Source organism: Hevea brasiliensis, chromosome 10, assembly GCF_030052815.1.
Source record: "Hevea brasiliensis isolate MT/VB/25A 57/8 chromosome 10, ASM3005281v1, whole genome shotgun sequence".
Lineage (NCBI taxonomy): Eukaryota > Viridiplantae > Streptophyta > Magnoliopsida > Malpighiales > Euphorbiaceae > Hevea > Hevea brasiliensis.
Window position 1 is genome coordinate 96,846,866 of NC_079502.1, and position 72,089 is coordinate 96,918,954.

At 32.5% G+C, this 72,089-nt stretch overlaps 5 protein-coding genes and 1 non-coding gene across 14 annotated transcripts in view; 2 read left to right on the forward strand and 4 right to left on the reverse strand.

Moving 5' to 3' along the window:
- Positions 1–2,705: 2,705 nt before the first annotated feature.
- Positions 2,706–3,854, reverse strand: LOC110653758 (E3 ubiquitin-protein ligase ATL41-like). Its single transcript, XM_021809530.2, has one exon. It carries the CDS (start codon positions 3,699–3,701, stop codon positions 2,901–2,903), a length of 801 nt encoding a protein of 266 aa, XP_021665222.2. The 5' UTR covers positions 3,702–3,854; the 3' UTR covers positions 2,706–2,900.
- A 3,623-nt stretch (positions 3,855–7,477) lies between these two features.
- LOC110653775 (transcription factor TCP4) lies at positions 7,478–10,488 on the reverse strand. 9 transcript variants are annotated; one of them, XM_058128364.1, is made up of 4 exons: positions 10,240–10,488; positions 9,862–9,950; positions 8,044–9,523; positions 7,478–7,752 (listed from the first exon to the last, which is right to left on the reverse strand). In XM_058128364.1, the coding sequence occupies exon 3, from the start codon at positions 9,110–9,112 to the stop codon at positions 8,069–8,071; it is 1,044 nt and encodes a 347-aa protein (XP_057984347.1). In that variant the 5' UTR covers positions 9,113–9,523; positions 9,862–9,950; positions 10,240–10,488; the 3' UTR covers positions 7,478–7,752; positions 8,044–8,068. The 9 variants fall into 9 exon arrangements, with proteins under 9 accessions (XP_057984347.1, XP_021665257.1, XP_021665259.1 ...); XM_021809565.2 differs by having other exon boundaries at positions 8,044–9,531; XM_021809567.2 differs by having other exon boundaries at positions 8,044–9,544.
- A 17,087-nt stretch (positions 10,489–27,575) lies between these two features.
- On the reverse strand, positions 27,576–28,671 carry LOC110639719 (uncharacterized). The gene is made up of 3 exons (XM_021790778.2): positions 28,481–28,671; positions 28,271–28,389; positions 27,576–28,145 (listed from the first exon to the last, which is right to left on the reverse strand). The coding sequence occupies exons 1-3, from the start codon at positions 28,653–28,655 to the stop codon at positions 27,696–27,698; spliced, it is 744 nt and encodes a 247-aa protein (XP_021646470.2). The 5' UTR covers positions 28,656–28,671; the 3' UTR covers positions 27,576–27,695.
- Positions 28,672–29,290: 619 nt separating this feature from the next.
- Positions 29,291–31,751, reverse strand: LOC131169264 (uncharacterized). The gene is made up of 2 exons (XM_058128365.1): positions 31,690–31,751; positions 29,291–30,386 (listed from the first exon to the last, which is right to left on the reverse strand). Exon 2 carries the CDS (start codon positions 30,377–30,379, stop codon positions 29,366–29,368), a length of 1,014 nt encoding a protein of 337 aa, XP_057984348.1. The 5' UTR covers positions 30,380–30,386; positions 31,690–31,751; the 3' UTR covers positions 29,291–29,365.
- A 21,575-nt stretch (positions 31,752–53,326) lies between these two features.
- LOC131169891 (small nucleolar RNA R71) lies at positions 53,327–53,433 on the forward strand. The gene has a single exon (XR_009140838.1). It is a non-coding gene; the product is annotated as a small nucleolar RNA R71 (small nucleolar RNA).
- Positions 53,434–66,146: 12,713 nt separating this feature from the next.
- LOC110653776 (pentatricopeptide repeat-containing protein At3g58590) overlaps positions 66,147–72,089 on the forward strand; it is a 14,254-nt gene continuing 8,311 nt past the window's right edge. The window contains exon 1 of the mRNA XM_058128367.1: positions 66,147–68,923. Within this exon, the coding sequence (XP_057984350.1) occupies positions 66,210–68,420 (2,211 nt within the window). The 5' untranslated portion in view covers positions 66,147–66,209 and the 3' untranslated portion in view covers positions 68,421–68,923. The remainder of the gene's footprint in view (positions 68,924–72,089) is intronic.

A 72,089-nucleotide genomic window follows, 5' to 3' on the forward strand; every position in this document is an offset into this window, starting at 1 on the left:
ATATGGTTCCCTATAAATAGGAAGTCTTAGTTGGGTTTTTGGTTTGGACTGTAAGGAATCCTTTCATCACATTGGAGATATAAATAGTAGCACCAATATCAAGCCACTAAGTATTATTAGGAACTTCAAATAAATTTGATTTGAAACATACATAAGCATAAATATTATATTTCTTTTCAAATCAAGCTTTATTTTTTCAGGCAATCTTTCTGATAGTGTTCTACTCTGGTACAGAAGTGACACTTATCTACCATTTGTTCATTTTACTCGGCTTGAGTAACTTTTGAAGATCCTTTATTTTTCTTCTTAAACTTGTTGGCTTTAACTTTAAGTACTTTATTAGCTTCTTGACCCATAATATTGATAGAATGAGTCTCATGATTTTTCAATCTTATTTCCTCTTAAACTAACTTACTGGCCAATTCATTATCATTCCACTTATCCCTAATAGTGTTATACTTAATTTGAAATAGCCCATATTCAAGAGGTAATGAGTTCATAATGAACTACACCAAGAAGGAATCATTAACCATCATCCTTAAAGTTTCTTGTTTTGTTGCAATATCACTCATTTTAATAATGTGCTCTTACATACTCTTTGATCTATCATACTTTATGGTCATGAGTTATGCCATTAGAGTACCAGTGAGTGACTTAGCTTCAGAATAGAACATATCATTCATAAGTTTAAGGTATTCTTTTGCATTTTCAATTTGTAGAATTGTAGTCTTAATGTTATTGGCAATAGTCATCCTTAAAAACATAAGGCTCAATTTGTTTACCAATTCCTATTGCTTTGGTATAACTTCTCTTCCTCACTACTTGTTTCCATAATAGTAGCGAGTTAGCCTTCCAATAATGCGAAGTCAAGGTCTAAGACACCTAAATGAAACTTGACTTGCTCACACCATTCAAAGAAATTTAACCCATTAAAACAATAATAGGCTAAGCTTGCGAATGAAGATAAAAAGCTGTAATATTATATTTATATGCTCAAAATAGATTCAGATAACTTTAACAATTAGATTATACTATAGTTCTCCTTTGGGTAGATGCTATAGTATACTATCTTAAATTAAATGTCTTTAAACTTGATTGAATAATAATTAACTTACATCAAATATACATGTTATCTTTGGATATTCAATATATATTTGATAAATATTATTGCTCTCATAATTCTCACTGCCGTAGAATAATTGATTTACCTTTGGGTAAAACCCTTAAGTTCTGATGACTAGTGGGTATTAATTAATCCATTTTTTATCATAGGCATCTATTAGTATGGATAATTAATCATTTTAATATGTATGTAAACATCATTCATAGTTCGGCCATTTTGGTGACTAATAAACTATTATTTTTATTTTATTTTAATTTGGCCACTTTGATGACTAATAAATTAAAATAAATATCATAAGGCATGCATATAAATTATGTATCTTAATAAACCTAATATTTATTCGTTCATTAGGTTTAAATACAAATCTTAATTAGATTGGGTAGAAAACATAATTTTTTTAATTTATTTCTTTTGAGAAAATATGATCTCAAATTTAAATCTTTTTATAACACGATTTTTCATCGTGTTAATAATCCTCATGCCCAAAACTTAATTGGGTCAAATTTTAATAATATTATTTTAATTATTTTAATCATTAACATTAATAATAAAACTTTCACGATCTATACTTTAATTCTATGCATATCTAATAACAAGTAAGATCTTTAATATTATGTTCATCATCATAAATTTAATGGAGAAATTTAATTGTTCAAAACCTAGGGCTCTGATACCACATATTAAATAAATATAATGTTAATCATAAACGTAAGATTCAACCATCACCCTAATAATGGATCTCGAACAAATAAATTTTCACAGATCTAGAAAGCGTACCTAATGATGAGTTTAATTGAGCCATGGTAATAATTGAGAGAGACCCTTTAATTTAATAAACTCATTTTTCCTTCCTGATTTACACACAAGAATTTAGCCATGGATGACTTTTTTGAGATGATCCTATTATTTCTGACTTTATGAAAGAGAATGTGTGTGATCTTATGGGTAGAAAGAGGACCAGCTTATATATATATATATATACCCTTTAATTTAATAAACTGATTTCTCATTCTTGATTCACACACAAGAATTTAGCCATAGATGACTTTCTTGAGATGACTCTATTATCTCTGACTTTATGAAGGAGAATGTGTGTGATCTTATTGGTAGAAAGAGGACCAGCTTATATATATATATATATATATATATATATATATATATATATATATATATATATTCAAGACTTAATCTAGTACGTCCATCAAGTATCCTTATACAATTAGAATTAGGATTTACTTCTATTAAAGTAATTCTTGTATAATTAAGATTTATATTAATTAAAGTAAATATCAATTAATATTGAATCACATTAAAAAAATTAATTTTGATCCATATGATAATATTAATTATTTGACAAAATCTTACATTCTACAATTCAAGAAAACTCAAAATGATCATGATCTGGTCATCTGCCATATTGGAAGTGGAAGAGGCGAAACCATAGAATGGTGAGCTGGGCCATGTCTACAAATCTAACCTGGACCATGTCTTCATTGGGCCACTATGCAGATTTATAGGCTTTTGGGCTAGGATTTAGCTTTTGTGACTCAAATCCTTTCAATATTTTCAAAATCAAATGTAATAAAATAATAATAATAATAATAATCCTCATAAAAATTAAAATAAAACCATCAAACAGTTTAAGGCACTCATTACAGTGTATAGATATCATCACCTTATGTAAAGCCTAAGCAATTTATGATTGTATTATGTCCTAACTAACTATATCCGATGCTATAATAAAATAACCAGCGTAAACCGATGCTATTAACAAAAACTATTGCGTCTCTAGATCTTGAAAACCATCTTCTTGAACCTGAGATTGAAGTCTTCTTGATGATCTTTCCCGGCTAAGAATCCTTTGTAAAGAGCTCAACCGAGAAATGGAACCGCCAGCCTTATTGCTAGAGCATTGATTTACACCTCCTGAAGTCCCCTCTACGTACACCATTAATGTAGAATCCACCCTCTCCAACGGCGGAGTTGTGGCTGCACCACCCATGGCCGGACCCTCGCGGGGCACCGGTTGAATCCTTGGCTCAGCCTCCGTGCGGCAGATGGGGCAAGTAGGGTGTGAGCTTAACCATTTATCTATACAGTCTGCATGGAAAGTATGGTTGCAATTAGGTAAAAGCCTTGCTATTTCTTGATCCTTAAGAACGCTTAAACAGACAGCACATTCTATTGATGAATCATCATCATCATCATTTTCGCCATTGCCAGTTTGCTTGTAGACAAATATGGGAAGTGAAGCAATGACCGCCGGCTCAATGCCGGTCCTCGTTGGCTCGTCAGAGTGGTTATTGACAGCGTTGATTGTGAGTCCTAGGCTGCGAATCATAGCCCTTTCACGGGCTTGGCGTGCGAAGACACATCTTGCACAAAGATGAAGAAGTACAACTAGTACTACAACAAATACTAATGATGCAATTGCAATGAGCATGCTCTTGCTATTTAAATCATATGTGTTTCCGCGAAGAAACGTTGAGTTATTAACATCCCCATCACTATTGGCGAAACTAGAATTTCTGCTGGGAAGAAAGGAACAGAGGTGGTAGGGGCTAGGAGGGTCTGCCATGGCTGGTCTGGGCAATGGAGGTTGTTTCAGATGGGAATAGAGAGTACAGGGAGAAGGGGATGGCTTTGGGCTTTTATGAGGGGTAGTGTTTGTTGATTTTCTTCTTATTATGACTTCTGAAACTTGGAAAGCATGACAATTGGGTCTCTTTCCTTCTTGTCTTTGATTTCTTTGGAAAAGTAGAAGGTGTAACGCAAATTGCAAAACAATTTCTAGAGTTGACTACTGAATGTTGAATTTTCTATGTCTAACTAGAGGACGGAAGACTGAAGATTAAATCTGAACTATACAAAGAGAGTAATATAACTTTAATCACTGATTTAAATCAGGATGGGCATTGAATTTTCTTTTAATTTCTTGGATCTTACTGGATTAAGCTAACTAGTCACGGTTGATGGTGGAAAATGGGTAGGATTAGGTTGGGTGAAGTCAAGGCATACATGTCATTTGGATTTTTTTAATGAGTTTGATTAAAAATATTAAATTTTTTTTTTAAAGAACTAATTATATTTAAAAAATTTTAAATAAAAATTTAGAGATATTTGACTTAACCCATGAAAATTAATTTATAAGTTTCTAATGCTTTTTAACTAATTTGAACTCACAAGTATTTAAAATTTTAAACAGTTATGTGTTTAGTTAAAATATTTATAAGTAATTGATAAATAGTTAATGTGTTTGCTAAAAAATAACTTATAAGCATATTTATTATTAAAATGACTAAGAAGATATTAAATAAGATTTATAATAAAATTTTAAAAATTAAATGAATATAATATAGTAAAATATTTTATCAAACTAGCTTATAAATACTAAAATAAAAACTAAATCCTCTGGCTTATTTTTCTTAGTTTATAAGATCAACTTATAAGTCTAAAAAATGTTATAAATAAATAATTCAACTTACTTTTAGAGTTTATAAGCTGGATTGACCAGTTTATAAGTAAAAAAAAAATGCCATCTTAGATTGATCAAATTAATTTTGAGTCCATTCATACAAAATGTTTATTAGTCATTTAAATTTGAGTATTTTAAATTTTATGTGAATTAAAATAATATTATTTATCAAATTGAATAGAAATGATCATTTAAATGCAATAAGAATTTATTACCTCTAATTATAGAGAATAAACATTTTATTGAAGTGGTTTGAGAGATAAATTTTCACCTAAATTCGAAAGCAAATAAGCAATATATTTCAAGTGCATATAAAAACCAATTTTTTATTTAATGGTTCATATGAACTGATCTAAATATTAATTCTTCGATTTATGGTAATCATTGATTGTTGGTGGTTGTTGTTATCATCCTTAATTACTCATTTAAATAAGCCAAAAAATAAAAAAGAAAAGAAAGTGGCCTACCAAATAACATGAAGTTTGAGAAACATGACTGATTTATTGTCACTATAGAAAGATCGAGCTCATATAATAATAAGTTTAATAATTATTATATTAAATATTTATATTTAAATTTATATATTTATTTTATATATTTTAATTAATTTTATATAAATCTTAATATAAATATTTAATTTAACGGCTATTAAGTTTATTCTCATATAAAATTAAGCTATTAAATTATTAATTAATAATTATATTTTCTTTCACTTGGTAAACAAACTACTTAATTAGTTGAATCCATGACTCTTAAGGTCAGTAGTCAACAAAGAGAATTGTGCACATGACTTAATAATTCACCCAAAAATCATCCAATCACAAGTCTCATTTAGTCCAAATTGAGGTGATAAAAAGGTCAGATCAGAATTCTAAGTCATTTAAATACAAATTATTTTAAACGATCTTTGAGTTCAGATTAAATCGTTTCGAGTTAATTATGATTTGATTTAAATTAGTTGTTGAATTTCCGTACATAAAGGGTTTGGAATTAAATCTACAGTCATTTTCATAACAAAAAATTAAAATTCTGCAAAAAATAATTTTATTTTTTCAATTTGTGAGTTAAAATTAAGTTTAATTGAATCTGAAACAGTTAGCAACTTCCAGTGTTTGCTCGGGTGGAAAATATTGCACATGCTTGACTTTTACCTTTGTGTTTGGTATGAACGTGTGATTCCTGTTGCCATTTCTTCTTACCAAGAAAGACTTTTATTATATTTCCATTTGGAATTGTATTTTTTTTATTAAATATGGTTTATATATTATATAATAATCATTCATTGACTAAATATACAATACATATATTATTTAACACTTATTTTTCAATTTAGTGTAATATTTTATTTTAAAGATTTTCTTGACATTATTATTTGAACAAGACTTGACTATAGTCTAAATCAGGATCAAATCAATTTAATTCAAAATCAAATAAAAAAAATCAAAATCATATTGATAAAAATTTCAACCTTAACTGAATTAGACCGTTTCTTTTTTCAAAAGAAAAAATAAAAAATTTCAATCGACAGATTTAATTAAAATCAGAATTGAAACTAGAACCAATAAAAACCTTGCTGTCTCATTTCATTTTCTTTGAATGTTGAATTCGTATCGCTAATTCTGGCTTGATATTGCCCAGTAGCTAGACGTATATTACTCACGGTTTGAATCCCTACTCCTCCAATGCCTTGCACCATCTCTCTCACGGATCAAATAAGTACCACTTTCCAAATTTCAAAGGCAGAAGTAGCAGATTCCACTTGGCAAGCTATGAGTAAATCACAGCCTTGTATTCTGATCGGCATTCTTTCTTTTAATGAAATGTGCTGAAGATTACCTAATGAAGCCCGTGATTTGCCATTGCAGGAACATGTTAACCGTACAACACTTCAGAACTGGCAAAGTCTAGTGGTATCACAGGACTTGGTTTTGCTTGTTGGTTGCAACTTACAGAAGATAAAAAAAGACAGTGCCTTCATTTTCCTGACACATTCACTGCAGCGAATTCCTTAGTCCCAGGGCTTAGGTTGCCATAAGTTAGGCCCACTTCAGAATGCTTTGAACTGGAGACTGGTAACTAAGAACATTGTCTTGCTGAGTTTGCTGGCATCCCAAAGTGTTTATTAATGCATGTATCAAGGGGATCAAATTATCGTTGATGCCTTGCTCATATGACACAAGAAGGGTAAGGGTCTCTTTCTTTCATAATTGGCCCCTTTGAAAGCAAGAAACACAGTAAATTATCTCAAGTGGTTTAAAATATGCATCGCCGGATCTCCTAGAACAGGAAATAATGGATTAGGCAGCAGAAGGCTTGCATTTGGAGACTAGGATTTGAAGGAGTGAAAACACATCGAAGTTAAGAATTAAGAAGCAAATTGGAGAGAGTGAGAGATGAAAGAAGTTCCAATTTCAATGATGTCCTGAAGTTCAAAATGCAACCTTTTGGCATTTTAGCAGTTTTCATGTACACAAGTTACTTGCAGAAAAATTGGACGAAGAAGAAGAAGAAGAAGAGAGAGAGAGAGAGAGAGAGAGAGAGAGAGAGAATTCTGTAGGATATCCAGGCAACAAAGATGAGGAAAGTGACTATGAGATGATTCATATTTTGAATCGAAAGAGGTAGTACAATTTCAAATAGAAAATTTATATGAACTGCAAAATGGGGAATGAATCTTCAAGTTAAAACATGGAAGTAGTCTCCAATTTTGACAAATTATGTTGAACATAAGAAATAGGAAGTAATTCATTTAAGTAGTCTAGCATTCTAATTGTACTTGCAACCCAAAAATGGATTAAAAATCCATTCCTCATCTTTGTGCCTCACTGACTGTGGTGTTTTTCTAAACTATAGCAGAAGACTATTATGAGCACTCAACAAAAACAAAGAGAGAGAGTTCTAATATCAGAATCCAATTCTAGCAATACTAGTCAAACACATATCAAAGTAGAGGCAAAAAAGCCCATTCAATAAGCTCTATATAGAACAAGTACAGAATCCGTTAAACATATATAAAGGAACATAGGAAAAAAAATGTTGAATCCAACCAGATAGTTTCTTCCCACAGGTGGTGGTACATAATTGAATTGAGTGGTATCTCTGATACTTCATCTTCAGTTTGATCATCATCCATGGACCATGGCTGGTTGTGATTCTATAACATGCTCAAAAAAGGGTAAGAATTAGTAGGATGGAAATGGTCTTGAAGTCAATCTCCAACAAATAAGAAGAAAAAGAATATTTCTTGCTTTGAAACTATACGTGATCCAGTAGATAGTTTACTATAAAGTTTAAGTGAAAATAATAATTTCCTGCGGAAAAGGTTCATCCATCTCTTTATTCATTAAGTTATTTTTCAAGAGAACTTTTGGACATACATTTGCTAACTGAACAAGCAGAAATGACGCAGAAAGAAAAGCTACTGAAAACAAGTGGACGTAAGTACCTCGTAGATAAGTGGAGTTCTTTAATCAATGCTGAGAATTAGGAGAAGAAGAGGATGGCCTATCTGAAACAACACTTTGCTCTTCCTCCCCTTGAATTCGTGCTGGAATGCTAAAACCTGGCAATCCCTCCGATGCAAACCTGCTACCAAAAATAAAAGACTGATGAATTTCCTGTGTTCTATGGTGGTCTGAGGATGCCATAGTAAGATCATTCCAAGCACGAATAGATTGTGCAAAACTGGACTGAAGGGGTCCCCTCTGAGAGAATGCTGAGTCTTGGCCTAGCAATGCTTGTTGTGGTGGCATTTGTGGTGGATTGAATGCAAAACCGCCACCAGTTCTATTCTCAGTACTTGTGTTGTTGCTCCAAGCCATCATTCTCTGGAAATTAGCTTCATATCCCACTGGTGCTGACCCTGCAAAAAGGTTCTGATCATTTGAAGGTGAATGGCTTGTATCTGCCTGTGATTGCCCATGAATTAGATCTTGGTCTTGGAAAGAGTGAAGGGATAGGCCAAGATCTTCAGTATGGTTTGTGGTTCTTGTGATAATATCAGGTGGATAGCCCTGAAAGTTCATTGATGAGGCTGTGGAGCTTGTGGGGAACAAAGATTTCATGGTATCAGGAATGGCACCAGGGTCTATAGGAGGTGTAATGAAGGAGGAATCATTACTTGGATTATCGGCCAATTGTCTTTGGAGCTGAAAACTATAACCAGAAGACTCTGATTGCTCTGCAATTGCCATTTCACTAGACCCAGCATTCTGGTCTGCCTCCATGGTTCCATTAGTATTATTAGCTATTGGGTGCCATGGTGGAAGCTCAGCAAGCTTGTCAATTGCAGACTTAGCCTTCTTAATGAGCCAATCAACAGCTTTGCTTGGTCGGTCATAGCCTAACCGGTCTTGAACATCATAGAATTGTATTGCAGTATGGGCAGATAGCCGAACCCTGCGGTCCCTAGGACCTTTAGCGGTGTAAACCTTGCTGTGTCGATCTTTACGGCCAGTAGACCTAACAATGTGGCCTCCTTGGACTTGAACAATTTCTCCTTCAGCTCGTTTCATTCCTGTTCCTTGTCTAGATTTTGCATATTCTATAGTCTGGTCTGAAGTTCGTCTGCCGGGAGCTACTTCTGCTGCTCGGCTGGAACGTATCACCTCCACATATTGCTGCTGGTTTTGGAGAAGCTGAGGATGTTGGTAAAGGGTTTGTTGTGTGTCTAGGTTTTGTTCTTGATTTTCTTGTGAACTAGGATGTATAATTTGGTAGGTAGGATTCTGTGGGTGCAGTTGATATTTCTGGAAATCCAGATTTCGCTTTTCTTGAAGTTCTTGATGTTCTTCAAAGCTCACTTCTTTTGCTTTCCTCTTACTCTTTGGTGCTGGTTTTTGCTATTTCTTGATGCTCTTCGATCATCTGCTGCTGTCACAAAACCTTAAAGCTGATACTCCTGCAATTGCTAATCCCAAAAACCCCTGCAACCCTGCCATTGCCGTCTTCAGATTCCACACACCAATCCAAACCGCAAAGTCCAAAATCCACACCATGCAAGAAATATAAACCCACTAAAACAAGTTTCCATTTTTAAGAGAAAAGAAAAGGTAGTGACCAACTCATCTATCTCCTTCTCCACAGATGTCAGAGTGAAAATGGACTAGAATGGTGGGTCTCTCTATGCAGGCTAAAAATTTTGCAAGAAAAATGAAATAGAGCAAATGGGAAATTGTGCTGATATTCACTAAGAAAAGAGGAAAACTGAAGTAAATATGTTAGACACCATAACTGAAACTTAGAAAGAATTAGGAAAACTCACTAAACATGCTTTGCCTTTGACATAACAACTGTGAAAATTCGCTCCTCAACGGTCTTCTTGAATGCTTTCAACATGCTGTCTCGATAAGCCTAGTTTGAGGATACAACAAAATCAAAGGTTGAAAACATTATAAGAAAATAACCCACATCAAACGAGAGCAAGTACTTGAGAGATTATTATCCCACTATCCAGAAGTAGAGGAGAAATATCAGATTTTTTATAGATTCCATAAGTAATCATTGCAATATAAGAGCAGATTTGTAGTATATGAAAAAGAAATCCATTGAACAATACCTAAGCACCCACTACTTCAAACAAGGTGAAAGGTAAAGGGAAAGGTTTTGAAGCTGTAAATATGAGAGGAAGAAATATCCTAACTTTACTCATAGAGAGCCGCTTGATGCCTTTGCAAAGGGTAGCAGAGTTTGATCAGAGGATATTAAAGATATTTTGTTATCTTAGCCCAACAAGAAACAAATGTAACAGTAACCCCAACTTTATCTAGTTACCTCTCCTTAAAACTCAACTCTATTCTTCTCTCTCTCAGTTACTACTCTTTTTTTCTTTTTCTTTCTCAAAAGGAAAATTATGATTCTTAAATCTTAATTAGAACTGTTGGTGATGAGTTATGATTAGAATCACAGTTAATAAAGAGGTTTCTCAAATAGCCATTTCTCCTACTTGTTCCTTTTGAAGCTTTGATAATGATATCTAACAGCTTTTCTGGTTTCTTTTCTATATGTACTTTAAAATTCCATTATTAAGATGAGTGTGGTTTCACTAAAAAGAAAGGACAAACATCCTTTCCACAGACATACTTTCCCAACTTCCTTTTCACAACTTTGTACTCCTATCATGACTCAACTAAGCCTTCCTAGTTACTTTGTACTCTCTCTAACCCCATATATGTAAACTTATTTATTAAGTTGTATCAAAATATCAAAAAAAAAAGAGATTAATTAGATACTAAAATTTATTTAATCCCACCATAAGCTGTAATGCAGTGATATTAGAGTCATATCCAAAACTGTTAAGTCTCAATTTGAATTGCTAATAATCACCATTTATATATTTTGAGGAAATCATTTTATATATTCAAAAATTATTATAATAAAGTAGAGTTAAGCTATATATATTTTTTTAATTTTAGAGAGTCAATGCTATAAAAATTTATTATATATGAGAAATAAATATTTTTAATATTTTAAATTATCTATAACATAATAAAATGTTAATTATATTTTAAAGGGGTCCCATAATTAAAATAAAATTTTTCTTGCTAAATACTTCTCTATACTTGTAAAGGGCTTGGGCTCAAGCTACCCCTTGTCCCCTTTGTCTCCGCCCTGTTTCTTCTCCCTTTCATAAGGACAAGCAAGAGAGTAATTTTAAGTAGGTGACTGCAAAGTCAAGAATTAGTTGCATATAAATAATTCAACAGAATTAGTTCAATTGATAAAAATAAAAATTAGGGTTTGATTCTGTAACACTTTAAAATTATTTAAAACTCATGAATATACTAAACCTAAGTGAAGTAATACATCTTTAAAATCGCCCAATAAAATTTAATTTTAACGTGCATAAATTAATCTGAAAATAATTTAAATTATAAATTAAAAAAATATATCAATACATATCTCTAAAAGTCCCATATCCATCACAAATTAAAATTGCTTAATTATTAAAATCAATTGCGACCCACTAATCAATTACAAGAAATTCATGTATTAAAGAGAGAGAGAGAGAGAGAGAGATCTATATGATAGTAAAGTTTTTGCTTCTAGTGAAGTTTTTGCTTCTACACTAAGAAAAAATAAGCATATGAGGAGCAAAAGCAAAGTTACAATTGCCTCTTAAGAAGTAGCAAGGTGCACCACTTACCAATGGACAATGCACTAGCATAGGTAGGGATAGAAAAAGGCAGAGGAATTGGGATATTGCTAAATAGCTCATATTTCCTTGTCATAAAGAGGGTGGAGAGACACCACACCAAGTAAATAATGGACACTATCATTTTCCTTCTTCCAATTCTTACAACATATTAAACTAAAAAATTGTAAAATATATTCAATAAATATAAAAATAACACATAACATTGAAGTCTTTCTTTAAATAAAAAAAAATTCTATGTGAATGTGAGAAAAAAAAATATATATAATAAAATTAAATACCAATGCCATTATAATAATTAGTTTTATAGAAATGATGAAGATTTATCATTTATCAAAAAGTGTTGAAACTATATTTAAATATGCCCTATTATAATTTATAGATTTTTCGTAACATGTTGTTTTAGGTTACAGTGATTTTTGTGAAAATAAATTATAAATTATAAATTTTTTAATAATAAATAAAAATTAAGGAACAAAAATAAAATATAGGTAAAATTTTGAGACAAACTATAACAATCACATAGATATTTCATCTGCATTTAAATTCTAAATTATATATATATATAATTTAGAATTTAAATGCAGATGAAATATCTGTGTGATTTTTATAGTATATATAACTGAAATATTATTTCTATCTTTAATTCAATTTGACATTTGTTATATTTTTCTACCGTTAATTCAATTAAACTTTGGCCAACCCAACTATAATAGCTAGAAAAAAGATATAGGCCTTAATTAATTTTATATATATGACCACTTGTGTTGAATTTCTTACCAAATAGGGCAGCCATTTATGAGCTAATTTTAATTGGTGAGATAATTAAGGCAATGTTTGGATTTCACTGAATTTCTTTACATATATTTTTTTTCTAATTTCACTATTGAAAGAAACAAGAGTTTGTAGGAGATTCAACTATAAATCTATAATTTTTTCTTTGTTATATCAAATAATAAAATTTTAAATTCCATGATTTTATCATTCACTAAATTTTGAATCCATTGATTTTAACAGATTTCATGAATATTAAATTACCTCAATCCAAATATTACCTAACTAATTGGGTATTTTAATATTTGGATCATATTTTATTCTTTTTTTTAAGTATTATTAATAATTATATTTTTATCTAATTTGATTTAATTTAATAATTAAAGGCATACCACTCACTTAACAGTCTTAAATTCAAATTTTTATCTCTCATAACCCAACTCAAAAAAAAAAAAATCTTAATGAAAGAGCATCCATCATTAAGATATTAGGGAAATATTTCTTAATTATCAATTTTAATTGGCCAAAATGTAAAAGAAAGATAGAATTTGTTGAATTTAAACCCTAGGTCTACCATTTTCAGTCCCATTCAAAAATTCAAAAGCAGGCCTCACTGCACTGACACAATCACCTTAAGATTTTGTATGTGTCATTCATTAATCAAATTGGTACCCAATGTAGGCAATAGCAATTAATTAGAGACTACTGCTGGCTATTTTATATAGATATAAACCACACTGCATTATTGAGATGCAATTAATTTCCTTTTGGCATCTTTTACAATTCAAAAAAGTAAATAATTATTCCATTAAAAATAAAGAAGAGTAATTAATGAGTTTTAACTTAGAGCGATATTTAATATAAGATTAATAAATAATTATTATTATTATTAATTTTTTATTAATAATATTTAAATATTTAAAAAAATTAAATTAATTTTTCACTTTATTAATATTTATATCATTTTTAGAGTATTTATTTTAAAGATTAGGTTAATAATTATCCTTTTATTTTGAAGATTAGGTTAATAATTATCCTTTTTAAAGATTTTATTATAATAAATATATAAATTTAAGACACACATATAAATATACAAACACACAATATAAAAAAGAGAAAAAGAAAAATATAGGATTTACGTGGTTTGACTATAAAACTTACGTTTATAGGTAAGATTAGAAAAAAAGTTTCAATATAATGACAAAGCAAGATACAATATCTTACTGAAAACTCTCAAATCCCAACTTTAGTGTATCTTCCGAATATCTCTCTGCAAAGAGCAGAATATTATAATATTTATACTGGTCCATAGGCCTGTATCCTCTGTTATCATCACAGACCTCAATCTTTATTCTAATTGGATTGCAGTGTAAAACTTTCAGATCACATTTAAATTCATGAAAACATATTTATAATTCAAATCATATATAAAAGAAAAAACAGATTAAAGCTGTCTTAGTATAAATATGATAGAGTGATTTTCTATAATGGAGATAAATATAATTTTTTTAATAGAAACAAAAGAATGAAAACTCGAACTTGAATTTATTAAATACTAAATTAAGTCAAGTTAGGGCATGATTTATACAATGTGAAATAGTTTATATGAATATAATATTTTTTGCCAAAATTGTAAAATAAACTATTTTTGTATGATGTGATATTAAAATAATTTTAAAATTTATAAAATAGTGGATTTAAAATTTAAATTAATTAAAAAAACACTTGTTAGAAAAAAAGGCAGTTTTTTATTCACTATAACTTGAAATTTGAAATTCAAACTGTGTTTCTCTAATGATTTTATTTTTTATTAATTGATCAATGCAATGAATTAATATTTTATAGGCCTAAATTTGAAAATTAATATTTTATAGTCCTGTTTTACTCATAAATATGGGAATGAGAATTGATAGTGTTTTTTATTTTTCCTTTTTTCAATGTTCTAAACAAATTAAAAGAGTAGCGACGACATTTTCTGAATATTTTTCACATTCATGGCATGAATTGTCAATTCAAGATACAGGGATATGGTCATTAGAAATTAGAAGATTAAATTATTTTTTCAATTACATTTAAAATAATAATTTATCAAAAAATATATTAAAAATATAATTTCAAATTTAATCGTGTATTTTTTTTTTTAATAGGAAAGTTAATCTTGTGATTTCTATTGCAGGATTTAAGCCAAGCATCCATGTTAACAACAATATTTAGATGAAGATTTCTATTAAAGAAGGCAAGAGAATGAAAATGACCTGCACTTTTTTACCATTTGCTTTTAACTACTTTAATTCTTTAGGCATATGTAGTAGAAAGATGTGATGTCGCTTTTCATATTCCATTAACACAGTTAACATTTCCTTTACCCTTAAGTAAAATATTGAATTTCATTTATCTAGCCTCACCCGATCTAATAGCTGAAAGCGTATAACTCACTTAACAGACTTGATCCAATCAGACTAAGGTCTACTTTCACCTTCGATAAAAATTATCTTAATTAGCCCACGTATATTATTGGATGTCATCTAGAGATTACTCAATTCCAAATCACATGTTCTCTTTTTATGAATACACGAGTCTTTTTCTATTATAAATGAAAAGAAATTAAAATTTGATATTTAGAGAAGTATTATATGTTATAATTTTCCAAAAATCACCGAAAGGTAAAAGTGGAAAAATAGAAGAAGGAAAGCACGTAAATGTAGTAATATTTGTAAGACATGGACAGCAACATGTGCATATGATGGCTCTCTTTATTGTTTGTCACAGAAAAGGAAAAGTAGCAAGTCCCCAATGATAAATCAAAGTCTGCCATCTTTATTTCTTTGCTTGGAGAAACCGAGAAAGAAACAGAGAGAGAGAAAGAGGAGCAAGCATGCAAGGAGAGGAAAGAAAGAAAAGAAAAGTTGAAAAGTTTAGTTGTAAGTCCTAGAAAAGGACAATGGCAGAGAGACTGAATTGACTGCATATATATATATATAGATATCATCTTCATGGATCATCTTCTCCGTTTATCTGTGAGAAAAGTGAAAGCCACCAATCGTGCGCATGATCCAAGATAATCATTTATTTGTCTCACTCAACCCTACCCAAATATCCTCTCTACATGTACAATTTATTTATTTGAACATTTACTTCTGGAGAGAGAGAGATCTTGAATGAATGTAAAATTTATGGTGATGATGGACCTTTCATTACAGAAACTGCCAAGTTGTTATTGTTGTTGCTTCGTTTGTCTTACTAATACTTGCAATTATATTTGACAGGAGGCCTCCAATAATATTTCTTTATCTTCTTGCCTTCTCATTGGGGGCCATCCAGGCTTGTTGCCCTTCTTTTTACTCCTTCTTTTGTCATCACTTACAGTTTTGTATTGCGTTTTATGTGCTTAAGGGCATGCATAACTTTCTCTAATAATTAGCCCATGAAAACAGACTTCAAGACCATGCCTTTAGAAGGGTTAGGGCAAGGATTCTCATTCTCCTCACTATGAGACTAGTTGGGGTTGCTGTTCTGATTTTTAATTCTCTCTCAACTCTCTAGATATTTTTATTTAGATTAAAGTGCATCCAAAACTTCAAACACTTCTCCAATAGATAGAATACTCGCATTTTTTTAAACATAGTCAAATTGACAAGATCATATATATATATATATTATTTTTAAACAAATTAAAGTTGAATATATTAATTTATCTCGTAATAGAGGATGTTCTGTTGGAGATTTAAACTATGATACCCTCTTCTCTTCAAAAGTTTCCGAAATATGAATAAAAATTTTGTACATCTCACCTAATTTTACATAATACAGATGATCAGGTGGATGAGAAAATTCAAAATTTTTTTAGTACAATTGGCACCGACTGAAACTCAAACTCGAGCCTTTACAGTATTAGAAACGACTCTAATACTATTAACACCATGTTTGGGAGCAAGTTTTTTGAGGGAAGGTAACGTTTTGTAAAGCAATAGGTACATATTGTACTTGTTTGGGATGAAGGTTTGATGGGGAGGGTAAGGTTTTAGAGGTTTTTAACCATCCAAAAAAAAAAAAACTTCAATTTTTCAACCACTAAATTAGAGTTTTGGAAAGATTTTTATAAATTATATAATATATATTTTCACTAATATCTTTATTAAAATTTAACTTAAAGTATTGCATGAGAACGACTCTTTGTTTGAAATAATTTGACCTAAACTAAATTATATAAATTAACACTAGCCTATTTTCAAAGAGTCTCTCTTGTTCTTCTACCCATATTCACATGAGAACAGCTGATTGTTGAACTATTCTCAGCTCTTTCCTCATCACAATTGGATTTTGTGAACTGTAACTGGATTTCTCTTTTCTATAATCTTGAGCCCATGTTTTTGTATTTTCTGTTTCTTGATAATATTTTTTATTTCATGCTTTTGCATTGCATTGGCAGTAATTTTATGAAAAGCTGATTTTTTTTTTCTTTGTTGTTAGCGAAAATCAAATGACACTCATATGACATTCTTAGTGATTAGGTTGTTTCCTTAGATTGGTTGTCAAAAGATATATTTGAATAATATTAAAATATATAGTATATTTTATGCTAGCTACCAAAATTGCAGTTTTTTATTTTTCAGAAACATGAACTATAGCATATTGTTTTGCAAAATAAATTTTTATTAAAAAAAAAATCATACAATCTCTTGGTCAGCCTATTCTTTTTCCTTAAAAAAAATATTAACTTAAATTTTTATATTATAAGATAAATAGAGATTGATATTTGACTCTTGAATTATTAATTCAATAATAAAGTCAAAAATAAAAAATAAAATGTCTTTGTCTTTGAGCTTGTGGTGATGAATCTTTAAATATTTTTATAATAAATAATAATGTTGAACATGAATTCATCTCTTTATATAATAAGGTTATTTTAATAATTTTAATACTTACCTTATCTTCTCATACATTTAATCCAAATAATATAAGTTTACTAAATCATTATTTACTGTACCTTCCTCTCAAATAAGATAATAAAAACTTTACTTTACATTACCTTCTATTACTTTACTTCAAAAAATTTTATGTTATCTCCTTATACTCCTCCCAAACAAAGTATAAAGTTAAAACTCATCGTTAAAATTTAAAATTTTTTAATGTCACTATTGTCTTAACAAATAAAAAATTTAGTATATATTTAAAGTTATTATAATTAAAATATAATAAATTTATTTTTAATTAATATATTTAAAAAAGTATTTTTCTTAACTATTTTAATATTAATAAAAACTAAACAGAGCTTAGTATTTAGTTATGTGGATCCATATGATAATTTGACAACTCATATTCAACATCAATATTTTTTTTCGTTGTACATTGATCATAATTGATTGCGCATGGTTTGAAGCCAATGAAAAGGGTCCCATCTAATTAAATTGACAGTACCCTGCATATTGTACGCTATATATTCCAATATATAACAAGACAGACGATGACAACACAGTCTAGCTATTATTGATGCTATTATATTGCTGAAGAGTCTCATGTTCAGAACATGGACAAGGGCATGATCACAGAATAACATATTTGCATGCTAAGCTGACATGGAAAGTAGTTGCTATCATCTGCTGGAAGTGATGCTTTACTTTAAACAAATGAATTTAAGTCCAAATATGCACCCTTCAAAAGAAATGATAGTTCATTTGGAAGCAAGGTTACCCATATTCATCATTTGCATATGAAATTCACATAAAAACACAAACACTTTGATGGGGAATTAAAAAAAAGAAATATATAAATATGAATATATTCAATTGTTTACATCAATAATAACTCATAATTGTAGAGAAATTAAGAGAATGTGAATATCAATTTCTTTTTATGATATTAATGGTGGATGCAAGTTTATACATGTAATCCTTAAAATTTTGGAGTGAATGTTAAAAGAAAAAGTGAGGGAAGGAGTGGGGTTAGGATTACACCAACTATGATAATGGTAGGTCCTATAGCACTTTCTTTCTGGAGGTGATAATGACTTGGCAAGTGGAGCAAGAGGGGGTGTCAATGTCAAGATCCAACCATGAAATTGGGTTATGAGACTTCTTTAATTTATATGCTTTTTAGATAAAACTTTCCAACATTCCCTTGTTCCTTCCAGGAAACAAAATTCCCTTTTCTATACAAATCCCATATCCCTTCTCTCCAGTTCTGGATTATGAATCATGGGATTGAGTCTCATCATCTACTAGCAGTTCCCTTGGACAAAAAGTCTCAGAAAAAAAGCTAAATCACAAAATCTAAAGCCATCTGTTTAACTAGGAAAAGTACACTCACTTGGGCAAGTCCAAAGATTTGCTAAAAAGGAATTATATAATAACAAAACGCGTTAATTATTATCTTGTATCATCAACACTTTGGACTACTCTCCCAAACTTTTGGAAATAAGCTTTCTTTGCATAACAAGAACTAAACACAGCAACTTTAGACTTGTGCAGAAACTAGCTATACTGAGAGGTGAGGTCACTGCTTAGCCAATTTCTTTGTGATAATGAAAATATTGCTTTTCCTTTTTAAGTTGGAAAGCTATTGCCTATTCCAATTGCTATTCTCTTTCGGTCCCTTTCCATCTGTAGCTGTACTCTGTGACTCTTTGTCAAAACATTGGCTACATACACACCCAATTCATCTCCAACACATAGTGCCTGGAGCTTTCCGCTAACTTGCAAGTTGCTCCACTTGATCCTACCTTTTTCTACATCTTACTTTAATTACTCCTCTCCCCTACTTTTGCTACAACATAATCTTTGCGAATTCATGTTTTCTCATGCATTTTGTTTCATAATATTACTATTAATATAATATATCAATAATCAAATATCTAATTAACTCAATATGTTGAATAACTACGCAACAAAATATAATTATCAATTCACCAACTAAACTAACCTTAGAACAATAGTTTAACTATTGAATACGTAATTGGTAACAAGGAAAACTTAATTAGAAATCAAATTCAAAAGGATCCTTTCTCTTCAAAAGTTCCAGAATTTACCTTCCCACTTTGCGGGCCTTTTGCAGTGATGCACCAAGGAACACTACGTCCACATATGGTGACCTAAGAGCCCACGTCACATATTCTGGTGGGTTGGGTTCTGTTCTGTTGCCTTGCATTTATTTTGATGGGAATTGGGCTCAAGTTCAGCCATACTCAAACTGGGTTTTCCCAGAATTGGTACAAGAAAAAGTTTTAGAATTGGGCTCATTCTAGAGAACCCATGTCCAGCTTATTCTGAATCTAAATTTTTTTTCTACCTTTGATCTGATTTTTGGGTTTTAGGGTTTTACTGTGATTCACAGCGCCTGTGTTTGTAGTTCTATGCTCTCCCTCCAAAAGTAGTTTCTATAAAAAAATGTCGGATTTCCTCCCTTCAGAAATAGCGCGGGAAATCTTTCACAGGCTCCCAGTGGAGTTCCTCGTCCGATGCACGTGCGTCTGCAAGCAATGGCACATTGGCACTCTCTCATCACTACCACTTCTCCTTCTCCCTGTCCCAGTTTCCGCTCAGCCGCCGTCACTCCTCCTCTGCCGCTTGAACTTCTCCCCTAAAACCCAAACCTTCTCTTTCCACCCTGGCTCTCCCCACCGCCGTCACTCCCTCATTAATTACAAAAATGCCCTCCCTTGAAAGAGGGTGTCTGGAGGGAGATTAAAGCCGCCGGAGTCGAGTATTCCATCTGCGAGCTCGAGTGCTCACTGTGCTTTATGAATGTCTGCATCCATTGGGTCGCATACTGGACGAAATCCCATGCCATTTTCAATTTGATCCTGTTGTTTGATATAAGTGGAAAGAAGTTCAAGAAACGGATATCAATTACAAAACCAAAAAAAAAAAAAACAAGTGGATATATTGAGGATTTTGGCAGTTACGATTATAATGTTTAAGAAAGAGACTGAGTAGAAGAAGAAAAAGCACCGGCTGTAAGATCAGTCAAGAATTTAGCAAGTTTCCATCATTTCTTCTGGAGGTCCAACTCAAAATCTCACAATTCTCAAATCATTCCATGCAGTTTGCTAAAACTACTCTTAAATTTGGCAACTTTGTCATGCTGACTTGGCTTTTTTCCATAATCTATTTAGTCCACATATGGAGCTGGCAAACCTATAGTTCCTTTACATTTGTCCTTGGATTCAATGACTAGGCGCCTATTTTTTGTGTTTGCCAGAGCCTGACATGAAATTTTTCTATTTCCCTCTCTTTCTCTTGCCCCTTCCACAGAACAATTTTTATTCAAAATTTTCAACTGAAAAAGAAATGAAATTTTAACCCACCCGCCTGCACACTCAATCTCAAATCCAACGATCCAAAACCCAAAACTCAAATCAATTTACAGTCATCCCTCCAAATCCATTATGAACCCATCCATCTCTACCACACTACATATACCCTCTCTCTACCTCTTGGTCCCTCCATCAGCTCTCTCTGAAAAATTTACCCAATGGAGTCCACCAATCTCTGTAACCACACCAACAAAGAGAACATCCCACCTTTCTCTGCAAAACCAGCCAACCCAGTTCTTGCAAGTGTGCCTTGTTCCAAGAAAAACTTTAGAAGAAAGGTTAGACAGCCTCTTGAGGATATTACATACTTCTACAAAAGTTCTGTTCAGTTAGCTTTAGCTCAAGATGATGATTCTTTACATGCTCTACCTGTTTCAGGTAGTGCATCAAATCCTAAGAAGAGAAAAGCATCTGAGGAGAATGAAGATACAGTTGTTGTTGCAGTGCCCAGCTCTAAGTCACCAAGATTTGGCTTCAGATAGCTACAAGTGATTTGTACCCTTTATAGCTACCATAGTTGTGCAAAATTTCTAATTAGGGGAGATGGAAAAAATTCATCATCCAGATTTTAGATTTTGAAAACTCATCAAACATTATAGTCTACATACATGGATTTAGAATTTCTCATCTAATTTAAATATACTTGTAATGAGATAGAATTTTTATTATTGAACTTAATTTGTCCATGATTTCTTTCGATTATTACACATATTATAAGAAAAATATAAAATTTCATTATTTAATATCACATAATTTAAAATGCATAATTTAATTAAATTTTATATAATTTTTGTTTCGTATAATTTCAAAAATTCATTTCTCTTTATTTTTTAAATTACCCTTTGTGATAAAAAAGAACATAATTTTTTTCTTTATAAAAAAGTCTATATCTAATAAATTTTTAATAATTAATAAATATATAAATTAATTAATAATATGTATGGGAGGTTTACATAACAATATAAATAGTACATCATCTAAGTGCATGATGTTAAAAAAATGTAGGAGAGAGAGCCAGAGAAAGACAAGACATGTCACGTATACAGATAGCAATGGGTAGGTTATCCATGAAAGTCACTTTATTCGAATTCGAACCCGATCAATATTATCAAAATTTGAATCCATCCTAAATCTGATTAAAATTTATTCTCAATTATCCGTACCCATATCAAATTTGATTATTATTACTTAAAAAAAACCTGAACCCATTTAATTTTATATATTTTAATTAATATTTTGCATAAAAAATTATTTTGATTAATAATTTATATTTTAAAAATTTAATAATTTTATAAAATATTTAAATTCCATTTAATATAAAATATATAAAAATTTATAAATATTATTATAAAAAAATATATTTTATATTTAATTAAGTATTTATATAAACATATTTAGGTAACGGATACTCAATATGCAAAATCCGAATTAGACTCGAACCAGTCACGGGTATTATTTTTCAAATTCGAACCTGTCCTAAACTCGATTATATAATATCGAAACCCGTCCTACTAGAGTTGGATCGAATCGGGTACCCACAAAAATTCGACCCGTTGTCATCCCTAGTCATGTGTGCTTGTGAAAATATATGAGTATTTTAATCTAAAAAAAATTATTGTTTAAAGTTTTTAGGAATTATTTGAAATTAGATAAATTATCTGAAATTTATTTTAATTATAATTAATTTTATAAAATTTAATTTTAAAATTTTCATAAACTAAATACATTATAATTAATTAAATTGAATTTCACAAAAATTTATAAAATTTATTTAAACTAAACAGTGGCCATTTCACATTCCATTAACAAGTGAAGTAACAACAGCTACAAGTGAAATTGCATTAAAGCCTTAAATCAGGCAAGCTTACAAAGACAAGGTCAATTTATAAAGTGATTCACACCCTCCATTGCAATCTAAATCGTTATCGCGTTCCCCTTGTTTTGCACTTGCCTCTGCTCCCAACAACAAATATATATGCACCATTAAATCAATTAATCTTTATTATTATTAATTTATTTAATAATTACACTAATCAAATAAATGTACGTAAATAATAATAATTTATAGTTAGCGATGTCAAATTTAAAAAATTTTCAAAGAAAGAGGCCCACAAAATATCGTTAAAAAAACAATAAATAGAAAAATAAATCTATTTAAAACCTTTTCCATTTATGGGTATTTATTTTTTCCCTCTTAAGCTTTTGCCATGTACCATCTACTTAAAGGTGAGAGGCATATAAATTCGTTTTAATTTTTTAATTTTAAAAAAATTATTTTAAAATCATGTTGATATTATTTGTCCAAAACCTAGTCAAATAGTTAACGCTTGAATAAAGAAACTAATGTGATAGTCAAGGTATCAGCGCTCGATCAAATAGTTAGACCAAGTAAAAGAATATTTAGGCAATCTAAATTGAGTAGAAGGGCGCTTAGACAACTCAAATTGAACAAAAGACGGATAAGATATAAGAACATAGTGACAATACTCGCCTTGTAAACCGAGCATCAACTTTATCGAGTGTTAGCAATGCTAATCAAATGACAAGACTAGGTTTTGATGAGGAAATCTCCGATATTAATGTAATATCCAATATTCATGTAATCTATCAAATAACTACAATGGCTATTTAATTTTTTTTATCTATAAATATGAGAAATAATCATAAATTAAGTATGTTTAATCAAATTTTCTATAAAATTCTTTATTATCGTTTTCTCTCAAATTCAATAAGCAAATTCTAACTTGAGCGTTAAAGTGGTTGGTCAGAAAGTCACCGACATCATCACTTTCTTATTTTACAAGCTTATTTGACACGTTGACTGATTTTTAGAAGCTCATAGCAGCATCACATACTACAAATAATATGATTATGTAAAAATTTAATTAAATTGAATTCTTTTATTATAAATATTTTTTTTTTCTAAATAAAGCTTATATATTTACTTTTAAAAAAGATTAAATATTCAATTTGAGCTTGTAATTCTAGGAAAAAATAATTTTACCTTAATTTTTAATATTTATCAATTAAATCTTCTTATCACTAGAAATTAAGCAATTGAGTCCAATCACTAATAATGATAGTAAATTTAATTAACAAGAAATTAACCAATTATAATTTTAAATAAAATTCACTATATTTTTAGATATGATTTATTACAATATGAATGGAACCACAACTTCTTGATGGGTATCTTTTTCTCCTAAAATAGGCAAGTTTGTCATGTTGACTTGGCCTTTTCCTTAATCTATTCCTTAGTCCACGTATAGAGCTCGCAAACCTATAATTGCTTTACATTTGTCATTGGATCCTAAGACTCGGCGCCTAAATTTTTCTGCAAGAACCTCACATGAAAAATTCTCCCTCCTTCACTTTCACAGAACAATTTTGACCAACTTGGATTCAAAATTTTCAACTAAAAAAGAAATGAAATTTTAACCCACCCGCCAACCTCAAATCCAACCATCCGAAACCCAAAACTCAAATCAATTTACCATCATCCCTCCAAAATTTTCAACTACACATATTCTCTTTCTACCTATTGGTCCCTTCACCATCTCCTTTTGAAAAATTTACCCAATGGAGTCCACCAATCTCTGCAACCACACCAACAAAGAGAACATCCCACCTTTCTCTGCAAAACCAGCCAACCCAGTTCTTGCAAGTGTGCCTTGTTCTAAGAAAAAGTTTAGAAGAAGGGTTAGAGAGCCTCTTGAGGATATTACTTACTTCCACAAAAGTTCTATTCAGTTAGCTTTAGCTCAAGAGGATGATTCTTTGTTGGCTCTATCTGTTTCAGGTAGTGCATCAAATCCTAAGAAGAGAAAAGCATATGAGGAGAATGAAGATATAGGTGGTGTTGCAGTGCCCAGCTCTAAGTCACTAAGATTTGGCTTCAGGTAGCTACCCATGATTTGTATCCTTTATAGCTACCATAGTTGTGTTAAATTGCTAGATTTCATTTCAAAGGTTGAAAACTCATCAACCATTATAGTCTAGATACAGTCATCCACATAGATATTTTCACAACTAAATATGCTTGTAATGAGATAGTATAGTTGAAGAAACATGGAAATTTTATTATTATTATTATTGAACTTAAGTGTCTCTTTGCTTCGTAAGAGTTATTGCTCCAATTCTAACTCATTTGATTGAATGTATCGCATAATCTTTGCTCTTATGGCAAATCTTTTAATCAAGAAGGTTATCAACCAAGGTCCAAGGTCTCTACTTCTACAAGAAACTTTCTAATGGTGGGTGCATGGAATTTTCCCATTTTCATAGTTTGTAATCTACTTTTCTTCATCTTATATATATATATCATAGTTTATATCTTTATAAGTCATAACATGATCCCGTAATATACTTAATAAATTATCGAACATATAATCTATTAAATACACTATAAGAGATTTTAAAGTGGTGGGTAATTTTGAACAGGTATTAAAAACATTTAATTGAAGTTAAGTCATAATCAAAATTTTTAATTAATTCAAAATCACTGCAATTTTTATAAAAAATTCAGCAGAGCGCCATTTATAATTTGAAAAAATAGTTTTTCAAAAACTTGTAAAAACACTTTCAATATATATATATCAATTCCAAACTCTAATATTATGAACACAACTTAATTTTCAATAATCTCAATCTCAACAATTTATTATTTGACAAATATAAGAAGAAACTTAAATATTTCATTAAATAAAAATAACAGTTTTACCTTTCAAAGATTTACACATATCGAAGATAAATTTTAAAATTTACTATACAACTGTTCAAGGCAAATTTACATACATACATAGTTACATGTATATTACAATAAAAATTTATAGGGGTATAATCTATATACTCGGTAAAAATATAAAATGCCAGTCACTTCAGTCTCAAGTAGCCTACTCTGCTGTCTTATCTATCTCTTTACCTGCGACAGTAATAACAAGCTATCACTGAGCCAAAAACAAAGTGGTGCACAATTTAAAGAAAATAATAATTTATATAACAATTAATCACCATTTTCCAAGGTAAATTAATTTGAATATTAACACATATAGAATCAAGCTTTATTTCTAAAGTCAGAAAATTTCTTAAATAAATCAAATTTCATTCCAAAATCACAAAATAAACTTTGAAAAATCACACAACTTAATCATGACTCTAATATCCAATTCATCCCACTAGCCAAAGGCTAATGAGAAATACCAAGGCTAGTTAGCACAAATATATGAGTACTCATTTAATTCATCCTCAACTGGCACACATATCAAAACTTCAACCAGAAAGGGAATACAAAATTTCATCTCACTAGGCAAGCTAGTGAGGAATTCAAACATATAGTCATGAAAACTGTGATTTCAAATTATTTCAATAATTATTCAAACCTCAAAATATCCATCAATTCACATACAATTTAATTTACCAAAATTTGGGCTAACAGCATAAAATTCTTTGTTAATCAAATTATTCGATATTCATAAAGTCATAAATAAATTTCATAAATCATTCAATTAAAAATTAAAATCAAAAATCAAATAGAAGTTAATTGTTGTGCACAAACCTCTTATCTAGGCTTGTCTTGGTTCAATTCCTCCTCTTTCCTTGAAGGTCTCCTTTCCCACTGAAATACATAATTAGAGTGTTTCAATATCTATTCAATTTATTTCTAACTAATAAATTCAACAATTAAATTTTATACCTTTAATTTATCCACTAAGATTTATAACTTTTAGGTTTTTTATAATTGTTGCATTTGTGGGTACTATTCACTTCACTATTCAAGTCAAAATGTTGACTTTTTCATTCTTAATAGGTATGTTAGTTTTAATTACACTTATATACCACATTATAGAGTACAATTTTGTTGGCATTGATTATCAATTGAAATTCCAAACTCCCTAAGTAAATTTCCAAAATTTTAGTTTTGTGTCACTTGATTCTACTATTCCATTAGACCTTCTACAGTGAAAATTTGGCCAACTTTCCTTCACCAAAGTTTTTCCTTACTGTCTTAGCTTTAATTTCCTCTTTGAATCACTCTATTTGGAGTTTTGTAACTCAAGTTATGGCCATTTAACCATAACTGGCCGGATTGGCCAATTCCAGAATTCTGGGCAAATTTTAGGTTCTGGCAGATTTGGTGACCAAATTTGTGCTACCAATTTGATTTAGTTAGAGGCCAAACTGGGTTTTGAGGTCTTTATAAAAGTTGTTCTACTATGTTATATCTTTCTAATGGTATAAAAATCAGGTCATTTGGATCTTCCTACACCAGTGTTATCAAGGCGAAAGGCGACACTAAGGCGATAGAGCATTCTATTGCCTTAGGCGAGAGGCGAGGCGAGGGCCTTTTTGAAGCGAGGCGCCATAACCTTAATTGTTTAAATTATATATATATATATATATATATATATATATATATATATATATATATATATATATATATATACTTTTAAATAGTTGATAAGTAAAAAAACATATTAAAAAGAAAAAAAATATGATTTACACTATGTTTATATCTAAAATAAGAGAAATTGAAAATAGTGCATACCTGTATTTCCAGCTTAAGTATAAGATACAAGTGAAAGTATGAGACTATAAAATTAAAATATATAGCATAAGTAAAAACACACATAATAATAAGAGATGTTAAAAAAAGAAATAGTTCATACCTGAATTTTCAGCAGATGTATATGATAAAAGTGACGCTATAAAATTATACATAATAAATAAAAAATTAGAAATAAGTCATAAGTCACATAATAGAAAATATAAATTATAGAAGTTCAGACATTAATACATAAAAATAAGTTGTAAGTCATAATAAACAGAATGCAATAAGTACATAAAAGACTTATAACTAAAACTACTCATCATCAAGATTTCCAAAATCATCTTCATTTTCAACAACGGCCATCACAAATTCTTCCTCCTCTTCTTCATCATCATTAACTTGCGAAGAGGATGCACCTGTCATTGCACGAGGCCTTCGAAATGATGGAGTTTCAACTGGTGGTGTTGATCTTGCAGCCGTTCTCGATTCATAACGAGATTCAGAAACTCCAGCTGCTCTACCAACATCACCCCAGGTCAATACGTCATTCATGAAAACAAGAGAATCATCATCATCATCATCCCCATCACCTTTTTCTAATTCACCAAGCAACCATTCATTACTCTCATCAATATTTGCCAAATCAATAGGTGTTGTGATATCCCCAAAAGTGTGTCGGCGTAGCAACGCTCTATTGTACTTCACATATACCAAATTGTCCAAGCGTTCTTGAAATAGCCGATTTCTTTTCTTACTATGAAGCTGTCATTTATTTTACAGTAACAAATAAGTTAAACTTCAAACTCAAAAGGCTCAAGATAAAATAACAAATTAAGAAATCTATATATATATATATATATATATATATATATATATATATTACTTACATGCTCAAATACACTCCAATTTCTTTCGCAACCACTTGCACTACATGTGAGACTCAGAACCTTTACAGCAAACTTTTGTAGGTTTGGAGTTGAAGAACCATATGTTTTCCACCAAGCAGCTATTAAAATATAGAACCAATGATTGTTAAATTCATGATATAAATTAATAAATGAGAAAAATGAAAAATTAATAAGAATTAAATTAATAACCTGGAGATTTGGTTGTTCTTCCTCTAATAGCTGAAGGAAAACCAAAGGTGCCTGTAGCTGCCTTGTATTTCTCAATTTCATCAAGAATCATATCAACTTTTGCTGAATTTTTTTCCATTTTATGAATGCATGAAAGCAATCCTGTATTGACCTCTTCATCAGATTCAATTCTCATCTTATTTGGATAAATTCAGGATTCAAAAAGTATCCAGCAGCATGCAAAGGACGATGCAATTGAAGTGACCATCTCGCATCAATAATCTCAAAAATGCTCTTGTATTTCTCTTCATTGCCATTGAGTGAGTTGGCAATGGCTTCTTTAGCCCTATCCATGGCTTCATAAATATATCCCATAGCTGGTTTTTTTTCATTATCAACAAGTCGAAGCACACGAACAAGAGGACCGGAAACCTTAAGAGCATAAACAACATGATTCCAGAAGGCAGGACTCAAAACCGTCCTTTCACACTTTTTGCCTTTCACCTCTTTAGCCCATTTACTAGTTGTCCAACTTTCCGAAGTAAACATTTTTCTAATGTTGGCTTTCTGAAGATGAATCCTTCCCAGTGTAATAAAAGCAGTAGCAAATCTAGTTTGCCCTGGCCTTAGCAATTCTACTCCATTAGTAAACTTCCGCAACATATTTAGAACTCCTGAAGAGCCATATGTGAAACCAGTAAGCTCAACAGCTTTGCGGAATGTTTCTTTGAAAACACGGATCTTAAAGATATCCTCCAACATCAAATCTATACAATGAGCTGCACATGGAGTCCAGTATAGATGAGAAAAATTTGCTTACAATATTCTCCCTGTCATAAACAAGTAGAAAAATTCATTCCATTAATAATAAAAATAAAATGATATTTTTTTTAGTAATATAAAAAATTAAATAAAAATTTTACCTGCTGCAACATTATTTGATGCATTATCTGTAACAACTTGAACTACTTTTTCAGGACCAATTTCTATCAATTCTTTCTCAATCAAACTAGCCAACAATGCTGCTGTCTTTGATTCATCACTTGCATCAACTGATTTAATAAATACACTTCCCTTTGGACTATTAGCCAAGAAATTAATCAAGGTTCTCCTTTTTCTATTCGTCCATCCATCACACATCAATGTACATCCATAATTTTCCCATTCTTCTTTATGAGACTCGAGAAGATCATTTATGATTTGCACTTCTTTGTTAAGTAACCGAACTCTAACCTCATGAAAACTTGGGGGTTTCATTTCTTTCCCATAATTTCCAATTGCTCGAATCATTTCCCCAAAGCTATCATAATTCACAGCATTAAAAGCTATTCCCACATCATACATCCATCGTGCTATGGCAACACAAGCACGCTCCCTTAACTCCTTTTTAGCTGGACTATTTTCATCAATGGTAGTTTGCCTCATATTTTTTCCCAAAACAGCAGGTCTAGGGGAAAAATAACAGTCAATAGGCCCTCTACTACTTTGTGGTGGTAAAACTTTTGGTTTTTTAAAAGCACTAGTACCTGTAACTTCCAGTACTTGCCTTCTTCTTTCACTGCCAATTTCTTGCATCAACTCTTCCTCTTCCTCATTTTCATCTAATCCCAGTGCTTCAACATCATCAAATTCAGGTGGTCTTTCCATATTCATAATTGATTTTTGCTCTCTTTTTTTAGCAATGAATTCCTGCATTTGATTCCTTACATCTTCTGGACATTTTGGACACCGAATTACATTTTTGCAACCCCCAGCAAGATGTTGCTTGATTCTATTAATTCCTCCTTTGTAAACTTTCATACAGTACATGCATTGAAGATCATTGGTATTGTTTTCACTAACTTGAATTACATGTGCCCATCCTGGGTCCGTTCTTCTACTACTAGCAGAAGATCCAGATGTATTATTCTTATCACCCATTTATAATCTAACAAAAAAATTAACAAGAATAAAAAATAAATTAATTAACAACAAATTAACAATATCCAATATAAATTAAATAAGTAATTAACAAGAATAATAAGTAAAAAGTAAAACAGTAAACTAATTAACAACAAATTAACAATGCCCATATAAATTAAACAATTAATTAATAAGAACAAAAAGTAAAATCATAAATTAACAATGCCTATATAAATTAAACAATTAATTAATAAGAACAAAAAGTAAAATCATCAAATTAATAATAAATTAATAATACTATATAAAATAAACAACTAATGTCTAATTAACAAGACAAAAGTAAAACTAATTAATCTAACAACTAATTAACAATAATAAGAAGTAAAAAGTAAACTAATTAACAACAAAGTAATAATGTCCATATAAATTACACAATTACTTACTAAGAACAAAAAGAAAAATAATCAAATTAACAATAAATTAATAATACCCATATAAAATAAACATCTAATATCTAATTAAAAAGAAAAAAGTAAAATTAATCAAATTAAACTAATTAACAATAATAACAAGTAAAAGGTAAACTAATTAATAATAAATTAACAATACCCATATAAATTAAACAATTAATTAACAATAATAAGAAGATAAAAAATTAAATTAACAATAAATTAATAATACCTATATAAAATAAATAAATAATTAATAAATAATGTCTAATTAACAAGGTAAAAAGTAAAACTAATCAAATTAACAAGAATAAAAAATAAAAATTAAACTAAATACCAACAAATCAACAATACCCATATTAATTAATCAACTAATTAAATAAGAATACAAATTAAAATAATCAATTTACCAATACCCATAAAATTTAAATAATTAATTAATAAAAATAAAATAATTAAATTAACAAATAAATAAATAATTAATAACTAATTAATTAAAAGGAGGAGAAGGAAAAAAAAAAGGGACTGCTGAAAGAAGAAGGAGAGGAGAGAAAAAAAAAAGAAAAAATAAAAAACAGAGCAGAAGGGACGTGAGATCAACAGAGGAGAGCAGCGTGAGATCAACAGTGGAGAGGGAGAGAGAAAAAAAAAAAAAAAGAAAAAAGGGACGTGAGAGAGATCGAAGCAGCGCAACAGGAAAGAAAAAAAAAGGATCTGAGAGAGAGATCGAACAGAGGTGGAGACTGGAGAGGGAGAAAAAAAAAAAAAAAGAAAGGGACGTAACAGAGAGAGAGATCGAAGCGGAAGAAGAAGAAGAAGAAGAAGAAGAGAGAGAGAGAGAGAGAGAGAGAGAGAGAGAGAGAGAGAGAGAGAGCGTACCTGTTGTCGTCGTGAAGTCGAGGTTGAGCCGTTGAGGAGAAAAGCGTCTTCGTGAGGTTGAGAACAAAAGGGTCTCTGCTGGTGGAATGGCTGACGGTACGCAGATAAATTTATTGATTTTTTAATTAAAAAAAAAAAAAAACTTTACCGTTGCTGTGAAGAGGCGTCGCCTCTCGCCTGCGTCGCCTCTCGCCTCTCCGGCCGCAGGCGTCGCCTCCTCCATGCCGAGCTAGGCGTTCCAGTCGAGGCGACAGAGGGGGGCCTCGCCTCGCCTGGTGCCTCGCTTGGGCTCCTCGCTCGCCTTTGATAACACTGTCCTACACCAAGTTATGACAATTTGAACATGTACCGTTCATATAGTCAGTTTTGCCCAATGACAGGGCACCTAATCCGAATTTAACCAAATTTTACATTAACTTATGGTCAGTTTTAGGGCAAGATTTCTGCATGAAAATTGTTACTTTGGGTCTTAATTTTCATCTCCAATTAGCCTCACACCAATTAGAGCAACAGAATTTCAGTTATACTCATTTGAATGGGCATAGGTCAAGCTGCCAGAATTGACCCTTACACATTCATAATTCAATTCCAATTTTAATCATTCACTCACATTTCTAACCACACCAATTGACCAATTTAAGCATTAATTAGGTCAATTGGGCATCAATGCACCAAAATCCCCAACTTTGTATCAAACCTTAATGTCAATAATCCTAATTTTCAATTGTCACAATTCATGTAAATTTCACTTTATTAAACACATTTTTTTCCTTAATCTAAGTTCAAATTCATCAGCCCTATCTCCCATTAAGTTGGCCGAAATTCTTGTTTCTCTTTACATGCATAATCTTTTCAACTTATCATGCAATTTCTCCTTTACAAGCTTCAATCAATTGAATTAAAAAGGAATTTAAGTTAGAGAGAGACTTACCTTACTTGTTCTTCTTCCAATTGCCTAACTCCTTCAAGATTTCTTAATTCTCGTTCTATCTATCTTCAATTCAAGATCAATTATAAGGTTTCCAAGTAGTGGGCTATGAATTTAGTGGAAGAATTTTCAAAGAAGAGAGCTTGAGAAGTTGATAAAAAAAATGGAGGTGAGAGAGAGAGGCAGTCGGCCAAGGTAGAAGAAATGGCAATAGTGTTATTTTTAATTCAATTTTTCTCCTTTTATGTGTTAATTATCCTCCCACAATTTCATAATTCAAAATTAGATATTAATTAGGTCATGCTTACCTCATTTGATGATGTCATAATTTATTTATTTCAATTTCTTTTCTTTTTTTTTTCCACTAACCTCTTCATTTTTAATATTTTTTCATAATTTTAATTTCCTATATTTTATTAGACATTTAGGCCAAGAGTCATCTCTAAGGGTAAATTGACCAAATTGCCCCTTACCGGTCTGATCCATTTTTCCAATAACTCTAGATTGCTTCCTGAACCCTGATTTAATTATTTAAGCTTGTTCTATATTCTTTTCTGTGGTTTTCACGTTACCATTAGCTTCGCAATAATTCTTAGGCCTGGGGTGCCATAAGGTCCCACTTGAAAGTAGAGTAGCGACTAACCTCGCAGCCACTTCTCGATTCAGTCACCCATCACTGTGACCCCTGCTCATTTAACCCTTTATGTCTTGTTTTCTTTATTTCAATTTTTCCTTCATATAGTTGTCCTTAATTTTCATTCATGGCTTTTCTAGGTGACTTAGTTATGGTTCTAAACTTTTTGATTGTCCAGACCGACACTGGTAACCAGAACAGTACAATGTATAGAATTAGTGAATGTAAAGGGTGTTACAACTCTCCCCCCCTTGAAGTAAATTTCATTTCGAAATTTTACCTGGGATTAGTCTCTGAACAGCTGTGGGTGTTGCCTCCTCATATTCTCCTCGCATACCCAAGTAGCCTCCTAGCCTGAATGATGGTTCCACAGCACTTTTACCAGTGGTATCTGCTTGTTTCTCTATTGCTTCACCTCATATGCCAAAATCTCTATGGATTCTTCCTCATAAGTGAGGTCTGGATTTACTTCAATCTCTTCTACTGGTAGCATATGAGAGGGGTCTAATCTGTACCTCCTCAATATAGATACATGGAAGAATTATGTATCTTTTTCAGCTCTGGAGGTAGTGCCAATCTATACACCAAAGGGCCCACTCTTTCCAGAACCTCATACGGTCCAATAAAGCGAGGACTCAATTTTCCCTTTCTGCCAAATCTCATGATTTTCTTCCAAGGAGAAATCCTGAGGAATACCTTGTCACCCATTGCATATTCAATATCTCTCCTTTTCAAATCAATATAGGACTTATGATGATCTAATGCAGATCTCTAATAAGCTTAATCTTCTCTTCTGTCTGCTGAATAATCTCTAGACTAATCAGCTTCCTTTCACCCACTTCATCTCAACATAGAGGATTTTTATACTTCTTACCATACAGAGCTTCATATAGAGGCATCCCTATGCTTGATTAATAGCTGTTGTTGTAAGCAAACTCAATCAAAGGCAAGTGTGTATCCCAATTATCTTTAAACTCAATCACCTAAGCCTGTAGCATATCCTCTAATATCTGAATCACCCTCTCAGACTGACCATCTGTTTGTGGATGGAATGTCGTACTGAAGTTCAATCTAGTGCCTAGGGCTCTTTGTAAACTACCCCAAAATCTAAAAGTGAATCTTGGATCTCTATCTGACACAATCGATACTGGCACTCCATAGAGTCTCACTATCTCATCAAGGTACAGTTTAGCCAATCTGTCCAGGCTATAGTCCATTCTCATTGGTAGAAAATGTGCAGACTTGGTTAGTCTATCCACAATGACCCATACTGTATCATGGTTCTTTTATGTCCTAGGAAGTCCCATCATGAAGTCCATCATGATCCTTTCCCATTTCCACTCAGGTACTGGCAATGGATGTAGCAAACCAGCTGGCACTTGGTGTTCAGCCTTCACTTGTTGACAAGTTAGGCATTTAGATACATACTTAGCTATGTCTTTCTTCATCCCATTCCACAAATAATGTTCTTTTACTGTTTTATACATTTTGGTCCCACTAGGATGCATAGCAAAAGGAGTGTTATGTGCTTCCTTCATAATGATTTGCCGCAATTCTACATTATTTAGAATGCACATTCTACCTTGGTGTAGCATTAAACCATCATCATTCACTGAAAATCCAGGTTTCTTGCCATCCCGAGCTTCCCCCATCAATTTTTTATACTTTTCATCATTTTGTGTAGTTATCTTTATCTGATCAATCAACACTGGCTGTACATACCATGCAACTACCATCAGTCCCTCATCATCAATCTCTAGACTAGCATGCAGTGCTTTCAACTCATGCACCATAGGCAAAGGAGAAATTCTCAAACTAGCCATGGTTTTACGGCTCAAAGCATCAGTGACCATATTTGCCTTCCCTGGTTGGTAGTCTATCAAACAATTGTAATCTTTTATCAGCTCTAACCACCTCCTCTGTCTCAAATTCAGCTCTTTCTGTGTTCCCAAATACTTTAAGCTCTTGTGATCTGTGTAGATGTAACACTTCTCCCCATACAAATAATGTCTCCAGATCTTCAGAGCAAAAACAATAGCTGTAAGCTCCAAGTCATGTGTAGGGTAGTTTCTCTCATGAGGTTTCAGCTGACAAGATGCATAAGCAATGACGTTTCGGTCTTGCATCAGTACACAGCCTAACCCATTGTGAGATGCATCGCTATAAATAGTGTATTCTTTACTCGGGGTAGTTAAAGTTAGGACTGGAGCTTCAGTCAAACATCTCTTCAATTCATCAAAACTCTGCTAACATTTGTCAGTCTACTAAAATTTTACATCCTTTTGGAGCAGCTTGGTCAGTGGAGATGCCAACATAGAAAATCCCTTAACAAAATGGCGGTAGTATCCAGCTAAACCCAGAAAACTATGAACTTTTGTAACATTCCTGGGTGGTTTCCAATTAAGGATAGCTTTAACATTGCTCGGATCTACCTTGATGCCTTCAGCTGATTCAATATGCCCCAAGAAAGAGATTTTTTCTAGCCAAAATTTGCACTTCGATAATTTGGCATACAGCTGTTTCTCCCTTGGGGTTTGTAGCACAATCCTCAGATGCCTATCATGCTCCTCTGCATTCTTCGAATATACCAAGATGTCATCAATAAACACAACAACAAACTGATCTAAGTATGGCTTGAAGATAGTGTTCATCAGGTCCATAAAAGTAGCTGGAGCATTAGTCAACCCGAATGGCATAACCAGAAACTCATAGTGACCATATCGAGTTCTAAAAGCAGTTTTTGGAATACTCTGCTCTTGCACCTTTAACTGGTAATACCCTGATCTCAAATCAATTTTGGAGAATACAGCTGCATCTTTCAACTGATCAAACAAATCATCTTTGCAGGGCAACGGATATCTGTTCTTTATTGTCACCTTATTCAACTATCTGTAGTCGATACACAGATGGATAGTACCATCCTTCTTCTTAACAAACAACACTGGCGCTCCCCAAAGTGACACACCAGGGCGGATGAAGCCCTTATCAAGCAACTCTTGCAACTGTACCTTCAGCTCCTTTAATTCAGTAGGTGTCATTTTGTACAGAGTAATAGAGATTGGGTCCACACCAGGCATAACCTCTATTTTGAACTGTACCTCTCTTTCCGGAGGTAATCCTGGCAACTCTTTAGGAAACACATCCGAAAAGTCACATATTGTAGGAATGTCCCTAAATGATGGACTTCCTACTTGGGTGTCTATCACATGGGCCAAGTAAGCTTTACACCTTTTTAGAATCATTTTTCTAGCAAGTGCAGTAGAAATAAGGTTTTATGGCAATAGCTGCCTCTCCCCATGTATTATCACATCACCATACTGAGGGAGACCAAAAGTGACTGTCTTCAGTCTACAGTCAATCATTGGATGATGCCTAGCTAACCAATCCATGCCCAAGATGATATCGTAATCTCTAAAGGGCATCTGAATCAAGTCAGATAAGAATGTGTGTCCTTGGATCACCAAAGGACAATCCTTATATATTCTGTTCACCCTAACCTCTTGTCCCAAAGGACTAGTCACTAACACCTCAAAATCTATTTTCACACAAGGGATGTAACACTCCTATATGCATAGTCCTGTGCAAATCACTATTTTGGTGATCGGTGTCTGTCCGGACAATTAAAAAGATTAGAATCATATTAAGTCACCTAGAAAAGCCCTGAACAAAAAATTAATAGTGATTACCCAAAGGTTAAATATAGATCAGAAAAATAGAACATAAAAAGTTAAATGAGCTGGGGTCATAGCGATGGGTGATCGTATTAGGAAGTGACTGCGAGGTTAACTGAAACCCTAATTTCGTATAAGGCATTGTGACACCGCAGTCCTAGGAAAAATTGTGGAGCTAGGGAAAATGTGAGAATCATAGAAAAAGGTCGAGAAGCAGATTGAATAATTGGGTCAGGGTTCCGGAAGAAACACTGAATCAATTGCAAACCGGATCAGACCAGCGAGGGGAAAATTGGTTAATTTACCCCTAGAGGTGACTCACGACCTAACTGTCCAATAAAATATGAGAAATAAAAATTTTGAAATACATAATTAAATTAAAGAAGTGGGAAAAAAAGAACGGAAAAGAAAAGAAAATAAAATAAAAGATTTATGACATCATCCCCATGACATAGGCATGATCTCATAAATAAATATTAAATTAATTAACTATTTGACTAAGTCAAATTAAAAATAAAAATAAAATTAAAAAGCCAATTTTCTATCATCTTCTTCATTCTTGCCATGGCACTCTCCTTTTCCATCTCTTTCTCTCTCTCAACCTCCATGAAAGCTTAAATTTAAGCTTTAAAAACCCTAAAAATTTCCATAAATTTCCCAATTTTCTCACTTAAATATTTGTCTTGCATCTTGGGAAGAATATTGGGAGAAAGAAATTGACGGAAAGGTGAAGGATTTAAGAAGCTTGAACTTCTTCAAGTAAAGGTAAGTCCCTCTCTCTAATTTTATTGAATTATAAGTGTAGAATTAAGGTTGAATAGTTAAATTGCTTGAGAAAATTGAAAGAATTAAGGGGGTATGGTAACTCTTAAATTTCAGTCAAGATGTGGAGACTAGGATTTGATTGATTTTAATGCAATTAAAGGTGTAATTAAACTTGATTTAGTGTGTATATTATGCTTATACACTTTAATTTCATCAATTGAATGAGTTACAAAAATTAGGGTTCTTGACCCTTAGGGTTTTAGAGAGAAAATTTGAGAATTTAGTAAATTGATGTACTTTGACCTAAGTGAGGTTTAAAATGGTTAATTGGGACTAATTAGGATGTGTTTAAATGGTAAGAATTGAAATGCAATTTTGATTGGTGAGGGGTCACTACTGGGCAGTATGACCTAGGTCCCTTTCAGGGACCAAAATTATAATTCTGTCACCTTAATTGGTATGAGGCTAATTGAAAATGAAAGTAGACACATAATGCCACAATTTTTGTGGAGAAACTATGCCTAGAAAATGACATTAAGATAGTGAACAATTAGGTCAAACTAGGAATTGGCACATTGCCACTGTACAAAAATGACCAAATGAACAGTATTTATTGATTTGGCCATAACTTGGTGTAGGAAGGTCCAAATGACTTGAATTTTATACCGATGAAAAGCTGAGACATATCACTACAACCTTTGTGAAGAATACAAACCCAAATTTTGACTATAACCTATCCGAAAAGTGAGCTGTAATCGGCATACCAAAACTGCCAGAACCAGAATTGTGCTCAGAATTCTGGGTTGTAACCAATCCAGCCAGCCTTAGAAAAATAGGCATAACTTGGGCTACAAAACTCCAAATGGAGTGATTCAAAAAGGAAATTAAAGCTAAGACATTAAGAAACAACTTTGGTTGAAGGACATTTAGCCAAAATTCCACTATAGACAGACCAATGGAATAGTAGAAATTTGTGATCCAAAACTGAATTTTTGGGATGTTACTTAAGTAGTTTGGAAATTTAATTGGCAATCAATGCCAATAAATTTGACACCCAAAATGTGGTATGTGGGTGTAATTAGAGTTAATAAACCTATTAAGTATGGAAAAGTCAATATTTTAACTTGAATAGTATAATGAATAGTGACCCAAAATACAAAATTCAAAGGATACCATTTTAAGCAAATTTAAGGCTACAATTAAGTAGATATGAAATAAATTAATGGATTAACTATGAGATATGATACTAAAACACTGTAAATTATGTGTTTCAGTTGAAAAAGAGACTGGAAAGGGATCTTCGAGGAAAAATCGAAAATTGGAGTAAACTAGTCGACAAAGAGGTTTGTGCACAACTAGTTTTTTATTGATTTTATTCTGTATATTTTATATGATTAAATGACGTTATTTTCCTTATGTGTTATGTTTATCAAGTATTGGATTTATTTCAATGATTATTGAAATTGTTATAGTATGCATGAATTTAGCTTTGTGAAATGGTATTTCAATAATTATTGAGCATTATTGTGGATTGAATAAATTAATTTTGAAAAAATTGTGATAAAATATGTTTTGAAATGTGATGAGCATAAAAAAAAAAATTGGATATTAGAATTGACATTAAATTGAATTGTGTTGTGATTTATGCTCACAAAAAAAAAAGACAAAGAGATTCATGATATTGCTTTATATCTCACTATAGATGTTTAACTAGGTTATTACCCGTCTCTCTCATTTGTTGAGGAGACAATGGAGTTAGCTTTATTTTGATTACCATGGTATGTATACACGCTTAGATTCTCCTCTTATTAGAGGTTAGATCTAAGTTTTTCATTGACCCTTTTAGAAGTTTCATTATTATGGTGTGTACTGTGCAAGATGATTCGACCTTCCCGACCATGGGGAGTTAGAATCCCGATTCGACCTCCCCAACCATAGGGAGTTAGAATCGCCCCGAAGATGACCCTTACAGATTAGTCTTGCATAGTTAGTGAGATAAAGAATGGTTTTTGAATAGTAAGAAATTGTGATTTTAAATGAGATTTGTGCATAATTGATTTTATTGAAATTAAGATTTATTTCCATAAATTACTTGAATTACTTTAAATGTTTAGTTGTGATTTGATAAATTAAAATTTTTTATCAAGGTCATTTGAACAAATAATTTATAATATTGACAACGAATATTTTGATCTTTTGGAATTTTGATGAATTTCAAGATTTTCAAACTCTTGCTAAAATTTTATCAAGGTATTGTGTACTATGTTTCAAATTATAGTTGTGCACCACTGAGTTCACCACTCAGTGATAGCTTTGTATGCTGTCGCAGGTGAAAGTAAAGCTAGAGTAGCAGAGTGAGATTTCCTGTAGCTGCGCCTTGAAGATACATTCAGATTAGCTCCGGGTATATCATAGGTATACCCTTGTACATAGATTTTGATGTATGTATGTAATTATATATATGTAATTTATTTGAGCAGTTGTACAAGAACTTTTGTAATATTATTTTGGGTATGTAATTAAAATACAAATTATTGTAATATTTAAATTTATTTCTGAGTTTTATAATTGATGTAAATAATTAAATTTTTTTATGTTGTGAATGATAAATTATTTCCTTTTCTGAAATAAGATGTTCAGTGTTGGTTTAAAAATGTGCTGAATTGATTGCTGCAAATAACTTATTCATTGTTGGGGTTGAATTGTGTGGAGAAATGAATTTTATTAGAGTTGTGATCTAGTAAAAATATTAGGAGTGTGTTTCTTTTCAGGTTTTAAAGAACTGTTTTCACAAAATACAGCCGGCACTCTGTCGAAATTTTGAAAAAAATTCGTAACACTAGATTTTAATCGAGGATTTCATCCATGACCAAAATTTCAAATAGAGCCTTTTTAATAAATATTCAACGTTCCACCACTATAAAATAATCAGAAATTGTTTTAAAATCCCTTGTAGTATATTTAATGGGTTATCAGTAGGCGAAGTATGATAATTCATTAGATGTACTACGGAACCATATTATGCCTTACGGAGGGGTAAGGTATGACAAGGATAACAATAAAGCTAATGATGCTAGCACTAACATAGGAATGCGTAGATCCGGGATCAAATAGCACAAACACATCTTGATCAAGAATATAGATGTACCAGCCACAATATCAGATGTTTCTGCCCCTTCTCTCTGCTGCATAGTATAGACTCTGGCTGGAGCACTACCCTGCTCTCACTGACTAATTGTGCCTTGACTGCCTGACGTGCTGCCCCTACCTTTGCCTCTGCCTCTACTAGCTGGCTGTGAACCTCTGGTGGCAGAACTCTGAACAGATCCTTCTGCTGTTGTAGTAGGTGGCCCAGATTTATAGGGGCTAGTGCAATCCTTCACAAAATGTCCCATACCACTGCAGTTATAACAAGCACTGATCGCCTTGTAGCATACCCCACCATGGTTCCTACCACAAGTTTCACAGGGATGTGGAGGAAAGGAATTTCTGGTCGTCTGCTGACCAGATCTAGGTGGTCTCTGTCCCGAAAATGTTCCCCTACCAGACTTTTTACTACTCTGTCCTCCGAAATTTTTCCTCTTCCCAGTACCACTGGAACTTTGATCCACTAGCTTTCCACTTTTCTCTTTCTCTGTTTTCCCTTTCTCAGGTGCCCCTTCTGCTTCTATCCTCTCTAGCTCTAATGCTTGAGATATGAGTTCAGAGAAGTTATCATGCCGGAATCCCACCACTTGCATTCTCAAACTGGGCTTCAACCTGGCTTTAAACCTTTTGCATATTTCTCTACTAGTAGCAAGTAGACTCCCGGCATAGTGACTCTAGCGAGAAAATTTCCTTTTATACTCTGCCACTGTTCTTCTCCCCTGTTTCAGACTTAAAAATTCTTGCAGCTTCATGTCCACATAAGTATCTGGGATGTATTTCTGTCTGAACTCTCTAAGGAAGTTGTCCCAAGTCAGCACTAGGGTTTCCACCAGACTGTGGGGGATAGTTTTCCACCAATCATACACATCTCCCTATAGAAGTGAAACTGAGTACTCAAACTTCAACTCTTCTATGCAGTGTAGCTTCTTGAAAACTCTTTCCATTCTTTCTAACCACTGCTCTGCTTCTAATGGGTCCACTGTACCCTTGAATTCAGTATCACCATACTTGACAAACTTGTCATACTGCCTGACTGGAGGCTGTGGTTTTGCTGCTGGGGTTTGAATTGGGACTTGGGTTGGTATACCTCCAGCCATTTGCTGAAACAGTGTAGCCATTTGCTAAGTGAACTGAGCAGGAAATTATGGCATTTGAGAAGCTAGAGCGGCTGACCCACTCACATTTTAGAGAGCTGGGGCTTCCCCTTATGCCTCAGCTTTAACTGATTGCTCAACTGAGCGATCCCTATCTTCCATCGTTAATTAGAGGGTATTCTACCTCCTAAACAAACAACACAAGGAGATTTCTCTCCATTAATTCATATTCTTAATGTAATGCACTGTATGTATCAAACAATGACATTGAGCAGTTATACTTATCAAGAAAAATATTCAAATTCACAGGTTAAAACATGCTTTGAAAACTCGCTTTAATACCACTAAAACATGTCGCACCTTACCCCTCTGTAAGGTATAACATGATCTCGTAGTATACCTAATGAATTATCAAACTTAGCCTACTGATAACCCATTAAATACACTACAAGGGATTTTGAACTAATTTCCATTCCCTTTTAAAGTGGTGGGTAATTTTGAACAGGTATTAAAAATATTTAATACCTGTATTTTTAATTAATTCAAAATCTCCGTAATTTTTACAGAAAATTCAGCAGAGTGCCGTGTATAATTTGAAAAAATAGTTCCTAAAAAACTGTGAAAACACTTTCAATATATATTGATGGCTGTCGAATCCACCAGAAATTAAATTAACTGAAATTACCAGTTATGAAATATTTTTTGTAGTAAGTGGTAAATCCAGGTCGGACCGTAGATATTGAATTATTAAATTTCGTGCACTTATGTAATGGAAAAAGAAACAAAGGTTGGGGGGGTAATTCGCAGTCCAAAGAAGAAATTAAAAATCAGAAATTAAGAACTAAAATTAAATATGAAACTCTCAAATTAAACAAACTTCAGTCCAAAGTAATTCGTATTCCAATGCGTTGATTCGATCATAGACAAAAGAAATATAATTATCTCTTATTGAATACTTAACGTAGATTTACCAAACAGCGAGGTAAAACCCCTAACTTCCCTATACTCATCAATTCGAGCCCAGCACTCTTGTTGACTCTGATTATTAACTGAATTGGTATTAAGCAATCCTCATCAAATTAATAACTGCTTTAAAAATAGGAAGTAGTTAAGCTGAACAATAATTTATAAAGCATAAATCATTTAATTCACCCTATTATTTCCTTAGGTTATTATAAAAAACTGTGATCATAATCAATAAAACCTAATTGCTACTCATGTTCAATCTTACACAATAATACGGATTATGAAGATGAACTAGCAATTGATCACATCAAACAATTAACTAATAGGCATTTTTAGCAAATCATTCAATAAATCAAAGACAATGAAATCAGAAAAAAATAGATATTCAAAAAGATATAAATTAAATTAAGAACCCGGTCTCACAAATCAAGCAAAAGAACTTGAATCCCTTGAACTAAATTAAAAACTTAGCCACTCATGTTCATGGCTTACAGAAAATTAAAGAAGAAAATTGAAAAAATCTAGAATGTGAATGGAGAACGAAGATCTGATCCCTGTGTTGGCTGCAACCTCTTTTATTTATAATAAATGACCTAGGGTTAGGTTTTCAGAGTCCCTGAGGTGTTAGGAATCTTTCTCTCTGTCAAAAACTACAACTGGAGCAAAATCAGGAAACTGATTGTTGACGGATACATGACCCGTGTATCACTACATGGCCCAGTGCCATGTAACTTACTGGAGCTGAGTGGGTATGTCTTGTATTGGCACAGAAGGTTACATGGGTCTCCAGGATTTACACGAGTCAAGTTACATGGCCCGTGTACTTTGTTTCTTCCTTAGTTCTCTGGATTTCTTCTGGCAGATTGTTACATGGGTCCATGGTTGTGCTTACACGACTCGTGTACTTTGTATCAACAACGCTTCTCAATCCTTTGACCTTTCCAAGCTTCCTTCCATACTTCTATGCTCTGAAACTTCACCAAAACCCTAAAAAATACAGAAAGAGTCAAATTAATGTAAATGCTAAAAATTTCTCTATTTAACACAATTATTTCAACAACTCTCTAAACATATGCCTAATAGATAATTATACTTTAATCAACTGAATTAAGCATAAAGATACCCTAGAAATACTAAATGTGATGGAAGTAAAATTAATAAATTATGCACTTATCAAATTCTCCCACACTTATTCCATGCTTATCCTCAAGCACGACTTAAATTCTCAATCAAATATACTTAAAAGTTCACTTAACTTCATCCTATCACAACATTATCTAACAAAAGATTGAAGTTTGAAAGAAGAGGCAAGTAAGGTAATAACCATTACAATAAATTCCATCAACACCATACCAATATATCAACAATTCTCCAACACAGAATAAAAGGCTTGAAATCAATTAAGCTCAAACAATTAAAGTTTCATAAAATTTTAAATCAATACATACCAAAACACAAGCTAATTTATAAGGTAAAACAATTATAGCTCTTTGCAAATCTTATGGGAGATAGAAATGAGCTTTTTTTTTTATTTTTTTTAATTGAAATTGGTACTTCTCTTTCGTCACAATTACTTTTTTTTTTTATTTTAACCGTCGCCTTCAGAAAAGTACCTTGCTCATATCCTAGCTAGCTTTTGGCCTGAGAATCGACATGGGGTTCATGAAGACCCCTGGTTACTTTGCTTAACTAAATAGCGGAGCAATTTTCAAGTTCAACTTTTTATTTCCCCAAATTTATGCATCTACATATTATAAAGTGCCCTGATAGATTAAACAAAGTTTTAAAATATGTATGACATTAGTTTAAAGCACACATAACTAATCATTTCACTATTAAATCAAGCTTAAATAATTTATGCAGAAAAAAAATTGCTCTATGGTATGGAGAAGAGGGAAAATCCATCATTAAAGTTACTATTACCTTGCCTAAAATCTCAAAAATTCAATCTAAAATAGAAAAGTCATTTCAAGGACAAAGGACTTCTCTCCGAGAGTTAATATAGAATCATGAATCAAGCTTATAAGAACAAATTTATTTATTTTTTTCAAAATTACAGCAACAAATTTCTCCTCCCCCACACTTAAAACTTACATTGTACCCAATGTAAAGCTCAAATGCAAAAGAAAAGGAAAAAAAAAAAGAATGCTAGAAAATAAAATAAGATAAAGAAAAGAAAACAAATCTGATTGTAGCTAACAAGCCACCTATGGGTTGCCTCCTAAGAAACGCTTTTGTTTATTGTCGTTAGCTTGACATGGCAAAGCTCCTTAATCCACATAAATTGGGTTACTCAATTTGAGCTCCTCTACTGTATGCTCCTGAAACCCCTCATAAAATGGCTTAAGCCTATGACTGTTGACCTTGAACACCTTATTAGTTCATAAACTTTGAATTTCAACTACACCATAAGGAAACACATTAGTAACAACAAAGCGTCCAATCCAACGAGAATGCAACTTATTAGGCATCAACTTCAATATGGAATTATACAGTAAAACTTTTTGCCCAATCACAAACTGCTTCCTTAGAATTAGTTTATCATGGAATGCCTTGGTCTTTTCTTTATAGATCTTAGAGTTCTCATAAGCCTCAAGTCGAATTTCCTCTAATTCCTGCAATTGTAATTTTCTTTCCACACCAGCAGTATCCAAATCCAAATTATAATGTCTAACAGCCCAATAAGCCTTATGTTCTAACTCAACAGGAAGGTGACACAACTTACCAAATACCAATCTGTAGGGGGACATACCTATGGGTGTCTTATAAGCAGTCCTGTAAGCCCACAAAGCATCATCAAGTCTAAGGCTCCAATCTTTTCTATTTGGCTTCACTGTTGTTTCTAAAATAGACTTGATCTCTCTGTTAGACACCTCCGCTTGCCCACTTGTTTGAGGATGATAAGCTGGAGATACTCTATGAAAATAACATATCTCCTCAATAGTTCTATTACAAAAATGTGTGCCCTGGTCACTGATCAAAGCTCTAGGAACTCCAAACTTGCTAAAAATGTTTGACTTGATTAAACCTATGACAGCTTTAGAATCATCAGTCGTGGTAGCTTTGGCTTCCACCCATTTCAAAACATAATCAACAACAAGTAATATACAAATAAAGCCAAAAGAAGAAGGAAATGGACCCATAAAATCAATACCCCGCACATAAAAAATCTCACAAACAAGTATTGGATTTTGAATCATCTCATTCCTACGAGTTAAACTTCCTGTTCTTTAACATTGTTCACAATTTTTGCAAATCAAATATGAATCACGAAATATAGTGGGCCAGTAAAAACTACAGTCTAATATTTTTCTACTTGTTCTCTTGGATCCAAAATGACCTCCACATGCATAGGCATGACAAAATGCAAGAATAGATTAAATCTCATTATCAGGAACACATCCCCTAATAATTTGATCTGAATAAAATTTCTACAAATATGGGTCATCCCACACATAATACTTAGCCTCACTTTTCAATTTCTCTTTCTTAGCTCTACTCAAATCAAAAGACACAACCTTAGTAACCAAATAATTCACCAAATCAGTATACCAAAGGATCATACCTTGCAATTTAAATAACTGCTCATCAGGAAAAAATTCCTGCAAAGGAATTTGCTCTTGTTGTATCGCTAACCTGCTCAAATGATCTGCTACTAGGTTCTCAGCTCCTATCTTATCCTTGATTTGAAGATCAAATTCTTGCAGCAGAAGGATCCATCTAATCAACCTTGGTTTTGCTTCCATTTTTGCCAAGAGATACTTCAACGCTGCATGATCAGAGAAGATAATTATTTTAGAAACAAGCAAATATGATCGAAATTTTTCTAAAGCAAAAACTATAGCCAAAAACTCTTTTTCGGTAGTAGAATAATTACGCTGAGCTGAATTGAGTGTTCTGGATGCATAATAAATCACAAGAAAGAGCTTCCCAACACGCTGGCCTAAAACTGCTCCCACTGCATAATTACTTGTGTCACACATGTCACACCTTACCCCTTTGTAAGGCATAACATGATCCCGTAGAATATCTAATGAACTATCGAACTTCACCTATCGATAACTCATTAAATACCCTACAAGGAATTTTAAAACCATTTTCTTACTTTTTGGAAGTGATGAGCATTTTCTCACATTTAATAGAAGTTTAAAAGCTAGATAAAATTTTTTTTTCCATTTTTATTTTTACGCAAATTTTAGAAAAATTTCGGCAGAGTGCCGTCTATATTTGTGAAAAACAGTTCTTCAAAAACCTGTAAAAACACTTCCTATAATTCTTTTCATCAAAATCTATCACTGCCACAGCAATCTCAACATCAAATTTTCCCTAACTCCAAAATTCCAACATAATTTTCAATTCAAATATAATAAAAAATAATACTAAATAATTTCATTCATATTTCATTAAAATTAAAACAATTTACATTCATCAACCAAACTTTACATTAATAAATCCAAAATATTATTATTACAAACTCTATACAACTGCTCAAAGTCAATTTATATATGAACATACGGTTACATACACAAATATAAACATTACATTCAGGATATAAAATTATACCCGATAAAACTTCAGGGAAGTGGCTCCAAGATCCTTAGTAGCTCACTTTGCTACTCCTCTAGTCTCTATATCTATGATAGCAATAACAGCCATCGCTAAGTACTATGACTCAGTGGTGCACAACATACTAAAATAACATTTATGCATAATTCAAATCACATTTATTCAAATACAATTCTGAAAATGAAAGACAGATACAAAACATGATTTATAAACTTTTAGTCCAAACAATTTCATTTAGGAAGATCTCAAAACGAATTTCATAAAAATACACAGTTATATCATGCCATTCAGAACAATACTCATCTCAATAGCTAGAGGCTTATGAGAAATCACAAGGCTAGCTAGCTCAAACTATGGGTACCCATTCAAATTTCTTCCTCCACTGGCACACACCTCAACACTTCCAGAGAGAGGGAATCAAAATTCAAAACTATTTCCTCCCACTAGTCAGGCTAGTGAGGTATTCAAATATATGGTCATGACACTGTGGTTTCAAAACTATCTTAATAATTTATCAAACATTTACTGACAATTAAATCACATATCATCAAATTTCTAACAATTTAGATCAAAAGAATAGTGTACATTTCAATCATCATTTTGCAATATAAGTAAACCACAAATCATTTCATGCACTTTGCAAAGGAATTTTAGAGATTATTTATGTTGTGCACAAACCTCATGCGAGTTGCCTCTTGGCCTTGACTCGATACCTTGGGTTCCTTCCCGGTATTCTTTTCAAATGAAACACACAGTTTTACAGTATTTCAGTATCCTAATTTATCATAAGTCCAAAAATAAATTTAAATCTATTCATATCTAACTTTAATATGCTTAACTTGACGTTCTTTAAAATTTGCACTTTGGGATTACTATTTACGATACTATTCAAGTCAATTTGTTGACTTTCTAATGCCTAGTAGGTATAGGAATTTCAATTTGACCCACATACCACATTTTGGTTACCTAATTTGTTAGTTTTAGTTATTTTCTCAAACGTTAAGTTTCTTAGGTAAAACTTCCAAAATTTTAGATGTGGTATCATGTTTTGCACTGTTCCATTGGTCAAGTTGCTGTGATAATTTGGCTAAGTTTTCTCATAGAAGTTATTCCTTATTGTCTTAAATTTATTTCCCTTTTTGAATCACTCTATTTGGAGTTTTGTAGCCTAATTTATAGCCATTTGAACATGGCTGGCCAGATTTGGTGTTACCCAGAATTCTGGGCATTTACTAGTTAATGGCAGTTTTTTTGAGTTGAATGCAAATGAGTTTTTGGATAGATTATGATCAAATTTTGGGTTTAGTTTCTTCATAAAAGTTGTAGTGCTATGTCTCAGCTTTCTACTGGTAAAAATTCAGGTCATTTGGACCTTCCTAGATCAAGTTATGGTCATTTACGTAACTACTATTCATTTATTCATTTTTATACAGGTCAGTTTGCCAATTTCGGATTTGGCCTAATTGTTCACTAAGTTATGGTCACTTTCTGGGCATGATTTCTAAATGTGTCATTTTGTGTCTAGTTTCATTCCCAATTAGCCTCACACCAATTGGGTTGGTAAATTTTCAGTTTTGATCCCTGAAAGGGACCTAGTTCAAACTGTCTGCAGATTGACCCTCACCAATTCGAATTTAAACTTGTTTCCAACTATTCATACACATCACAAATGGTCACAATTGACCATTTCTCAACTCAAATAAGGTCAATAACATCATTTAGCAAATTCTCAAAATTTTCTTCAATTTTTCACATGTTCAAAACCCTAGCTACACTCAAAGTTCAACCTAATGTAATTTAAAGTGTGTATTCATGTTCTACACACCTAATTCACCTCAAATAACCATTCAAAACCATCAAACTCATTCATATCAAACCCTAACACTAGCTGGCTGAAATTTCTATTTGATTCCTCAATAATTATTTTTGTTTGATTTTAAATTAATTTCTAAGTTTAACTCATGCACATGAGCATAAATCTAAAGAGAAATTTAAGAAACAACCACTAAACTTTTTATATGTCTTTTCTCCCTTCTTAAACTCTCTTTTCTCCTTCTTTTTGTTGTCAATAGCTAAATCAAGGGTCAAGGATAAGGTTTACTTAAGAAATCTTAGGAAATTTATGGCTAATTTAGGGTTTATGGAGCTTGGGTTGGCTCATCAATGGTGGAGAAATGAAGGAAGAGAGAGAAGTGAGAAAGTGTGTCTCGGCTAAGGGAAGAAGAAAGTGAAATTTGCTTTTCAATTTTTGGTTTTATCCCATTTATTTGACTTAGTCAAATTTTAATTAAATATAATTTATTTGTGATGTCATAACTTATGTCATTTTGATGATGTCATTTCTTATTTTTCTTTTCTTTTATTTTTCCATACTTCTTTAATTTAAATCTATATTTCAAAATTTTCATTTCTCAAATTTTATTGGAGAGTTAGGTCAGGAGTCAGCTCTAGGAGTAAATTGACCAAATTGCCCCTCGCTGGTTCAATCCGGTTTGCAAATTATTCGATATTTCTTCTGGATCCCTGACCTAATTATTTGACCTGCTTAATAATTCTTTTCTGCGATTTTCTCTTTTCCACTTTGTTCGCAATAATCCTAAGGACCGCAGCGTCACATTTTACAATTCGAAATTTGAGTTTAGACTAACCTCGCAGTCATTCCCGAGAAGGTCACCCATCGCTGTGACTCCCGACTCATTTAACCTTTTTATGTTTTGTTTTTCTTATTTATACTTAACTATTTGACAATTACTAATTATTTGCGTTCAGGGCTTAACTAGGTGTCTTAGACGTGGTTCTAATTCTCTTAATTGTTCAGATCGACACCGGTCATCGGAATAGTGAAATATACCAGGCTATGCAAATAGGGGTGTTACAACACATAATTTCAAATGGTATAGTCCAATCAGGAGCCTGGATAATAGGGGGTGATGTCAATGCAAATTTCAATTTGTCAAAAACCTCCTTGCACTCTTCACTCAACTCAAAAGAAACATCTATTTACAAGAGTCTAGACAAAGGCAATGCTATCTTAGAAAAATCCTTAATTAACCTACGATAGAAACCTGCATGACCAAGAAAAGAGTGCAATTCCCTCACAGTTGTGGGGTAGGGTAAGTTCACAATTAAATCAATTTTAGATTTATACACCTCAATACCCCTATTAGAGACAATATGACCCAAAACAATCCCCTGTTTCACCATAAAATGACACTTCTCATAATTCAGAATAAGATTTTTCTCAATGCATCTCTCAAGAACAGAAGTTAAATGATGTAAACATGCATCAAATGAATCACCATACACAGTAAAATCATCCATGAACACCTCAATGCAAGTATCAATGTAATATGAAAATATGCTCATCATGCATCTCTAAAATGTGGCAAGTGCATTACAAAGCTCGAAGGGCATCCTTCTAAAAGCAAAAGTTCCAAAAGGGCAAGTGAAGGTAGTTTTCTCTTGATCCTCTAGTGCAATCACAATTTGATTATATCCAGAAAAGCTATCAAGAAAGCATAAATAAGACTTACCTGCTAACCGCTCAAGCATCTAATCAATGAATGGCAGTGGGAAGTAGTCCTTCCTTGTTGTTGAATTCAGCTTGTGGTAGTCTATGCACATTCGCCATCCACTTTGAATCCTTATTAGGACCAGTTCATTATCTTGATTTGCTACCACAGTGACTCCTGATTCTTTTTGGCACTACTTGGACTAGACTTACCCATTTGCTGTCTAGAATTGGGTAAATAACTCCTACATCCAGTAGCTTTAAAATCTCCTTCTTCACAACCTCCATCATCTGTGGGTTCAACCTCCTTTGAGCTTTTCTCTTTGGTTTAGCCTCATCCTCCAGTAAAATCCTGTGTAATACACTGATGGACTTATACCTTTGATGTCAACTATTGTCCATCCAATTGCTTCCTTGTGTACCCTCAAAACTCTAATCAATCTATCTTCTTGAATCTTTGTTAAATTACTTGAGATGATAACTGGAAGTGTCTCATTGTCTCCCAAGTAAACATACTTCAAATACTCAGGTAAAGGTTTGAGTTCAAGAACTGGTGCCTACACCACAGAAGGTAATAATTTTGTGTGAGATTAAGGTAAGTCAATCTTCGATACTCCATACCTTTTTGGAACAGGAGGTAATAACTGCAATGCCATTACTGCCTCTTGAACCTCTACACTTAATGGCTGATTGGTACTGATTTCTTGAATTCCTTGACTAATCACCACTTCTAACTCATCCTCCATTCTTAACTCAAAAATATCCTGCACAAATGTATCAACAACATCAATCAAAAAAATAGAATGGTCATCAGAAGGATAATTCATGGCATCAAAGATATTAAATTTGACAGTCTCTCCATCAAACTCCATAGTTAAGGTACCATAATCCGCATCAATTTTTGTCTTGGTAGTTTTGAAGAAAGGTCTTCCAAACAAAATCAAAGCTGACTTTGATGTTAGAACACTATCCTCCATATCCAGAATGTAAAAATCTGCAGGAAAAATTAATTCTCCAACCTGCACCAACACATCCTCAACTACTCCCAATGGGTAAGCATTAAAACGATAAGCTAACTGAATAATGACACTGGTTTCTTTCAAAGGACCCAAATTTAAAGTTTAAATAACTAAATTTGACATAACATTAATAGATGCTCCTAAATCTGCCATTATACATTCAAATTTAGAATTACTTATTCTGTAGGGAATAGAAAATGAACCTGGATCCTTACACTTAGGAGGTAATTTTTGCTGAATTAATATCGACACATTTTCCCCCACATTGATCTTCTCATTATTCCTCAACTTGCGCTTTGTAGTGCATAGTTCCTTAAGGAATTTGGCATACTTGGAAACTTGTTTGATCGCATCAAGTAAAGGTATATTCACCTCCACCTTCCTAAAAGTCTCCAAAATTTCTTTCTCTTATTCTTCTTTCTTAGTCTTAGCCAACCTGTATGGGAATGGAGGAAAAACAGAATTATTAACCTTATTCAGTTTAGGTTCAGTATTTACCTCAACTTTAGGAACTTCAGACTTCTTTGCTCCTTGCTTCTTCTTTTTCATTCGCTCATGTGGAGTCTGGTTATCAACTTCTTTCCCACTTCGCAACACTATAGCACTTGTATTTTCTCTGGGGTTCATAACTGTTTGTGATGGAAGCTTTTCAGAACCTTGAGCTTCCAGCTTACTCACAGATGAGGCTAACTGACCAATCTGCCTCTGTATATTTTGAATGCTATTTTTGATCTCCTATTGAAACTGTTGTGTATTGTTAGCCAAAGCCTTAACAATTTCATCAAGTGACATACCTTGATTTGAGGGAGGTAGAGGTGGAGGTTGTTGATTCACTTGTGGTCTTTGCTGCTGGTATCGGTTTTGCACCGGTTGATTTCCATAACTCAAATTGGGATGATCTCATCATTCTGGATTATAAGTATTCGAAAATGGATCATACCTGCATTGTGGCTGTCCATAATGTCCTACTGCATTAGCATATTGCATTGATTCATCCTCTTGTAATGCAGGTCACATGTCAGTAGCATGACCCGAACCCAAACAAATTCCATAAACCTTAACAATTTGCATATTCCCTACAACCAACTGCCTCACCAAAGAAGTTAAATCAGAAATCTGTTTCTCAAGGTTAGATGTACTTACCTCATTAACCTTCATAGGTGTGTGATCCATTCTCATACCAAACTGCTGAGAGTTTGCTGCCATGTTAGCAATCAGCCTCCTTGCTTCTTCTGGTGTCTTATCAACCAAAGCTCCTCCACTAGCAGCATCTATCATACTGCGGTCCATTGGTAGAAGTCCCTCATAGAAATACTGAATCAGAAGCTGCTCACTTATTTGATGATGAGGACAGCTTGCACACAATTTCTTAAATCGTTCCCAATACTCATACAAGCTCTCTCCATTGTACTGCCGGATGCCACAAATTTCTTTTCTTATGTTGGTAGCACGGGAGGCAGGAAAATACTTCTTCAGAAATATCTGCTTCATCTCATTCCATGAGTTGACGGATCCAGAAGGAAGGTAATACAACCAATCCTTAGCTGTGCCTTCCAGTGAGAAAGGAAAAGCTTGAAGCTTGATTTGATCATCTGAAACTCCTTGAGGTTTCATGCTGGAACACACAACATGAAATTCTTTTAAATGCTTATGTGGATCCTCACCTGCAAAACCATGAAACTTAGGCAACAAATGGATTAGTCCAGATTTCAACTTAAAAGCAACATTTAAAGTAGGGTATTGAATACACAAAGGCTGTTGGTTTAGATCAGGAGCAGCCAACTCTTTCAAGGTTCTAGCAGCCATAGTTTCATTTTTGGAATTTGAATCCGAATCTGAATCCGAACTTAACTCCCTTAAAGATTGGACTCCTTTAGATGTACTTAGAATCTGCTTAGCTTGCTTAGCCAATTTTCTCAACTGTTTAGCTGTTTTTTCTACTCTAGATCAAAGATCAACTCACTAGATTGAAAAGTTTTTGTCATAAACAAGAAGAAATCAAAGTAAAAACAGAAAAATGCCTCAAAACCCTAGAAAATGATGAAATGTGGCCTCAAGAGGGTAAGGCCAATAAATCTTATTTATTGGTCTTTATCAGAATGTCGTTTCCTACAAAATAGGTATGGGCCGCCCTCCTAATTCAACCAAAAATCTATCGATGAATAGTAACACCATAATTTTTTCCAAAAACCTGAAAATAGCAACACTTTACAAACAAAATTAATAACAGAATATAATAACACTAAAAACATGAAATCCAACAAATTTTAGTCCCCGGTAATGGCGCCAAAATTCTTGATGGCTGTCAAATCTACCAGAAATTAAATTAACTGAAATTACTAGTTATGAAATATTTTCTGCAATAAGTGGTAAATCCAGGTCGAACCCTAGAGACTGAATTATTAAATTTCATACACTTATGTAATGGAAAAAAAAACAAAGGTTGGGACGATAATTCGCAGTCCAAAGAAGAAATTAAAAATCAGAAATTAAGAAATAAAATTAAATATGAAACTCTCAAATTAAACAAACTTTAATCCAAGGTAATTCGCATTCCAATGCGTTGATTCAATCATAGACAAAAGAAATGTAATTATCTCTTATTGAATACTTAACGTAGATTTACCAAACAGCGAGGTAAAACCCCTAACTTCCCTATACTCATCAATTCGAGCCCAGCACTCTTGTTGACTCTAATTATTAACTTAATTGGTATTAAGCAATCCTCATCAAATTAATAACTGCTTTAAGAATAGGAAGTAGTTAAGCTGAATAACAATTTATGAAGCATAAATGATTTAATTCACCCCATTGTTTTCTTAGGTTATTATCGAAAACTGGGATTCTAATCAATAAAACCTAATTGCTACTCATGTTCAATCTTACACAACAATTATGGATTATGAAGATGAACTAGCAATTGATCACATCAAACAATTAACTAATAGGCATTTTTAGCAAATCATTCAATAGATCAAAGACAATGAAATCAGAAAATAATAGATATTCAAAAAGATATAAATTAAATTAAGAACCTGGTCTCACAAATCACGTAAAAGAACTTGAATCCCTTGAACTGAATTAAAAACTTAGCCACTTGTATTCATAGTTTACAGAAAATTAAAGAAGAAAATTGAAGAAATCTAGAATGTGAATGGAGAATGAAGGTCTAATCCCTGTGTCGGCTGTAACCTCTTCTATTTATAATAAATGGCCTAGGGTTAGGTTTTCAAAGTCCCTGAGGTGTTAGAAATCTTTCTCTCTGTCAAAAACTGCAACTGGAGCAAAATCAGAAAATTGATTGTCGACGGATACATGGCCCGTGTATCACTACACGGCCCAGGGCCATGTAACTTACTGGAGCTGAAGACATACCCACTCAGCTCCAGTAAGTTACACGGCCCAGGGCCATGTAACTTACTGGAGCTGAGTGGGTATGTCTTGTATTGGCACAGAAGGTTACACAGGTCTCTAGGATTTACACGGGTAAAGTTACACGGCCCGTGTACTTTGTTTCTTCCTCGATTCTCTGGATTCTTCTGGCAGAATGTTACACAGGTCCATGGTTGAGCTTACACGACCCATGTACTTTGTATCAACAACGCTTCTCAATCCTTTGACCTTTCCAAGCTTCTTTCCATACTTCTATGCTCTGGAACTTCACCAAAACCCTGAATACAGAAAGAGTCAAATTAATGCAAATTCTAAAAATTTCTCCATTTAACACAATTATTCCAACAACTCTCTAAACATATGCCTAATAGATAATTATACTTTAATAAACTAAATTAGGCATAAAGATACCCTAGAAACACTAAATATGATAGAAGTAAAATTAATAAATTATGCACTTATCATATATATCTCAATCCCAAACTCCAATATTATCAACACAACTTAATTTTCAACAATCTCAATCCCAGCAATTCATTATTTGACAAATATAAAAAGAAACTTAAATATTTTATTAAATAAAAATAACAGTTTTACATTCCAAAGATTTACACAGATCAAAGATAAATTTCAAAATTTACTATACAACTGCTCAAGCGAAATTGACATACATACATATTTACATGTACATTACAATAAAAATTTACATTATAATCTATATACCCGGTAAAAATCTAAAATGCTGGTCACTTCAGTCTCAAGTAGCCCACTCTGCTGCCTTACCTATCTCTTTTTCTGTGACAGCAATAACAAGCTATCGCTGAGCCAAAGACTTAGTGGCACAACTTAAAGAAAATAATAATTTATACAATAATTAATCACAATTTTCCAAGGTAAATCAATTTGAATATTAACACATATAGAATCAAGCTTTATTTCTAAAGTCAGGAAATTTCTTAAATAAACCAAATTTCATTCCATAATCACAAAATAAATTTTGAAAAATCACACAGCTTAATCATGACTCCAATATCCAATTCACCCCACTAGCCAAAGACTGAGGAATACCAAGGCTAGCTAGTACAAATATATGAGTACTCATTCAATTTGTCTTCAACTGGCACACACCTCAACACTTCAACCAGAGAGGGAATACAAAACTAATTCATCCCACTAGGCAAGCTAGTGAGGAATTCAAACATATAGTCATGAAAACTGTGATTTCAAACTATTTCAATAATTATCCAAACCTCAAAATATCCATCAATTCACATACAATTTAATTTCCCAAAATTTGGGCTAACGGCATAAAATTCTTTGTCAACCAAATTATTCGATATCTATGAAGTCATAAATAAGTTTCATAAATCATTCAATTAAAAATTCAAATCGAAAATCAAATAGAAGTTAATTGTTGTGCATAAACCTCTTATCTAGGCTTCTCTTGGTTCAATTCTTCCTCTTTCCTTGGAGGGCTCCTTTCCTACTGAAACACATAATTAGAGTATTTTAATATCTATTCAATTTATTTCTAACTAATAAATTTAACAATTAAATTTTGTACACTTAATTTATCCACTAAGATTTATAACTTTTGGGTTCTTTGTAATTGTTGTATTTATGGGCACTATTCACTTCACTATTTAAGTCAAAATATTGACTTTTTTTATTCTTAATAGGTATGCTAGTTCTAATTACACCTATATACCACATTTTAGAGTACAATTTTATTAGCATTGATTATCAATTGAAATTCCAAACTCCTAAGTGAATTTCCAAAATTTCAGTTTTTGGTCACTTAATTCTACTATTCCATTGGACCTTCTAAAGTGGAAATTTGGCCAACTTTTTTGTATCAAAGTTGTTCCTTACTGTCTTAGCTTTAATTCCCTTTTTGAATCACTCTATTTGGAGTTTTGTAGCTCAACTTATGACCATTTAACCATAATTGGCCGTATTAGCCAATTCAAGAATTATGGGCAAATTTTAGGCTCTAGCAAATTTGGTGACCAAATTTGTGCTAGCAATTTGATTTGGTTAGAGGCCAAACTGGGTTCTGAGTTCCTCATGAAAGTTGTTCTACTATGTTATATCTTTCTAATGGTATAAAAATCAGGTCATTTGGATCTTCCTACACCAAGTTATGACCATTTGAACATGTACTGTTCATATGTTAGTTTTGACCAGTGGCAGGACACCTAATTCCAATTTAACAAAATTTTACACTAACTTATGGTCAGTTTTAAAGCAAGGTTTCTATACGAAAATTGTTGCTTTGGGTCTTAATTTTCATCTCCAATTGGCCTCACACCAATTGGAGCAACAGAATTTTAGTTATTCTTATTTGAATGGGTATAGGTCAAGCTGCTAGAATTGACCCTTACACATTCACAATTCAATTCCAATTTTAATCATTCACTCACACTTCTAACCACACCAATTGACCAATTTAAGCATCAATTAGGTCAATTGGGCATCAATTTACTAAAATCCCCAACTTTGCATATAACACCCTAGGCAAATCCCACATCGACAAAACACGGGAGAGATGCTGGGTTTATAAGTTGGTGGTTCGTAACCCCTAGTGACGCGTTTTAAAACTGTGAGGGTTTCGGCCCAGAGTGGACAATTTCACTAGTGGGCCGGGCCGTTACATTTGTGGTATCAGAGCAGCTCCGCGTGCAACCTTGAATGATGGTGGGGCAAACCTCAGTGAGGACACTGAGTCCCATAAGGGGGGTGGATACCACAAATGTAATGGCCCGGCTCACTAGTGATATTGTCTGCTCTGAGCCGAAGCCCTCGCGGTTTTAAAACGCGTCAATAGGGGTTATGAACCACCAACTTATAAGCCCAGCATCTCTACCGTGTTTTGTCGATGTGGGATTTGCCTAGGGTGTTACAATCCACCCCCCTTATGGGACTCAGCGTCCTTGCTGAGGTTTGGCCCACCATCGTTCAAGGTTGCACGCGAAGTGGCTCTGATACCACAAATGTAACGGCCCGGCCCACTAGTGATATTGTCCGCTCTGGACTGAAACCCTCACGGTTTTAAAACGCGTCAATAGGGGTTATGAACCATCAAATTATAAACCCAGCATCTCTCCCGTGTTTTGTCGATGTGGGATTTGCCTAGGGTGTTACATTGCATCAAACCATAATGTCAAGAACCCTAATTTTCAATTGTCACAATTCATGTAAATTTCACTTTATTAAACACATTTTTTTTCCTTAATCTAAGTTCAAATTCACATGTATTTCTATTAATTCCCATCAAATTCATCAACCCATCAAATTCATCAACCCTATCTCCCACTAAGTTGGCCAAAATTCTTGTTTCTCTTTACATGCATAATCTTTTCAACTTATCATGCAATTTCTCCTTTACAAGCTTCAATCAATTGAATTAAAAAGGAATTTAAGTTGGAGAGAGACTTACCTTACTTGTTCTTCTTCCAATTGCCTAACTCCTTCAAGATTTCTTAATTCTCATTCTATATATCTTCAATTCAAGATCAATTATAAGGTTTCCAAGTAGTGGGCTATGAATTTAGTGGAAGAATTTTCAAATAAGAGAGCTTGAGAAGTTGATAAAAAAAATGGAGGTGAGAGAGAGTGGTAGCCAGCCAAGGTAGAAGAAATGGAAATAGTTTTATTTTTAATTCAATTTTTCTCCTTTTATGTGTTAATTATCATCCCACATTTTCATAATTCAAAATTAGATATTAATTAGGTCATGCTTACCTCATTTGATGATGTCATAATTTATTTATTTCAATTTCTTTTCTTTTCTTTTTCCACTAACCTCTTCATTTCTAATATATTTTTCATAATTTTAATTTCCTATATTTTATTGGACATTTAGGCCAAGAGTCACCTCTAAGGGTGAATTGACCAAATTGCCCCTTAACAGTCTGATCCGTTTTTCCAATAACTCTAAATTGCTTCTTGAACCCTAATTTAATTATTTGAGCTTGTTCTCTATTCTTTTCTATGGTTTTCACACTACCATTAGCTTCGCAATAATTCTTAGGCCTAGGGTGCCATAAGGTCTCACTCGAGAGTAGAGCAGCGACTGACCTCGCAATCACTTTATGATTCGATCACTCATCGCTGTGACCTCGGCTCATTTAACCCTTTATGTCTTGTTTTCTTTATTTCAATTTTTCCTTCATATATTTGTTATTAATTTTCATTCATGGCTTTTTTAGGTGACTTAGTTATGGTTATAAGCCTCTTGATTGTCCGGACCGACACTGGTCATCAGAACAATACAATGTATAAAACTAGTGAATGTAGGGGTGTTGTAATATATCTCTTTGATAAGAGATTGTGGGCTTTGAATAATGTAAGAAAGTTGAGGATTTGTAAATTATACAAGGATGTAGTGGGATGAAATTTGGAATACAGATGTTTCTTGGAATTTAATGGGTGCTATTGGCTGTGATGTGGATTAAGCGGTGAAGAAGGTTGTGAAAAAAAAAATGTTCTATCGGAGATATAGAGAGCCTTAAGTATTCCAGAAGAATCCTTTTACAAAAGGACACACTTGTTAGCTTAATATTACATCCAACTTAAAACCATAAGATAATAAGTTTAAGGGTTTTTTTCACAGAAGCTTTATATTCTCAATCTCTCCCTCTAATGGGTTTACCATCCCTCAAGTGGAAGCTTTTCTCCTAATTCGAGTATTTACAGTATCATTAAAAGCTCAATTACTTCACCAAACTCGCCATTTTCTTTTAACTTGAGTATTTATAGTATCAGTAAAAGTCTAATTACTCCACTAAACACGCCATGAGCTTATCGTCACCATGTGTTTGTGTAGAGGTACCACAGGAATTACTAATCATTATCTCCATATTCATTGTAGCCAAACCAAACCATCCACCATGAGCATATTGTCACCATGCACAATGTTCACTTGTACATGTGTAGAGGTACCATGGAATTAACTACCATCATCTCCGTATTCATCCCTAAAACGATTGGCTCTAATACAACTTGTTTTGGGAGCCTAAAATACCTAAACAATTTTTTTTTAATGAGTCTTATGAAATAATATACTCATGAGTTTGACATCTTATCTAAATCAAAACCTTAAGCTACGAGTTTATAAGTTTTTTTCACTTATATGTTTTTAACTCGTTCCATCTCTTTTTGATATTAAAATTCTTAGCACCCAAATATTTCTAATAAATTAAATATATGGGCAGAGATCAATCCCGTTTTAAATAATTTAAATTAAAAGCTTATAGATTCAAGGAGGATTGCTTGATAAGTGCTATGTGTATGTGTATACACATATGATTAACAATACAAGTAGGTACAGACAAATTAATAGGAATAATTTCACATGTGGATATGAAACTTAGGATTATTTTATAAGATGGGATGATTCTTCGAGAGATGGAAAAGTGATACACACACATATATATATATATATACATTATGTTCTTGGATGGCTTTCGCGTCTGCTACTGATTGAGCTCAGCTGACTGTATATCATTTTAATTAACTAGAATATGAATGGTAGCAGCACATGCATGCATATAATAATGAACCAAATAATTAATTTATAATGACTTTAATTCAACATAAAAGTCAGCATACAATATCCAATTCAATAGTAGTTTTCATTATACTTAACTACGTATACAAGTGCTTTAGTGGGCTGATACATATCGCAGCAAACGAGTGTGTATATATAAATAGGGGGTCATCGAGAGTCGATTTGGACTCTAAATGACTCGATCAAAATCAAGGATGAAACTAATTAATGGTTTCATACAGTGTTATCAAATTTAGATCAGCTCGATAGATTGATTTAGTAAATCAATGGCTTGTACATAAAATTAGATTTGTTCTCATATTAAATCAGATAAGAAATTGACCAAAAAAAAATTAAATGATCTGATAGTTGAACCTGTGATCCAGTCACTTAATGATTTATTGATCCGAGAAATTTAAATTTTTTAAATTGAAAATTTTAAAAAATTTCAATGATATTGATATTTTTATGATTTTTTTTAGTATATAATTAATGTTAAAGATAAACAAGATAGTTATTCATATATAAAAATATTTTTATTTTATATATTAATTATAAAAATTAATAATAAAAAATTTAAATTTAAATATTTTTATATAAAATTTAATAGTGGACGCACCATACATTTTATTGGGTTCATAGTAGATCGAGTTTTAATAAAAAATCTATTGAAAAATTAAGGGAAATTAGATATACAAACAATTTTTTTTAAACTTGCTATTTTAATTAAGGCATTTTAACTAAACTAATTAAGGAAATTTTTTTCATAATTATAATTATAATATTATTAAGGAAATTTGACAAACAAAATATGAAAAAAAATTATAATTAGTTATAATTATAATATAAATAAGGAAAAAGGAAATCAACACAATTAATATAAATCTAGGAAATTAAGATAATTAGAAAAAACAATTAATATGAGATAATATGATTATTTTAAAAAAAATGAAAAATAATTTTTTAATGAAACTAAAAATGATATTGGATAGAGTACCTGTAAAATTTAGGGTATTCAAATCCAAACTTAATTATATATATAATACCCAAATTTGTTTAACATTACTTGCATACTACCCGAATCTGCCCAATATATATATATATATATATATATATATATATATATATATATATATATATATATATTAGTCATATAAGAGATTTACTGGTGCCATACTCGAACTTGAACCCAAAATATTAAAAATTATGATAAGAAAAATTCTTAATTTTAAAATAATTAAATAAATGGATTAGGTTACCCACTAATTATTAGTTGTTAAATGGATTCAGGTATCAATATTTAGGGTGCTAAACTCCAACCCTACTCAAACGTCTGACGGGTATAAATTTTCTAATTCGAATTCTGATGTTGTTGTGAAATAACTTCCGCAAGTGCATGGGTCACAGTAGTATAATTTTAAAAATATTGTTCCTACAGGAAATTATGTTTAAATTGAAAATAAATGAATAAGCTAATTAGAATACTAAAATTTAAAGATATTGACAATGAAATTTAAAATTAAAATTGGTATTTGAGGAATTTAAGTCAAATTAAACAATTAATTAAACTAATTGAACAAAATGACTAAAGTTTTAATTGAAATTACTAATTATAAAATTTAGGATGAATTAAATCTAATTTCAATAAAAATTAAAGTGATTCTATAGATAGTGATTTTCAATATTATTTGCACGTGGTTTATTCCCAATTTAGCCAATCACATGAGATTTGTAATTTTTGAAGGAAATCAATTTTTAATTCTTTGAAACCTCTCTCAAGCATTTTAAAGTTGGTTTTCATCAAATGAAACCCTATTTTCATGGTATTTCAAACCTGATAAAAACTCATTTAAAGCTTTAATTGATTATTAAAGTCCTCTTAATTTTCTTAGCTTATTTCTAATACCAAGAAAACCAAGTTTATTGTAAGATTATCTATCATAAACATTTACTTTTCAATCCATTTGTAAATGATTAAGACTTAAATTAATGAGAGTCATTTCATTAAGCAAGACAATAAGCTCATAAGTAATAAATCAAAAAATGCAGCAAATCTCATTAAAATAGCTAAATCAGTTCAAAAACCACAATACAAGGCAATATTTACATACCCATCTCTAGAATCTCAAAGTTCTACTCACAAATCATAATTTCAAGATAAACCCAAGTAAAGAAATGAAAATCTAAGCTAAGGGAAAGAAAAATTCAGTAAAAATGATGAAGACACTGCTGTTGAAACGTTGGAGAAGATGTCCTCTTGGCTGCTGCAACAATGATCCAAGGTGCCTCTCTCTCTTTCTCTCTCTTTTGCAAGAAATCTTTTTTTTTTCTCCTTAAGGAAAGAGAGAGAAAAATATCATTTTATATGTCTCGTGGGTCTGTCCTAAAATGGGTTAAAAAGACAGAAGATTCTGGAGAAAAAGATAAGATATTAGGTTAGAGGAGAAAAATTGCCACGTCAGCATTTTCCTTAAAATGACACAAGCTGAATCAGGTTGTTTTGCGTTTGTGTTGCAAGTTATGCAACTTTCTGGATAAATTCTGAAATTCATTAGGTGCATCGACACAGGCTAAACGAGATCGTGTCCCTGCTTGTGTAACTTTTTGCCTGAGATTTCTAATTGCGATACAACCTACGACATAAGCTACACAAGCTATGTCATAGGCTATGCAACTTTCAACTTCAAATTTTTCTCTTTAAAATTTTGCAATTCAGCTCTGATTTCTTCCAAATGACTACTCTGATCAAAATATCATTAAAATTCTCCATATTTTATCGTACAAAATAAATAAATTCTATAAATTAAACTAAGAAGTATAAAAAGGTAAAATTAACAAATTAAAGGCTAATATCTATCATAAAAGCTATAAATAAGGATAAATTAGTTACAAAATTATACATAAATAATGATATGAAATGCATGCATCAAATTCACTCAAATTCAATTAAAAATTACTCAAAATTATCTTATTAAGGTTCAAATAGATGCAAAATCCATCCAACTACCATTTCTAAATGAAACCAATTCTGTTTCCGAACTATAACTGAATTAGAATTAAAACTACTTTAAATTGATACCTCCTTGAACTAAAACCATAACGAATAATGGTTTTTCAATCCAATTTAAGACTAGGCCTAACCACAAATTGGAATTGTCCCGTGGCCAAGCCTACTTATCGGTGCATTCTACGTATAGTTAATGGAAAATTCACGCCTAAGCACTACACCAAACAAATAGATGAGTGTCAAGTATATATGGATGAATAAATATCATTAATATTACTTATCAATCATTTATTGGCCAAACTATTTGACAATCTTTTACAGTGTTCTTGGTGTAAGCAAGACTTTCACTAATTTAATAGCATACCAACCCTAGTTTTAGCGATCTCATTCCTCCTAGCTCTCTCAGTCTCAAAGTGTGTTTGCATATTCAAGTGCCTGCGACATTCTGCTGGTATTTAATTGCTAATTAGTGACTATCATAGTCATCTAAATTGAACCCTTAATGATGCATGCTCAGAAAAACACAAAGAACCAAAAAGTTCCTGCGTTGGTTTTGGAGCTTTTAATTGTTAAAGATATATAATACAAACAAGAGCTGAACTCAAAAGGGTTTTGCATCAATGAGGAAAATGATTGAAATGATTCCCCAACCAATTAGTTTATACAGTTGACCTTTCAAGGCAAACAAACAACATCAATTGCAGAGCCACTGATCTTATGAGCTCTTCAACATCAAAAAGTGGTAAACAAGGACAAAAAGAATATGAGTGGATATACACTCATGGTTAAGGACTTTACATTATCTGATATTGAATCTATATATCCCTGAAAATAAACCTCTACATTTTGTATTGTCCTACGTATAATATATATCACTTGAGAAATTAATGTACCTTAGTGATTCAGAAAGCTCATAGCTGAATGGATATTGGCTGCACATGCACGTACGTATGTTAGTAGAAATTAAAGAACTTCACACTTCTTGTACTATATATTATGCGACATTGGCCAGCCTCCACCACCACAAAGCAAGAAAAGGCATATATTTGACTCCACTTTAGTTTATTTATTTAAAAGAGGATAATTTCAACTATTATATAAGGAAGGAGGTCTTCTTTGAATCGCTACACTACTAGTTTTTTGAGAGCTTTAGCAAGAAATAGAGGCATTGAATTGATATGGCAAGTTATTTGAAGTTGTGGGTTTGCCTTGTTTTCTTCTTGCTTACATTTGCCAAATCAGAAACTAGACTTCTTGTGCCCTACCCTTATCATCATCTTCATGAGAGGAAAAACGCAAGCGCAGTTTTTCAAGAATTGCAAGAAATATCAAAAGCACTCAAGGTGAGATTGGGGAATGAAACGGTGGACGACCAATACTTTAACGAATCCAAGAGGGCTAGTCCAGGAGGTCCAGACCCAAAACATCATTAGAAATCACTCATCCGTACTTCCCTACTTTGATGAAGTGGAAGCACAGAGATTGGAAATTTATAGGATACTCTGCTCTCTGCTGGGATTTCATCACATTGTAATAGTGGAAGCATGTACTCTAAAGAGTACTTAATAAAACCTTTCAATTTAGTTTATGACATGGAGTCATTGACTTTTAATGCTAGTTTTGTGACGTCAACTTCTAGTGGAAAAAAAAAAAGTGATCTTTTTTGCTTAATTAATTAATAGAGCAATGATGTGCATGCTTATTACGACATTATTATTTTGTACATATATTTATATATGTATTTCTACCATAATAAAATATAGCACATTTACTTAATAAATGCCATTCTAAATTTTAATATTTTTAATATTTTTATTTCATAATTAATTTTGACTTAAAACTCGAATTCAAAATTCCATAATTCTCTAAATTATTTAAATAATGCTAAACTAAAGCTAATTAAGTAGTAGTCTTAATATTTAATTAATGTAATTTAATTATATTTATAAAATTTTAGTCTATTTATTTTAATTTTTATTATTAAGTTAAATTTGTTTTAATATGCTAAAAATAATTTAATATTTAGAAATACACACAAATTTTTATAAGATAAAATAATTAAATATTGAAATTTAAAAAAAATAAACCAAAAATATTATAAAAAAATTATATTTTCTTTCAAATATTTTATTATCTGGATATATTTATAGAAGAATGAGAGTAATTTTGCCATTTTATAAAATTTAGTAATTCTAAATAGTAGTTTAAAATTTAGCCACGAAGTGAGCTGTCCCAGCCATATTTTGATTTTCCGCTCTGTTGTCCCGCATGAGCTTCTATGGAGATTTCTTCAAACACTACCACCGTCTTCTTTACCTCCTACAAGTCTGCTCAAGGGTTCGTTCCCTTGACACAACAAAACCTCTCCACGCACTAACTATCACTCTTGGTCCAAGCCCCAACCAACCTACTTTTCTTTATAACAATATTATCTCTCTATATGCTTCACTGGATGAGTTGCCAATGGCACATAAGGTGTTTGAAAACATGCCCCAAAGGAGCGTTGTATCCTATAATTCAATGATCAGTTCCTATTGTAGGTATGATTATTTAGAGGAAGCCTGGGCAATTTTTCGTCAGATGAAAAATTTTGGGTTTAGGCCCAACAACTTCACATTTGCTGGATTATTGTCGTGTGCATCTATGGATCTGCGTCTTGGGGTTCAGTTGCAGACATATGCAATGAAGAATGGGTTGTTTTACGCTGATGCTTATGTGGGTACTGCTTTGTTGGGTTTGTTTGGAAGGTTTGGGTGGTTAGATGAGGCATTCTGTGTTTTTGAGGATATGCCTGCTAAGAGCTTGGTGACATGGAATTCAATGATATCTTTGTTTGGAAATCAAGGCTGTGTCGAAGATTGTGTGCATTTATTTTGTGAGTTTTTTAGGAAAGAGGGTTGTTTGTCTGAATGTTCTTTTGTGGGTGTCTTGTCTGGATTAGTATGTGAGGAAAGTTTGGAATTTGGAGAGCAAATACATGGTTCAGTCATTAAAAGAGGGTTTGATTATAAAGTTTCAGTCGTGAATTCCCTTATTAATATGTATGCGAAATGTGCAAGCATGCACCTAGCGGAGAAAACGTTTGAGGAGGCAGCTTGTACAGATGTTGTGACATGGAATACAATTATTGGTGCATTGGCAAAAAACAAGAAGCCGAGAGAAGCTTTAGAGCAATTTTTAAAAATGTATAAGAATGGAATTATGCCTAACCAGACTACATTTGTAAGTCTCATCAGTTCTTGTGCCAATTTACTGATCCCAATGTATGGAGAATTTGTCCATGCTAAAATAATCATGCATGCTCTGGAAACTGATGTTTATGTTGGTAGTGCCTTGGTGGATTATTATGCTAAATGTGGCAAACTGGATGATGCCAAGCGTTGTTTTGTTACAATAAATGAGAAGAATGAGGTTTCTTGGAATGCTTTAATTCAGGGTTGTGCGAATAAATGCCCTTCTGCTTCTATTTCCTTGCTTCTAGAAATGCTTCAATGTGGATACCGGCCTAATGAGTTTTCATTTTCAGCTGTTCTGAAATCATCATCAAAATTAGAGATACAGCAACTTCATTGTCTGATTATTAGAATGGGCTATGAGGATAATGAATATGTGTTAGCTTCCCTTATTTCATCCTATGGCAGGAATGGTCTCATATCTGATGTGCCTGTCTTCATTGCAGCTTCTGAAACACCACTTTCTGCTGTTCCCTCTAACAATATTGCCGGAATCTATAACAGATCTGGCCAGTACCATGAAGCATTAAAGTTGCTTTCTCAGCTTGAAGAACCAGATGATGTTTCTTGGAATATTGTCATTGCAGCTTGTGCTCGCACTCGTAATTATAAAGAGGTTTTTGAACTTTTCAAGCACATGCTTATGGCTCGAATCCATCCAGATAATTATACGTATGTTAGCCTTATAAGTGTGTGTAGTAAGATTTGCGATCTTGCTTTGGGTAGTTCTGTTCATGGTTTCCTCATAAAGATTAATTTCAGTTTTTGTGATGCTTTTGTCTGCAATGTATTGATAGACATGTATGGAAAATGTGGGTGCCTTGGAAGTTCAGTAAAAATCTTTAATAGTATGACAGATAGAAACCTCATCACATGGACGGCTCTAATTTCAGCCCTTGGAATTAACGGTTGTGCCTATGAAGCATTGGAAAGGTTCAAAGAGATGGAATATCTGGGGTTTAGACCCGATAAGGTTGCTTTTATTGCAGCACTTACAGCATGCAGACATGGTGCTTTAGTAAGAGAAGGGATAGAATTGTTTGAGAAAATGAATAGTTATGGTATTGAACCAGAAATGGATCATTATCATTGTTTTGTGGATTTATTGGCGAGAAATGGACATGTTAGGGAAGCAGAGAAAGTAATTTCCAGCATGCCTTTCCCACCTAATCCCTACATATGGCGTAGTTTCCTTGAAGGCTGCAAGAGATATGGTACAGTAGAGGATCAAGTTATGGGAATGTGAACTTAAGGCTTGTAGACTGACAATGAGACATCAGACATGCAAATTGAACTTGTTCAATGAATTATTTTCTCAAATGTTCCTCGTGACTTTCTGACCTTTGAAGTTCATGTCACCTAGCGCATTTATGTCAACAAAAAAAGAAAGATCTCAAAGTGTAAATTTCCAAGGTAGCTGATTGTTTATTTTGGCTGGTGGTGCTGATTTAAGCTCGCATAATGCAGATGGAGGGCAAACAGCATTACGGATTTAGCAAAAGGATTTCTTCTTCCTTTCTTCTCTACTTGATATGGGGTGCCATACTGATCTACTGTCATCATGAAATTTTGTAATATTAAACGATCAGAAGTGGCAAACCTCATATTTTGTGGACAGCATCGAGAGCATGTTCCCTTGAGCACATTCGCACCAACCCAAAACTTGTTATGAATCTACGAACAAAAAATTCATTTTGAGCAATCTTCTCCTGCTTCATCAACAGATGCCAAATATTTCCTTTGATCAAGGTACATGGAGGAAATCTTTCCCGGCCTTTCTTCCATTTTCTTCCCCTGATTATACAGAAAGTCGATTTGAATGAGAATTTTGTGAACATGTTGAAAGTCTACAGAAAGAAAGCAAATTTTGGTAAATTTATTATTGCGTATGATTTTGCTTTGATAGGATTTTATGATATCTGCCTTTTGTGCTCTTGTAAATAGTGAAATCATAAAATGGCACGAAGCAAATTTTACAATTTAGACAGTCTTATAAGCATTGTGATCATGTTAAGAAGAAAGTTTATTGTTTCAACAAAAGATGGTATAAAAAATAAATATATTTAGAAGAAAGATGTGACACCCCTTACCCGTCTACAGTATAGCTGAGCAAGTTATGCCACTCAGTGTGCCGGAGCACCAATTTATGTTTATATTATAATTTATTCCTTTATAATTCATTTATTTTCAATTTTGAGAAATCTGAATTTATCCGCAAATTTTATAGAAAATTCGGCAGAGTGTCGGCTGTAAATTGAAAAAAAACAGTTCTTCTGAACATGTTTAAAAACACTTCTAAAATAATTTTCAAATTCAAACTCCATTATACACATTCAAGTCAATCTCAAAGTCTCAACATTTCATTTTTCAACATACATAATGCAGAAAACCTCAATAATATGAAATTTCATATATTTATATTAATACATAATTACAGGAGTTTATAGTTACAATTCAAGCTAATACAAAATGCAAAATACAAAAGGGTCACTTATAGTCCTAATGTCCTACCATATGCAGTGCAGATGTGAGGTGACTCTGGACCCCGGATGCAGCTCTGAAGGCTCACTCCATCTGATGTCTGCTGGGCTCTCCAGCTAAGTCTCCAGTACCACGCGCTAAGCAATTCTGCTTAGTGGTGACAATATAAAATAATATAAAATAACATAAAATAAAACGAATATGCAGAATATGTATGTTTAAATTTTTTGTAGACTTTACTTCTGATATTATTTGCATTATTATTTGATTAAACTTTGGTAAGGTTTATTATCATTGCCCGAGTAACCCATACTAGTTGGATCGGATCGATAAGCAGTAAGCGCACTGGGTACTAAGTACCTCGGACCATCACACCATCGATCACATTGTGTCTCCCGGTGTGCAACAGAACAACTAATAAGCTGTAATAATGATTAAGGTTAAAACCCACGTATATTAACTCAAATAACATAGCCAAAGGCTATTATTTCACAGAATGGCATGGGAAAGCCATGAAACACAGAATGACATGAAGCCATATGCAGTATTGTTAACAGAACTCTATTGACATGTCAAGCTATCCAAACCAATCATGTTAGGTATACTAGGGCATTTTATACTTTTGAGTTTTACAATTTTTAAATTTCAAGTTTTGGTGTTACTATTCACTTCATTAGTCAACCAAAATGTTGACTTTTGCATAGATAATAGGTACATTGGTTTTAATACTCCCAACATACCACATTTTGCATTTAAAATTTGTTGGTATTGGTTGCCAATACCATTTCTAAGCTTAATGTTAATTAAGCAGAATTTTCAGTTTTCATACTTCATTTTTACTATTCCATTTGTCATTTTTACAGTGGGAATTTGGCAAAATGATCAACATGAAAGTTGTTTCTTATTTTGTCGAATTGAATTTCTTTTTTTGAATCACTCCATTTGGAGTTTTGTAGCTCAAGTTATGGTCCAAAAACCACAACTGGCCGGATTGAAATTTTTCTGAACTGACCATATCTACAGTGCAATGAACAGTGACTGCAACTCACTTGTTGGATAGGTTCTGGTCATAATTTGGGTTAGGTTCTTTCATGAAAGTTGTTGGTCTATATCTCAGCTTGTTGCTAGTAAAATTTCAGGTCAATTGAACCTTTCTACATTGAGTTATGGCCAATGAACAATCACTGTTCATTTGGTCATTCTGCAGAAACAGACTGCAGGTCACCCAGATTTAGGCAAGCTTTTGGTCCACTTGGTTTGGTTTTATGGGCATTGTTTTTTTACTAAAGTTGTGCCATTATGTGTTTAGTTGCATGTCCAATTGGCCTTGCACCAATTGAACCTCTACAATTCAAGTTATGGCTGCCCAAACCTGCTAGACTCATGTCCAATTGTGCAGATCACCAAGGGCAGCCACACTAATCTCAATTCCCACTACACAAACCACTTCATTTCTTGTTTACACATATCCAAATGGTCACTAATTGACCATTAAAACTCACTTTAACCATTACATGATCAAAGTCTCCATTTTATACCCAAACCCTAACACATTATTTTATACCCAAACCCTAACACATTCTATCTCAATTCATGCATTCACTTACCTTTCATCATTCTAAACAATAGGTTAGTATTATGGGCAGCCACAATACCAAATTTATTCAAGGAAAACAATCAAAACCCTACCCTTCACATAGCTACTGAAAATGGGGGTTTACATAATTATCAATTTTATTGAAGTTTCTCTCATTTTCAAGCTCAATTTTTGTCCCTAAACATGCATTTCAAAAAGAAAGCAAGGATTGGTCACTAACCTCTTTGGAACTAAGATTGGGTCTTGCAAAACTTTAGTTTTTCTTCAAAATTTTGCTGCCTAAAGCTTCACCAAGATGAAAGAGCAATTTTTTGTATTGACAATTAGGGTTTTTGGTGGAAGAAAGCTAGGGAAAATCAAGCTTGAAAAAGCTTGTTCATGGAGGGTTAGGGAAGGAGAGTTGACGTCAAGGAGAAGAAGAAGGAAGAGATTCTGATTTTTTTTTTTTCATTTTCAGCTCATTTAGTCTCTTTTATAGAAAGTTATGCCATGTGTCAAGACAAGATTGGTTGGGAGATTTTTAATGACATCATTATGATGTCACAAGTCCATTTTCCTTCATTTACTCTTCATTTCTTGTCTATTTAATTGCAATTAAATTTTTAATAATATTTAATCATATTTTATGTTATATAAATTATTTATTTAACTGGACAAGTTGGTCAAAAATCATCTCTGAAGACGAAATGATCAAAATGCCCTTTCGTTTGGCTTAACGGGTCAAAATTGTCTGTACCGATTGAAAAATTTTTCTAAGTATTTTCTTGGCATTCTAATGCCATAAGAACCTCAATGACCCTTCTCTGGAATCTCAAGAATTATTTTATAATTTTTCCT

Excerpts from the sequence above, each read along its gene's own strand:
- LOC110653758 (XM_021809530.2), bottom strand. The coding sequence starts at position 3,701 with ATGGCAGACCCTCCTAGCCCCTACCACCTCTGTTCCTTTCTTCCCAGC.
- LOC110653775 (XM_058128364.1), bottom strand. The coding sequence starts at position 9,112 with ATGAAACGAGCTGAAGGAGAAATTGTTCAAGTCCAAGGAGGCCACATT.
- LOC110639719 (XM_021790778.2), bottom strand. The coding sequence starts at position 28,655 with ATGAGAATTGAATCTGATGAAGAGGTCAATACAGGATTGCTTTCATGC. Across the intron at positions 28,390-28,480 it reads AAGAACAACCAAATCTCCAG|CTGCTTGGTGGAAAACATAT; the intron begins GTTATTAATTTA and ends ATATTTTAATAG. Across the intron at positions 28,146-28,270 it reads ATTGGAGTGTATTTGAGCAT|CTTCATAGTAAGAAAAGAAA; the intron begins GTAAGTAATATA and ends AATAAATGACAG.
- LOC131169264 (XM_058128365.1), bottom strand. The coding sequence starts at position 30,379 with ATGGGTGATAAGAATAATACATCTGGATCTTCTGCTAGTAGTAGAAGA.